At 38.7% G+C, this 72,089-nt stretch overlaps 1 protein-coding gene across 2 annotated transcripts; it reads left to right on the top strand.

Annotated features, from left to right (window-relative positions):
- Positions 1 to 12,581: 12,581 nt before the first annotated feature.
- odad2 (outer dynein arm docking complex subunit 2) lies at positions 12,582 to 71,421 on the top strand. Of its 2 annotated transcripts, none has more exons than XM_082151727.1 (20): positions 12,582 to 12,793; positions 12,986 to 13,215; positions 13,450 to 13,607; positions 16,516 to 16,645; positions 17,075 to 17,181; positions 19,546 to 19,685; positions 20,843 to 20,959; positions 30,217 to 30,437; positions 31,391 to 31,531; positions 32,867 to 33,008; positions 42,757 to 42,903; positions 44,954 to 45,163; positions 46,025 to 46,258; positions 49,034 to 49,144; positions 49,320 to 49,474; positions 55,561 to 55,803; positions 58,627 to 58,741; positions 61,894 to 62,082; positions 62,287 to 62,508; positions 70,902 to 71,421. In XM_082151727.1, the coding sequence occupies exons 2-20, from the start codon at positions 12,998 to 13,000 to the stop codon at positions 71,013 to 71,015; spliced, it is 3,114 nt and encodes a 1,037-aa protein (XP_082007853.1). In that variant the 5' UTR covers positions 12,582 to 12,793; positions 12,986 to 12,997; the 3' UTR covers positions 71,016 to 71,421. The 2 variants fall into 2 exon arrangements, with proteins under 2 accessions (XP_082007853.1, XP_082007852.1); XM_082151726.1 differs by having other exon boundaries at positions 12,583 to 12,793; positions 12,981 to 13,215.
- Positions 71,422 to 72,089: the final 668 nt, after the last annotated feature.

Raw genomic sequence — 72,089 nt, 5'->3', positions numbered from 1 at the left:
AGAAAAATATTCTAAGAGTTTTGGGGTACTAGAGTTTTTACCAAAATAAGTTTAATCTTGAGCAAGGACACAAATACAGACTTACCTTTTGAAGCCAGTGATATCTAGTGTAAAATCCCATTAGTTAACATTTAGTTATATTACATTAATTAACAGTAACAATGAGCAATACATTTGTTACAAAATTAATTAATCTACATTATCAAAAATACAACTGCTAGTTCTCATTAGATAATATTAATATTAAAAGATAGAACATTTGGTTTTAATAATGTATCAGTAAATGTTGAAATTAAAATGAACAAAGATATATAAATACTTTAGAAGTTTTTTTTATTGTTAGTTCGCAATGTTAATTAAATCTTATTGTAAAGATTTACCATATGACCTTATGACCTTTTGCTATTTCAGACAGGATTATAATTGAAATTATTAATTTCATATATATATATATATATGAAATTATTGAAATTCTAATTTATTTTTCAGATTTGTTCTGGCATTGTCTGTGAACACACACTCGAATGGATACTGGTTGGAGATCTTGATTCAGTGTCCCATTTCTGGAGTCTGACCAAAAGGAGGAAAAGAACTGTTGAACCCCAGAGACATGCCCTTTACGCCAACTCTCCAAATTTTGCACGCTTGCCACACTCAGCTTCTACCTGACGTCTACAGACGCCTGAGGTACGGAAAAGAGGTGCGGACCGAGCGCAAAGAGCTTTGTCTTTGATCAGGCATCTGCTGTTAGCGGGCATGGCAGTGCTTGTGATCTGAGGAAACATCAGCGCTGTCTTGTGTGTCTTTAAGTGCTTTTCCATGGTGCCATAGTAGGATATCACAGAGTTTTTCTGTTTTTTCTCCATGTCATGGGTTCCTCATTCCTTCCAGGTCTCATTCTCTGTTTACCTCTCTATCTTTCCCCCACTAAATTACAAGTGTTGGGCCTATTAGAACCTAAACTCTTAACCAATGACCGTGTTACACAAACAGCCCGACACCACAACGCACACATGCACGCCACCCACCACATGGTAGAGAGAACCTAGTGGCACATCTGTGTGCGTTCATCGAGACAGGAGGGCAGGGGAGAAAGGGAGAGACAGAACCGGAGAGCCTGTGATGTTTGCCCGCAGAGTTTATAAAACAGAAGTCAAGCTGTATTAAAACACCCAGCACATTACTGCCACAGACTGTGCCAAACCCTGACAGCCTCCCCAGACCGCACTTTCAAAATAATAATTACACTGCGAGAGAGAGGAAAGAACATTAGGATCTGCGCTTCGGCTCAAACATGCCTTTGAAATCGTAGAAGCACCAGTTATCAGCAGGAGAAGGGAGGTGTGGGTGTACAACCGGATGCTGGGGAGCCGTCTTTGGTTAGAGAGCGGGGAAACCGAGGCATATGTAGTGTGGATTAAGACCAATGGTTTGGGGGGATGGGCAGGTCTAGAAGTCAGAAGAAAGAAAATAGTGAGCAGGGCCAATAAACAGTCAGAGAGAGATTACCAAGATCGTTCACTTAAAATGAGTTAGATGCACTGCAAAAAAACAATGTTGTAGAAACCATTTTTACTCGGAAATTGCTAGTAAATTTCTCAAACAAATATTGAGCAGGTCCAATAAACAGCCAGAGAGAGATTAGCGAGATCATTCACTTGAAAGCAGTTAGATACGCTGCAAAAAACAATCAAACAATTACAATGAAATGGAAAGTAACACATTGAATTAAACGTGAAGTTTTGGAGCTGAAAAAATTAAATAGTATTTTCTTGTAAAACATACTTTGAAAAGTATGTCTTGGCTAGAGTATTTTTAATATGCGCTACATCATTGAAACTCTTCTATTTAAGTCTTTGTTGACACATGTGGCAAATATTTCATTTTTGATGTTATCAAGTGCTTGCTTTTCCGTGCAAAGTGGCGTCAGTGGAATCAAAATGTTCATTCTTCCCAAATGGATGTAGATATTCAATTTTATGATGATTTCATTTTCTCAAGGACATGATTTGAGGTTGCTTGATCAGCTTATTCCATCTGTAAAGTTCTGGCAAAGTTATCGTTGATTTAGTCTTGATGAATTGGGGTTTTGTGGAACGACGATGAAAAACCTTAAACAAACAAACAATGCCCAAAAAACCTTCTCCAATTTGTACCACTGCCACAAAGAACCATTATTCGTTTTACCATAAATTCATATATTCATAAATCTCCTTTTAACGTCTATATTTGAAAGTCAGGCTCCTGCTCCAAAGAAAGCACAGGCAAACAGCGGCTTGACATACGCACACATCACATGAAAGCCACAATTGTAGGTTTAGAAGCAGGCCAGGCCTGAGCACTGATATTCATTGTTACAGAGAAAACATTTTGTCGTATCTGATGTTATTTTCTCAGCAGAGAGAGAGAGTTTAGTGCAAAAATAATTGACTTTATTGCCTTCATTTTATAGTGTGGCTCCTTTATGAACACCCTGTGCGGTGATTTGTAATGTATTTACCTTTCGCCGTGCCCTGTGGCTGGGCTTGGGATCTCAAGTTTGTGTTTGTTGCATATACTGTAGACATGAAAGTTATGACTGTTATTTTAGAGCGAGAAAAACTTCAGAAAGATGAGGAACAGGTCTATAGAAGAAGAAAAAAACAAATGTAAATATTTTTTGTATTATTAATACATTTTTTTTCATCATCTCAACTTTATTCACACACGTTAACCCTACTATTGACTAATAGGGTCATTTTTTTTAACATGTTTCCAGGAAATATGAAGACCATAGATTTCACATTTTTGTTATCAGAAACAGATTTTTTTTACAAGAATTTCAGCTCTCAGCCTCCCTGGGAAAGTCTATGCCAGGGTACTGGAGAGGAGAATACGGCCGATAGTAGAACCTCGGATTCAGGAGGAACAGTGCGGTTTTCGTCCAGGCCGTGGAACACTGGACCAGCTCTATACCCTCTACAGGGTGCTGGTGGGTTCATGGGAGTTTGCCCAACCAATCCACATGTGCTTTGTGGATTTGGAAAAGGCATTCAACTGTGTCCCTCGTGGCGGCCTGTGGAGGGTGCTCCGGGAGTATGGGGTCCGGGGTCCTTTGCTAAGGGCTGTCCGGTCCCTGTACGACCGAAGCAGGAGCTTGGTTTGCATTGCCGGCAGTAAGTCAGACTTCTTCCCGGTGCATGTTGGATTCTGGCAGGGCTGCCCTTTGTCGCCGGTTCTGTTCATAATTTTTATGGACAGAATTTCTAGGCACAGCCAGAGGCCGGAGGGTGTCAGGTTTGGGGACAACACGATTTCGTCTCTGCTCTTTGCAGATGATGTTGTCGTGTTGGCCCCTTCAGACCAGGAACTTCAGCATGCACTGGGACGGTTTGCAGCCGAGTGTGAAGCGGCTGGGATGAGAATCAGCACCTCCAAATCCGAAGCCATGGTCCTCAGTCGGAAAAAGGTGGCTTGCCTACTTCAGGTTGGTGGAGAGTTCCTGCCTCAAGTGGAGGAGTTTAAGTATCTTGGGGTTTTGTTCATGAGTTGAGGGAAGGATGGAACGGGAGATTGACAGACGGATCGGTGCAGCTTCTGCAGTAATGCGGTCGATGTACCGGTCTGTCGTGGTGAAGAATCTCGATTTACCGGTCAATCTACGTTCCTACTCTCACCTATGGTCATGAGCTTTGGGTCATGACCGAAAGGACAAGATCCTGGATACAGGCGGCCGAAATGAGCTTTCTCCGCAGGGTGGCTGGGCGATCCCTTAGAGATAGGGCGAGGAGCTCGGTCACTCGGGAGGAGCTCAGAGTAGAGCCGCTGCTCCTCCACATCGAGAGGGGTGCAGCTGAGGTGGCTTGGGCATCTGTTCCGGATGCCTCCTGGACGCCTTCCCGGGAAGGTGTTCCGGGCGCGTCCCACTGGGAGGAGACCCCGGGGAAGACCTAGGACACGCTGGAGAGACTATGTCTCCCGGCTGGCCTGGGAACGCCTCGATGTCCCCCCGAAAGAGCTGGAGGAAGTGTCTAGGGAGAGGGAAGTCTGGGCATCTCTGCTTAGACTGCTGCCCCCGCGACCCCGCCCCGGATAAGCGGAAGAAGATGAGATGGTATGGTATTGCTGTTTTATTTCAATTTAGATTCTATTTTGTGAATTTTAGAATTTAAAAATTAGTCTGGATTACAGTGGGCCAATCACAATTGAGATTTATCTTTTCGAAATACTAAATGTTATATGACATATAATATAATTTATATATTTTGTACTTTTAATTACACATTTTTTTTTATAAAAAGGGGGGGGGGGGGGAACAGAAAAGAAAAATATATATTTAATGTGGGTTAGATTTGTTTGTTTCTTGACAATATCTGTTAGTTTTTCCAAGAATGTTAAAGAAAAATAAAAGTGTATATAAGGAAACTTTACTGCTATCCTATAAAAAGTAAGAATAAAATAAGAGCAGGTGCCGAGTTTACTTGAATGAAAAATTAAACAGACTGTTTCATATAGTGCAGGTCAGTGAATCTTTCCATTCCCGCCAACTGCTGTTTAACAACCTGTTATTGCAATATGAATTTCTGTCATAAATCAAAAATCCAGTCTCCTTAAACCATCCTAGCTGCTTTGACAGTCCTGGAGCTTACTCGTGCTAAACTAAGAAAAGGTGAGCGCACGGCAGCCGTGAATCCCATCACACAACGCTTCATAAACATACTGATGCACCAAGGTCTTTCTCTGTCTGCTGCTGAAAATTAAGTAATGTTGATTTTGGCACCCAACTCCCTCTGTGTGTCTGCCTGTCTGGCCTATCAAACCATTGTAAAAGGGTTTAAGCATTTTTGCTTTGGCTTACACACGCACACGCATTAACACACACTTGTAAACTTGTACAGCGGCCTGTGCAAACACCCTATAAAACGGGCTATTATTCATAATAATCAAATAACGGTAGCCATTATATTTGAGTCTGGGATGGGATGTAGCTGATTTGCTTAATGCAAAGGATTGTCCAATTTGAGACAACGTGGAGTCCGTCATCTGAAAACGTGTGCTGTAAAATTTTCTCATAAAAGGAGTTATGACAGGTCATCAACTTTCTTGTTCATTGCAAGTCAGTCTCACAATCTTACAGCTTTATTCCCCGTAATCGTTGCTCTAAGATCTGCTCACAAGAACAAGCTCACAGCTGGGAAGTAGCATGATGGGCCTTTCTCATTCCCTCTTCCCATATTAGTCTATCTCACTCTACTCCTGCTGAATTTCCTTTTTACGAGTATATGACAGATTTTGCAGGTGTTCATTACCGTGACCAAAGTCACCCATGTTCCAGTCAGGCTGCTTGTGGAGTTTAACGGAGTTGTTGAACTGTACTTAACTGTGCTGAACTGTTGTTGACTTCCATCCCTGTGCACAGTAATGGGAGCTGAAGGTCTAGGTGTGATACTTCGCTGCAGAAATTCAGATTTATTTTGAGTATAAATCAGCAGGGCACTGTCGCAGACATGTAAATAATATTGTATGTCATTTGACACGATTTGTGAATTCAGATGATGCATTCTCTGGTCCAAAATCTTCTTTTTTTACATAGGGACCCTTATTTTTAAAGTCACCATGAAATCAAAATTGATGATTCTTGTTTTTGTATGAAATATTTCAGTATTTATATATAAGGCGAGACAACCTGTCACTCACATGAGATCACAGCATTAACAAACCACAACAATCCAATGATCCAACCAATTCTTAATGGACAAAATCAAGTCCTGCCCTACATTTTGTCTTGCCCTACATTTAACTCAGCAAACTTCCTTAAGCACCTAAATCCCCACTTCGTCAAGTGGATGAGGGAAGTTTATTTGGACAGACCCTCAAACCCCTGATTTTGTCTACTCGTATGTACACTTCAGGCAGATCCATATACCACAGTACAATTGTGACGTCACAAATGCAGGCTCCATAACAGATTCTAAGTGATCAAGGGCTTAGAGCGTTCTATTTAAACCTACTGCAAAGCTTCCGCTAGAAGTAGTAATGAAAAACAAGTTTACATTACATGTCCCTAACATTAGACATGTTTGCTAGTAAGGTAAAACGTTATAATGAACATTATAATGAGCCCGCTATTAGGGCTACGAAAATTAACCATGCTTTTACTACAAATAAAACCAAAAAAACCTGGTTATTGTTGCTTAATCATGGTGACCACAAATGAGCCATAGTATTTATAGTAAAACTTTAGTTATACAAATGGTAGGCTAATCAATCCACCCAAAAAGTGGTCTTACTACACTTTTACTAGGTTATGATAAAACCATGGTTTTATTGTGGACTCTAGCTATCTCTTTTCCTTTTTGCTTTTGTTTGTTTTTACAACTGGTGAAGTTTGCTGTTTTGGTCCATATAGTCAATTTGTCACTCATTATAACTTAAACCTTCTCGCTACTCCAACACTATACAAGTGCCACCTTTCACAGATTTGACATGACACGCACAGGCAATTGATATCGCTAGTTACGTATGTAACTGTGGTTCTGTGAATTCCAGATGACCGCCAGAAGCAGTGCAATGCACTATAGTGGATAATCGCTGCGCCAGCTAGATAGATCGAGAAGAATATAACAACAAAGTCACATCATGATGTAGATGAGATGCGAGGATATAAACCACAGCAACTGGGTGCCCAGCCTCAGAATGCTTTCTCACGCATTTTGTGTGACAACGGACTCTGGCGGTCATCCGGAATTCACAGAACCACAGTTACATATGTAACTACCATTCTGTTTCATTCCTACTGACTGCCAGAGGCAGTGCAAAGCACACTAGTGGATGATGCATATCAACAAAGTCATGAGGAATGCCACCCACCTGCAAACATCAAGGTTGCTCTAGAAGGACTGCAGAGCTCACATCATGGGAAGCAGCCACGTTAACCTTGTAGAACCGCACAAAGGTACTTGGAGAAGTCGCTTCGCAGACATCCGCCAAGGAAACTCCCCGTAAAGCGGCCCAAGACGAAGACACGGCCCTAGTGGAGCGACAAGTAACACCCACTGGTAAGGGTTGATGAGATTTATTATACGCCAACTTTATCGCCTCAACAATCCAATGTGATAGTCTCTGTTTGGACAAAGGTTCACCTTTGCGTACCTCACCATAACAGACAAATAACTGATCCGTCTGCCTGAAAGAAGCGGTAGACTTAACATTGCACTTTCCTCTGGTAACCAGCGTGTAAACATTTCACTCATGACAAGGCATGAAGTTCACCAACACGTTTAGTGGAAGCAATGGCCAACAAAAAATACACTCAAGGACAACCACTTAATATCCGCAACAGCCAACGGCTCAAATGTTGGTGTACAAAGGGACTCTAGAACAAACAGTAAGTCCCACACAGGAAAAGGAGTAGAATGAACTGGCTTTAAACACCTCACTCCCTTCAGAAAACTACAAACAAGGTTATGAGACCCCAGGGAAGCACCAGCAACCGGGTTGTGATAAGCAGATATGGCAGCAACAAACTTTTAAAGTGGAGGCCACCCTGTTGTCATCAAATACATGCTGCAAGAAACTCAATACTGTCTGCACAGTACATGAAAGATGTACTTTCATTAAATGAAAGACCGTCGACATGTTGTCGGACCAGACAAGCACGACGACCCATCAGATTTGGTAAGAAGTGTTGTAGAGCCAAGTACACTGCCTTCAATTCTAGGATGTTGATATGTTCTAAGGCCTCCCTGGGTAACCAGTGACAACCAATCCCCTCTGGTTCCACGTTGAAGGAAATAGGTCGTGATCACTTCCCGACAGGAGGACAACACCCCTAGTGGCACCCCGGCTCGAAATGTTACCCTTTCCCAGGTTTTCACGGACACAGGTAGGCGAAACGACAATCATGCAATGATGATGTCTCTGTGAATCTAGCCCTAAGCTGTTCCTCCACCTCTGAAGAGGCCTGAGGTGAACAAGCCCAAGGGGATCACGGATGTGGCGGTAGCGGCTAACATCCCCATTAGTTGCAGAAGGACATCATTTTGTAGAAGGAAGTTTTGTCCCCTGACCGAAACGAGTCAGTAACAGACAAATATTGTCTGTCCGCACGTGAGACAATGTGGCAGACATTGTAATTGAATTGAGTGTTATTCCTATGAAGGTTATGGTCTCTTCTGTGGCCAGTTGACTCTTTGTGTCGTTCACAGTAAGGCCCAACCTCTGGATATGCTCCAGCACAATCTTGGTGTTGTGTAACGCATGTTGTCTTGTTGGGGCACAAAGCAGCCAATCGTCTAAGTAGGGCAGAATCCTCATGCTCTTAGACCAAAGAGGACTAGTGCTTTGCACTGCCTCTGGTGGTCAGTAGGAATGAAATAGAAGTGTGCAATTTCCTGCAAAATCGGTCCCAACTGCTCTAAAATATATAAATAATTATTATAGGGTTATCTAAAAGTGTTCCTGGTTAAAGACGCAGTTTGGATGTTTATTTTGCATTCATTAATGGAAAAAAAAGGTACAAATTGTAGCTTCAATTTAAGGTCTGCAGCTTTAAGTATTTTCGGGTCGTTCACACAACGCATGAGGAAGCATATAGCTGAAAATAACTTATTGAGAGGCGTTTTTAAAAGTGAAATGTCAAGTTTTAACTTAACATACTGATTTAAAAAAAACTACGCTCATACATGAGATATGCTTAAAACCTACGGTGCAACGGCCAAAGACCTCTGTCTAGGGCATTTACATACAAAAACGGTTAAAAAACAGCATAAAAAGTGTTCTGTTTGAACTGGCCCCAACTCCAGTTGGTCGGTGCCCTTAATCGCCCCACAAATTGTGTGTATTCCTGCCCGAGCCTGATTTCCCCTCGTTAATGGACTGTTTTGAGAGTGGAGAGTGAGCTGTGGACGGATGCAATCACAGCCTCCGTGCTTGAAGACAGAGCCGCTCCTCGTAAATCTTCTGCAGTGAGTTCCCGCTTCAGCTCAATCAGCATCACTGCTGGACCGCTCCAGACGACGCCTTTGTTTATTATGCTGAGATTGAGTCAAAGCCAGAGAGAGTTGGAGGAGCTGACAGGTGCTTCTGACCACAGACTGTGTGTGTTTATGTTTAAAGGAAGCCCTGGTGCACCAGCTCGTTGTGTTTAGCCTCATTAACGAACAGCAATTAGTAAGAGCTAATGAGAGTATGCAGTGGATTACAAGTTAAGAGCCTCTTTTTTCCTGTTCTTTCCTTTCTATGTCTGTCTTTCTCTCATTCTTTCATTCTCTCTAGTCATTCTATATGAAACCTTTAATTCCTTCTCTATTCTCTTTTTTCTGCTTTCCGATCACTTTTTTCTTTTGCTACTTGGCTATCTGATTGTAGGACATGTGTTTTCAAACTATTTATGCAAAATATGAGTTAAGAATCTTTTTTCCCCACTACGTTTAATGCTATAGATGTGTAAACTTGCAATGAATTAAATAAAAATTTATAATTATATACTAAAAAGTTCAGTTTACTGTTTTGTTGTCAGCATAATAAAATAATGATAAGGTATAGAATGGTCAGGTTAACTTTCTGTAAATTTCTGTACAAACAGAGATGAATTTCAAACTCTTTTTTGTTGTTGTTGTTGTTGCAGGTAGTCCAATGCTTTTAAAGTAATTTTATGTTTATTTTATATAAAGTTTATTTGTTTCTATAAGTTTATTAAAATTAGAAAGTGTATCTAAAATTTAAAATTAGAATAAATTTAGATTCATTTGACATTATTTACTGGTTTTTTATTATTATTTTTTTATGTACAATAAAACTAAAAGCTGAATATTTTTGTGGTGTATCATTCATCAGTGTTTGTTTTTCAACTCCAACGTTCCAATAATTCCTGCCCACTAAAAGCTGTACGGATAAATTTGCTTACCCCACAAATAGGCCTATCTATGTAAACGATTTAGAAAAAGTTCCATCAATTCACACTTTATATCATCACTATGATATGTAGTGTCATATCACCCAGCCCTAACATGCAGAAATGCTTTAAACACATTTGACAAGCTAGTTGATAAAAATCAACAACCGGTCAAGACTGATTGGCTAACACTATTTTCCCACTTGTCTGTGCTCTTTTATTCTTTCATGTTAACTGAGGTGAATAATGCACTATTTTAACTTTAATCAACAAGTAGAATTTATCATTACATTCTCACCTTATTCCAAAAAAAATCGCTGATCCAATGCTGAGCTAGTGAATGTCTGAACTAGTTGATGCACAAAATCAATACCCTGATAAAGAGGTTGACTGGCAAAAAGTATTTTATGTATTTTGTAAATACAAAAATACTCATCTTAAATGTATTTAAATACAAATTACATTTCATTTTTTCCAAAGGGTTTAAAATACAAAATAGTATTTTATATTTCAAATACATATTTTAAATACATGTATCTGAAATACTGCCCATCCCTGTACAAAGCATAACAAAAAATTAAGCACGATAAGTTTAATTATATTAACTTTATTTTATTTATTTTTAAGGTCTTTTAAAGGTAGGGAAGGTAATTTCAGAGCAGCTAGCAATAGCAAGCTAGCTTTGAAAGCAAGAGATCCCACTGCTCTCCAAAGCCACGCCTTCTTCAACACAGCCAGAGCGAAGTCTGCAAAGTGTCATTAAATTGCTGAAAGATGGCATTAAATTGCCTCATGTCTCAAAGTACATTTAACATTACAATAATAATGAACATAAACAACTTACATAGCTCTAGTTGTACCACCTGACTGCTGCAGATTCATTTGGGCATTGGTAGTGTTGAAAAGTCCGAGGTTGAGGACGTGAACAGCTCCGGGTAGAACGTCATGGGTTGCCATCTTGAAATTATGGTTATGACATGGCGTGAACACAGCATAAGTTGTTTTGGTTCAGGAGGAACTGTAAAAGCAGGCTGGTGTTTCTTTACGACGCCCAATGACTATGTGTCTACAACTCTGCATAGTCTCATGAAACGAACTGATGACATGTGATGTCTATTCAAGCAAGGTGCGCGAAGGTATGCTATTTTTGGTCCTGAGACTTCCATTGAGACTTCCACAGTACTTCCACTATATATATATATATATATATATATAATGTATATTGTAGATGTATATATAATACTGTATTTAGACCACTTCTATTATTGATTGCTATCAGAATGTGGAGAGTTTCAACCAGTATATAAAAAAAAAAATTGTAATTGCCTACCCTACCTTTAAATTTTCTGTGGACACTCTAGCACCCCTTGCAGCCCCCAGGGGCTCCATAGATCCCGGTTTGAAAACTCCTGTGCTATACCAAGGCCATCATCTTGAATCCATTTACAATTTATCATTGAATGATTGCAGACATGAGAATGAAGGATAGAAAAACTCTAACGATGGAGAGGGTCTGTTTTTTATTGCCCACAGTCTCGGTGTTACCTCTTATATGGGCTCCCCACTTTAGTCTGTTGGATTTCCAAGAAGTGGCTGTGCCAGACAAAATGTCACACATTAAGATTGACGACACTGATTTGCACCCATTTATTCAACCAAGGATGAAAGACTGGGCTTTTGAAAATACATGTAGAATAAAAGCATGTCTGGACTGTAGGTATAAATCAAAATGTTGACACACACACACACACATACTGCTAAGTGAGCATTTGCATTTCTTTTCTGCTTCTGTTCATCATCGTTATGGTCTCATGGCTGTAAACGTCTGTTGCAAAAAGGATCAAGAACAGATATTTTTCCAGATTTAAAATCAAAAGCTTATGCTTATTTCCTACACACAAAGAAAATATACAATAGTAGTACTGTAATTAAACCCATTCAGTGATGTTTACTAGTGATGTGTGTGGAAGCTCTGCAATACCTGTACACTGGACAGACATGATTATATTAATAAAAAGGTCTCTGCTCCTGCAATTCACTTTTTGTGAGTTGTGGAAGTCTTGTGGAAATGCTTGTAAATTTCCATGTAATTTTAAATGCCTGGGGGAAATTCTTAGTAATGATCTCTTGATCTGCAGCAAGAAGTAAAATCATTAATTCAGTAATAGAGTAAAATCTAAAGAGCACTATTTAAGCGAAAATGCATGGAAATTTCTGTAATGTTAATCTCGAGGTCATCGGTGTGGTTTGGCAATGACAGAGAGAGGCTAATACACCTGGCACTAGTCCTTCCATCTGCATGATCTGAAAAGAGGGAGCTCCTGTTCGGTTTTGGTTCACTTGAAAGCTTATGAGTGAGACCTATCAGTTAAACCCAGCGTGAATAATGTTGAGCTGAATTCACTTATTTTGAGAGGCTGTGCAGGCAGGATCAGTTGGGAAATTAAGTATTTTCTGTGGCCCAAATGCCTGTGTGTAATTTTCTGCCAAACCATACAGCACAGCACGGAAGTTTATAAAGAGCCTCTCAAAAGTGTGGTTCTGTGGGCACGCAACCCCAGAGAGAAAACAAACAGTTGACATAATGCGAAAGCCTTTAATTCGGTCAGGTAGGTTCGTTTTGGACCTCACTTTTGTTTGCATAACAAAGACCGCTTAATGTAATGTTGATCATTCATACCAATACAGTGTTTCCTGTACACGCATAGACAAAGAAAAAGCTAACCTTTTTTGACCCTCTCCGCTCTACGTTGTTCGACTGTTTATTAACAACCGGAGCCAGCCCAGCGCGTAGTTCGTTTCTATGGTTACTCAGTAACTGAAAGCAGCGCCGACCAGCCACAAAGTTAGCAAGATAGATAACATTTGTAGAGGAGAACAGTTATACAAACTTGAGCAGACTTGTTTAGTTACGTTTTGGTGAGTAATAAACCGTCTTATATATTGAATCCCTTTCAAGAGGGTCAGAAATAGTTTAGTCTTTAACGTTAAATAATCCGTTTGATGTTTGGAACGCCGCATATCAGTCCTCGCGCTTTAATGCACGCATTGAAATCGCTTTAACCCTCTCGTATTAATACTGTTTACTGTTTTGCTTTAATGTTAGGCTAGCCAGTGTCCGTCATGGGGGTGGCACTCTCTAGGGCAATTCAATGGAGCTCTGAGGCGGATAAACTAGAGAATAGCCCTTTGAATAATGACATTCTGACTGAAATCCTGCTCTTCACGGAGGAGATCGGCGACAAACACCCACACGAGGCCAGGCTGACATTCAGCGAGCCTTTACAATGGAAAACAACTCTAGAAGCGTCTGATTTCATGTCAGATTTATATGACATCAGGTAATACCAACAGACGGAGATGATAAGAGACGTGCAATTGATTTAGCATAACATTCCCTTTAAAGATATCAGAATGATCAGACCTAATTTAATTTTCTTGTCTAGATGACTGTAAAACCTCATTTGGTTCATAGTAGGTTTTCAGATAAATTCATATGCTGAATCAATGCAGAGCTGCTTAAAGTCAGGTGAATGCTTAAAACACCTGTGACACCATTTCCCCCCCTTTTTTAGTGGAGAATCAGCTTTGTCCCAGGAATGTGATGATAAAGGACGTCCCCTTCTGCATCTGAGTCCACCTGACATCACAGTGCACTCATTTTACCACCTGTCTAACCTTCTGCTTCTAAACAAAGATAAAAAGATGAAGGAGGTCCAGACCTGTTTGGAGGGTGAGCTGCATGGAGAACATGCAATTACTTTAAGCACAAATTTTCCTTGAAATGCTGTATTCTGTTATTTTCAATATCTTCCGGTATCACATTTGAAGTCTTAATCATTCCAGTCACAGTGCCTATATTAAGGCACTAAACCGTTTTATATCTTTAAACCTGAAAATATAGTTATTTTTTCTTCTTGAAACCTAAAATGAGTAAAGGCCCATTCACACCTAGGACGATAACGATAAAGATAACGTTCTCAATATTAAAGAATAGCAGAGTTCACACCACAGCTATATGATAGGCACATAGAAACAATATCGTTGGAATCTCTTTCAGAATGAGTTTATCCAGCTGATAAAAGATCAAAAACATTGACAGCCAATCAGAATCTATCCTGCTGTAATGAGTTCCAGCATTTAAAGAGGCAGACAAGTACATGCTTAGGATAAACAGAGCGATATCGTCCGCTGGTGTTGATGCTAATATGGTTATCTTTATGGTTATCGTTCTTGGTGTGTATGGAAGGCATTTTCTGCCAAATTAAAAAAAAAAAATTAAATGATTAAAATTAAAATTAAAACCAGATTAACGATTTCATTACAGAAAACAGTACGCAAAATATGTGACAAAATTGAGAATGAAATTAAATGATTTCATTTTCACAGCATTATCCCTGTCAAATTGAAAAATAAAATGCAATTGGTGATTTCACATTTCATTTTCACTACAGTCTCGAGGCAAGACTGCCAATATTAAAATGAAAAGCCAAACGTGAAAAAGAAACTACAAATACAGTTTTTACAATGCTCTTTAGTAACGCTCACGCAATAATAGTGACACAATTCAAATATTAATTCATTATGGTTGTAAATGCTGCTTGATAATGGTTTTTTGTTTATGCTTTTTTTCTTTGTCTTAATATTAAGATAAAGCATTATTTTAATTTAGTATTTTTTTATTTTTTATTTTTTTTTATTTAAAACGTTATGTTTGATTTATCTTGTTCGATTGTGAATTGGTTTGGGTAGTTACTGGGGGTAGGTCTTGATAAGCCTAGGGCTTCTACCTATCCCTTTTCGAACAGGTTGATTATTAAGCTAAAAAAAAAAAATAAAAATTTTTTTTTATTTATTTGTATGGATATTTCATACGCATTGCTGTCTTGTTTAATTTTATTATTATTTTATTAATTGTTCGAAATAAAGATTTCATTCATTCATTCAAATACAAATGTAAATTTTCGTTTTCATTTTAATTCCTCTTTTATTTTACAATTTTCATTTTCAAGGACAACCTGCATGCAAATTCTATGTTAATGAGTGGGTGTGGCTTATTCTAGTAACGGCGCTGAGACACGCCTTCTGTAAAGCGAAGTCGTCGACGTCCCGTGTCTCTGCCCATAAGTCACGGCTGAAGGGCGTTGTTAGGCACGACGCGAATATGAAACATTGGCCGAGGTCCTCGGTTAAAGCTAGCGGGTATTAATGTCTGGCTATAATTGTTGTAGAAATTGTGTTACTAAGACTTCTGTACACCCAAATAGTTGAATTTCCAAAACAGCCTAATACATGAATGAACCTCATCGTCGATTATGGTCTAGTCTGAGTCTAACATCATAACTAACATCAGGCTGGTTGTTTCCATGTTCTAATGCAGCGGCAGCTTCCCGCAAAAGCTCACTAACAGATTTCGCCATATCTCGTCTCGATTACAATATAATCACATTTAAATAATTTCGTTTCACACATTCAAATCATGCACACGGGACGTCGACGACTTCGCTTTACAGAAGGCGTGTCTCTAGCGCCGTTACTAGAATAAGCCACACCCACTCATTAACATAGAATTTGCATGCAGGTTGTCTTTGAAAATGAAAACGAAAATGAAAACTGTGAAATAAAAGAGGAATTAAAATGAAAACGAAAATTTACATTTGTATTTGAATTGTGTCACTATTATTGCGTGAGCGTTACTAAAGAGCATTGTAAAAACTGTATTTGTAGTTTCTTTTTCACGTTAGGCTTTTCATTTTAATATTGGCAGTCTTGCCTCGAGACTGTAGTGAAATGTGAAATCACCAATTGCATTTTATTTTTCAATTTGACAGGGTCAGGGATAATGCTGTGAAAATGAAATCATTTAATTTCATTCTTAATTTTGTCACATTTTTTGCATACAGTTTTCTGTAATGAAATCGTTAATCTGGTTTTAATTTTAATTTTAATCATTTAATTTATTTATTTAAATTTGGCAGAAAATGCCTTCCATAGGTGTGAACGCGCCTTAAGAACTATTTAAGATGCTGCACTATTTCTAGGTCTCCAATCAAATCATGTGAACTCCTTTTTACAGTCAGTCAGATGTTCTTCCATAAATGCACAAGATGTTCTGATAGTTCTCAGATCATGCTGGATAATGAGATGATCAGGTTTTACTCAAACTTCTGGAGTTTGTGCAGCTCAAGTGCTACTGTCACTACAGCAAGAAGAGGAATACAAATACTGAATCTGGAAATCTGAAATTAATGTTATTTTTTCAATTCAGTTTTAAATTGACTTTTTTTTATGTTGATAATATAATTTGTAATAAAAAAATCTGTATTAATTATAGGCTATAATATGTATATATGTATGAAATGGCAACATTTTCATTAGTGGTCTCAGTCTTTTGGACCACACCGTTCTTTTAGAGCAAATTTTCCATATGAAGATTAGTTTCAGACATGCTTTCTGCAGCCTTTGGCTATCATTTAAAGGTGCGTTTGGTACGTTTTTGGTAACGTTAAGCGGATTCTTATTTATCTTTTTTATAAATTTGCAATGAAACATAGGGCTGATGAAAAAAAAAAAAACATAGAATAGTGAAAGTGTTTTTGTATGATGAGCAGTTGTGAATAAGGTGTGTTTATGGCCAACAGCTAACAGGGAGCCAGTGAAGAAGATCTTTGGGCCCACATCTCCTACAATACAGGAAGACAAACTATTTAATATCCTGCATCAGCTGGACGAGAAGCTGCTAAGCATTGCTGTCAGACCGATCATGATCATGTATGCATATACTATATACTGCCTTTAATTAAAGCAATCAGCTGTTCTGCTTGTCTTTATTAACTGTATATACTGTATTATACATAGCCTATATATTATACTGTATATAATTATTATTTTATATATATACATGCATACACACACACACACACACACACACACACACACACACACACACACATATATATATACACACACACACACACACACACACACACACACACACACACACACACACACACACACACACACACACACACACACACACACACACACACACACACACACACACACACACACACACACACACACACACACACAGTACTTGCATTTATAGCTACATTACAGTGCATGCATTTATAGCTATATTACTGTTACTAGTTAATGAGCTGTATTTTTGTTGTGTGTTGTGTGTGTGTTTTTGCCCAGAGAGGGCAGGCTAAGCCCAGCAGCTGTTAATACAGAGGTAGATCTGTTGAAGAGATTCTGTGGAACAGGAGAAAACCGGGCGCTGAAGTCTGTGCGCTACACATCAGGTTTGCATTATCCTCACTCTTCCCCCTCTCCATCTCTTCTGCTCACTTTATCTCGTTCTGTCACTCACTCACTTCCACACTTATTTTCACCCTCAATCTGATTAATCTTCTGAGTCGAACTGAGTCGATGTTTGGAGCGAGTGATTGTAGTTTTCCGGTGTAACTGAGAGTGTCTGTGTGCGATTTTTGTCTTCTTTTTTTATATTGTTCAATTGGACTGAAGTTGTACAGTAATTTAGATTTTGAGGAAAATGGAAACAATTTCTTGACTGTCAGGCATGGCAACAAATGTTGACTGACGCCTCTGCACTGAAAAAAGTACATTTCTTACTAAGTATTTTTGTCATGTTTTCCAGTACACATATCTCTTGTAATTTGAGAAGTTAAATGACAAAATTGTTTTCTGAAAATTGAGTGACACCGTGTTTACACCAGACGCGAGCAGCGTAACGTGACATATGCAAATAGAACCTATTATAATCAGTGATGCTGTCTACACTGGATGCAGCATGGTGCGACGTTCTACTTCTGATGTACTTCACATCAGATCACATAAATGTACTTCTAACACGAAGAACAATTGAATGTTCAAGCCTCAAACTGTTGCAACAACTTTCATGTCCGATGTAGACACGGTCTACATCAACTTTTATGCTTAAAACAACAACAAAATATTCCAATGGGGTAAGAAAAATCAACTTGTTTTCCTTTTGAATTATAGTCATTTTCATTTTTTTTTTACCCCATTAGAAGATCATTAAAAAAAAAATAATCAGAAAACAACTCTTCTTCATAATTAAAGACACACTGAACCAGTATTGCTTTTCTATTTCATTAGTTCAAAATCAGTAAGATTGTTTTGTTTGCGGCAATTACAGATTACATTAGACAGACCTACTCTAACAAAAATGAGATGAACGTCACTAATGTGGCTGTTACTGATGATGTGCAGAGCTGCGACAGAAAGAGTGGTGCTGAGTTAAATGTGGCCACTGAACCATCACAGATTCCACAGGCCAACAAGAAATTGAATCAAGAGAGGTCGGTGTCAGATAACTCAAAAGATGGATCTGTAGAGACAACTGAGGTGAAAGCCGGCCCCAAAGATAATGCTCATAGTTCCACTTTGAGTTGAACCTTGTGCAGGTGCGTGGGGCCCACTTCCCTGCTGATGCAAAACAAACAGTCTGCCATAAATTAAATCCAACTCATATTAGAGTTCAGCGAACAGTGCTTCTCAAGGCTGTAGAGGATTCAGGTAATGATAATGACAATGATAATACATTGATATATTTTCTTGAAAGTACCAGACTCTATAAGCCTAAAGTTGCTGTCACATTAGCAAAATTTTGTGGCCAAAAAAAAGGTCCATTGTCAACAGTGTAGCAGTGGAGCTCTGTCAATTTCTAACCAAACAGCTTTCTATTGGTAAATGCAGTGAATTTGCATGACCAAATAGAACCCAATGGGAAATGTGTGGGGAATATTCCGCCCTAATGCGGAATTCCCAATTGTGTTGATTCCTATATTGAAATGACGGGATTTGACCGAACAACTACATTAATTGAACAACAGTAAATGTGACCGCACCTTAAGATTGAATCTTCCCTGGGAAGTTTCACTTCAAGAAACTAAGTAAATTTAGCAGTTCTGATCATGTCAGTCAGTGCTTATTACCTTATGATTAACTCAAAAAGTAAAAAAGGAAACAAAAATCTGTCTCTATTCCTCACACTCCACAGTATTTAAGCCACCACCATTTGTGGCAATGCTGGATATCCTTTAAATATAACATGTCTGTATTCAAATCTCCACAACATGGAAACCATTACATATGTCAGATTTCAGTTTACAAAGAGATTCATCAATTCTTCCTCTTTCCCTGAGGAGAACAGGCAGATTTGCTGTGCTATAACAATCAACTGTTTTTGGAAAAAGGATTGTGGCCTGCAAATTTTGAGTGATGGATGTGGCTTCTTTTGAAAAATGTGTCCCCGTATGCCGAGTAAAATTGGAAGCTTATTTGCAAATAAAGGAGGGAGGGGGGGGCCATGAGGATGCGCAGGGCGGTTTGGAGCATGTGGAGTACCGGCAGGGGTGTTTGGCGAGGGTAATTTATCTTGGGGTTATGCCTGCAGCAGCTCAGTCCTGAAGAACAATCAGTCATCTTCACTGGCTGGGCTACAGGGAACGAGTGTCCATCTGCCCCTGTGGGAGCCTTCACTGTATGTACTTTCCAAAACTGAAGTTTTATTGCAAACTTTTGCTGTTGAGAGGTGACAACAGTGCATTAATTCAACATTTGACACATTATACATATAACAAAATATACAAATCTCTAAAGCATAAATCCTGCCTCCTCAGATTACGTGTTCTCCAATGGTTGTCGCTCTCCTCCCTGGAGGCAGATGGATGGAGAGATTTGCTCCCTCATAATTGAGACCTGTGAGACAGAGCCCACGCTGTTCATCACTTGCAATACTAGCGGAGTTTTCCTCGATGAGGTGAGAAAACTGTCAAGAAAGTAATAACAGTCATTTGGTGCGTCAGTTTTGGATTGCTCTGGGAACACAATTCTCTTGTATGTCAAAGCAAAACACAATTCTGCTACATCATCGGTGTCAAAAATGATGAAATTCAGCTACATAACCTATCATCTCCCTTTAGTAATCAGATTCAGAAATGTGGACATTCCCTCAGTTGATTATATATTGTATTTTTATCAAGAAATCAAGTTCTTGATAAAAATCAAGTGATCGAGTTTGATCATCTTAATAGGGCATATCCCAACAAGCCTGACCTGAGCACGAAGCAGATGGAAATTAATGCATCTCATCAGAATGCTGAGTGATGCAATATGAGTTTTATGAATCTGAAACGTGTCAAGCTGTCAAGGGAGCCAATTTTGGTAGACAATTTGAACATACACAATGTGCTCTTAATGTGTTTGAAAGGTATGGTATACAGACACTTTTCCAAAACATGAGGTAAGCGAAACTGAAAAGTTAAGACATGACAGATATGTGATTCTGTTCCAGATCTGCTTCTCTAGCTGTGTTCAGTGCTTTAAAGCCGCCTCACAGAACTAAATATGTGTGCAATTAATCAAAAGCAACATTTTACACATCATAATATTTTTCATTCTGATTCAGAGCACCACTTAATTAAGTACATCTGTCTATTTTTATCTTTGTGTTTCTTTCTTAAATCTAATTTCTTTCCCTCCTCCACCTCTCTCTCTCTCTAAATGTCTATTATTTTTAGACTCTCTTGTCCTCATCTGTGTTCTGTTCAATGCTTTCTGACACTCACCTGTTCATTGTACATTTGAGGTCAGGTTGAATTTACTGCAAATGACAGTAAAGTTAATTGTATAGATTAGACATTTAATCAGAACAATTCACCTCTAAATCTCAGCGATAAAGAGCTCAAAGTATAGTTATGTCTGTGCATGTGTGTGAAGCTGATGGTCTTTGTGTGTGGGTTGGGCGTTTATTGTGATGAACCTTTTCTCTTGCTCTTTCAATTGTCTTTGTCAAATATGACTCTATGTTTGAGATATGTATTGTAACCCAACGTACATCTCAGCCATAAAAACTAATACGCCACTGGGAATGTCGTTAATCTCTGTTTACACTTGCATTATGATTTGGTTTTCCAGGAAATCAATGGAGAAGGTGGTGAAAACTCCTATAGGAGAAAAACTGAAGCCTACAAAGACCTTGTCACACTGTTGAAAAACATGTCTCCCCATTTTGCTAAGGCTTCTGATGAAAAGGTATTGCTTAACACCACATGAATACAAGAGTTTCATCTCTTTGAACATACGAGTTGTGTCTTATTTCCTCAATTGTTGGTTTAAAACCAATGATTGCCATTGTTGGGTTTCTATGATCGTTTTTAGTTATTCTCTTCCACTGCACTTGGCCTTAAAAAACTCCAGATGGCGATTTATGAACACGTGACAGTAGTTTCATTATAGTGTCTGCTCCATACCACTGGGCTTTAGATATACTAGCCATGCTCTGGGCTATCCAAACATGTGAATTACAGTTAAGCTCACAACTTTGGCATTAACACAACTGTGGCATACTTATATAATCCATCCCCTGATGTTAAAAAATACATTATTGCTTATTAAGAGGTTCGACCTGTGGCATTATAGGCGACACAGGAGGTTGCCTTGGGCGCAAAATAACAGGGGGCTATTATAGTAAATTGCAGTTCATATGAAAGATTGCAATAATGTTTTGGGGGGTTTGGACAGTTTTCTGGGGGGCACTATAAAATCTCACCTAGGGCACTAACAGAGCCTGGGCTGGCCCTGCTTATTAATTCCGATTCTCAGATGGTAGATGGGTTTCTGTATCTACCTAAAAGCACTTGAACTGGTGATACGTTTTGTGAGTATTGAATAAGCTTGGACCTCAGTGGTGGTGGTCTGGAGAGCCTGAGTGTTCAGGCATCAGAAACGGATGATATCATCATGTGAGGATGCTATATACGTGCAGCCATCAGAGCCAAAGATGTCACCAAAAGAAGTCGTCTGCTATTAGTGAAATTGATAGGATGTTATTGACAGTACATTGCCCCTATAGCAGTCATTAGAATGTTATGTTGATAAATTGGCCCTCCTTATATGATTTAGATGGGTGCAAGCTAAGATGGGAAGTGCACCAATAGCGTTGTTTTGATTTTGTTATTGTCAAAGTACTCTACCGTTGAAATATTTGGGGTTAGAAAGAAATGCGTTATAATGAAGACATTCATAATTTTACAAAATAGGCTATTTCTAATTCAAATAAATGCTATTCTTTTGAACTTTCTATTAATAAAAATATATCAATGTTTCCACAAAAATATTAACAGCACAACTGTTTTCAATGTTGATTATAATAATGTTTCAATACTCACAAAACGTATATCACCAGTTCAAGTGCTTTTAGGTAGATACAGAAACCCATCTACCATCTGAGATGCGGAATTAATAAGCAGGGCCAGCCCAGGCTCTGTTAGTGCCCTAGGTGAGATTTTAAAGCGCCCCTCAGAAAACTGACCAAACCCCCCTCCCCCCAAAACATTATTGCAATCTTTCATATGAACTGCAATTTACTATAATAGCCCCGTCATTTTACGCCGAAGGCAACCTCCTGCGTCTCCTATAATGCCTCAGGTCGAACCTCTTAAGCAGCAATAATGTCTTATTGTTACCACATTATAAGAAACATCTATGTTTGAGCTGATATCCACGAACACAGTATTTCATAGTAAACACCGGTCTATATATTCTTATATTCATCATGTTAGTGTAAATAAACTCTCATACTAGCCTACTTTTATATCATGCTATGTTTTATATTAAAGCGCATACAAACATTCTCTTGTCATACATGTATATTTATTTAGCATTTAAAGGTTGCCTACCTATAGCTCATATTTGAACATGTTTCCGTCGATTTCATACATTTTAGTCTAGCAACAGTTCAACTACAATGTGAAGTTTATGCAACAATAACACTCTAATATAATTCAGAATAGGCTACATTTCTTACCTTCAAATCTTTCTTATCTTTAAATCGCGTTCTTCTTCTGAGGTAAATCCAATGTAAGCTCACAGCGTGTCTTCCAAATGTGAGGAAAAGCCGAGGAATGATGAGGTTTGATTCTTTGTTTAGAGGTAATGAGGGCGTTTACAGGTTCGCGTTCCTTCACGTGGACGATTTGCATCTGAATCTCTTTTGCGCGTGTGGGTGTGGTCACATTAGAGCAAATGAGCTCTCGCTTGAGAAACTGGACATCTTGTTGGTTTCATACAAATTACTTAAACAGAGAACATTTGTTTTCGTTTTTGAATTCGATAATTTAAAAGTACACACTTAAATGTTTATAAAGATATATTGCTCATAAATGTGTGCCAAGTATTCGCTGAGTTTTGTTTCAGTTTATAGACGTGCTCAAGAAAATAAAGTTCGCGGAGACGGAGAGTCAGAAATCACACCCTGTTTGTTTTCTTTATTTTACAAAAGCACAATGTTTTGTTTTGATTGTAAGTGGACACAGTAATTTAAGTCTATTGTGCTACTATGTGAAGAAAATCCAGCAAAACGCACCGGTGCGTTTGTCGACCCCATAACTGTACGTTCACACCGCCGCCGACTTGAGCTGCAAAGAAGCTCTGGCCGCCCTGTCAAGGACGCTTGTCAAAAAGGACGGGGAAGCTTGTTGACGCTTTGGCTGCTCTGAAGTCTGTGTCACACCATGAAATGACAGCATTTTTATAACCGATTTGGTCGGGAAAAAATAATAATTGGCTATTATTATTATCATTAATAGTGAGTGCGCGCGCGCGGCCGGGGCTCTCTCTCTCTCTCTGCTCGTTCTTATATATGCCCTGTCAAGCGCGCCCTGTTAAACTGACAGGACTTAAAAACACATGCAAATGATAAACTTTCACACTATGGTTAAACTGTGCAATTGATCCGATAATGATAAGAAACCCAGCAACGGCGATTATCAACTTCTCCTCCATTTTCTCGGAACTAATGTTTTGGTAGGAACCAGAGCCCGTCTACGGAGAGCCTTGGCACTTCCTATGAGCCCCATTGTATCGATCTTGGTTGCAGTTCCATTAGAGTTCCACTGGAGGTGATCGCGGGCGAGTGCAGACTGAATGGGAGTCTATGGGGCTAGACGGCTAAATTTGTCTCTTTCACCCGATTGCCGTTGAGAAATCTCAGATTTTATTGTAGGTTTTGCAAGTTCAACATGGGTTATAGGTCGAAAATTGAATGAACGAGTACTTATGTCCTTTCGATTTCTTACAGGTTGAGTTGTTGTTGCCCATAACACGCTAGCATTCTGCTAATGAACGCTGATTGGTCAGTGGAGGACTGATTACGACCAGAGATACCGCTTGATGGCATCGTGGCATCCGAAGCGGGACCAGAAACAAACAAAACAAAAACTCTTCTAGCACGTGTATTTACCTGTGTCAGCTGTGTTGCCGATGCCTCGAGAGAAAAGAAAGTGCCGAGCGTGAAAGCACCAAAGCGACTGAAGGATTGCCGTCAAGCAGTATCTCTGGTCGTACGATGTGTATGACGTCATTGACATTTTAAAATACTTTTTAAAGCAAATAAGTGACTCTAAAAAATCTAACACCCAGCAATGTGTAATTTCTTTGCATCTCCTTTCGAATACAACATTCAAATTACTAGACAAAAAATTATATCCTGAGAAAAGTGGATTTTGATGGTTTAGCGTCATAGACCTCCATTCATTCTGCACTCGTCTGCGAGCGCCCCCGCATGGACAGAGACATGTTACTGCAGCCAGTCCAGAAACCGGAAGTAACCAGAGAGTGCCAATTCTCTTCCTATTAGACATTCTCTGGTAGGAACGAAAGTTTACATCGTATGTTTCTCCGGAATCAGCCAGCGCGAAGGACGTCTATATTCTGATTGGTTTCTGGCGTTTTGCCGCTGCTTGCCGCTGAACCGCGTCATAGCTCATTACCATAAAGTTGAGCTACTTTCAACTTTCTGATTGACGCTCAAAACGCTCAAAACGCCCAAAACGCGACGCCGATGGATTTGACGCTCCTTGCAGCTGAGAGAAGCCAGCTTCCATTGAAAATGAATGACTTCCGGTAACTTTGGAAGCTCAAGTCGGCGGCGGTGTGAACGTACAGTAAGGGTTAAGCCCCAGATTAGCATATTTAAAATGATTTCTTAGGGATCATGTGACCCTGAAGACTGCAGTGAAAATTCACCTTTGCCATCTCAGGTCTACATTACATTTTCAAATATATTAATAATATTTCACAGTATTACCGTTTTTATTGTATTTTTGTTCAAATAAATGCAGCATTGGTGAGCACAAAGGCCTGTATTGTTCACACCAAGGACGATAACGGCACAGAGAAACAATATTGTTTGGAATCTCTTTCAGAAATTTTTTTTTACAGCTGATGAACGATGAAAACATTGACAGTCAATCAGAATCCATCCTGCTTTAAAGAGCTTGAGCATTTAAAACAACAGACAACAAAACTGCGACGTGTGCTTAGAATAGAATGACATTATGCATTGGTGTGGACACTTATGTAGTTATCATACTTATCTTTATAGTTATCGTTCTTGATAAGAATGGGCCTTAAGAGATTCTTTTGAAAAACTTTTGTGTCCACTTTTGAACATCAGTGTACATTTAGATAATCGCATATATTAATTTAAGACAAACTGTCTAAGCCGTAGAAGTGTGCAATGCTCCGACACATGCATGGAGCACTAGACTATTGTGTTCCGTTATCTCCTCTCTTATTGATTGTTGTTTCTCCAGCATTTGCTAATAAAGGCATGAATGTAAAATAATAATAATAATTTATCACGTGATTTTCTTTCAAAAGAAGGGGAAAAAAGAACACACATTAACCATGTAGATTACCCATTTAGTTATTCATTTTAAATTCCAAATATTTGCTAAACAGACTTAGGGGAAGAAGCCAATACTAAACATAGACACAAAAACAGCACAGCTGTCCTTCAACTGGCAGCAGTGTGTTTCTGCTCGCTCCTCAGCCTAAGATTAATCACAGCTGAGAAGAAGAGAGCAAAGGGAAAGAGGGGACAAGCTAATGTCTATACTTCTCTCAGTGCGTAAAGTGTCTGCTTGTCACAATAACCAAGAGAGAGACAGATTAAGAGACTGAGTGAGAGAGAGAGAGAGAGAGGGAGTTCTTTCCTCTGTCATTGTGCTATTTTTCACATCACCACAGTGTGAAAGAATGTGAGAACAGGCCAGTTAGTCAGACCTCTCTGAATAAAGTAAAAGATAAATTAACAAATTGGGTTTCCGATAATGGCCTCAAGATGTGGTAAAAAGTGTTTATTGTTTGAGAAATGATATCCTATTTCTCATCAGTGACACAGTGTATTTGTTGGAAAAATGTTTTGTTCTACAGCACCAAATATTTAGACCTTTCTACATGAGATTTTAAAGACAAGAATTATATCAAAATTAATTTTTAAATATACAACATCTTTAAGAAGTTACCATTTTCCTTTCCTTTTTTTGTGTGTGCAATTTTTGGCTGGCTCAATATTGTCCAGATTTGTCTTCAGCTTCATCAGTAGCAGAGCACAGTAAATGCCTTTTTTGTTGATGCAGACAAAAGGTTTCCTCCAACTTGTACTTTTCTTTTCTTAAAACAAAATCTTCAGATCCACGCTAATGTTTTATGCCGACCGTTGGCGGTTTTATAACCAACATAATTCTGTCCTTGAGCAATATAAACGGAAACTCCATCATCGAGACAGATTTCTCTTTATGTCCGTTGCTAAATGATGGTGATGTTATCTCTCGCCGATATAGTTTGCAGATGGAAAATGAAGGCAGACAGAGAGATTACTGCTGTACCATATAGTAATGGTTATTGTCTAGTGCTACTCTGCCGGTGTAAAAACCTCTGTCTGGTGTTCCCGTCAGTAACATTGAGGACAGAAAGTATAAAATGTTCCTTTCATCTATTTATTGTGCATTCAGAGCCAGTTTTCAGACACAAAATAAGCCTGCTGCAGACTTTTAACTTTACTCTCAGCAGAGATGTCCAAGTTAAACTCTTCATCTACCTCATTTGAAGAACAGTTCCCATGAGTCTGTGCTCAGTAGCTCTGCTCACCTTCCATAACTCTCGCCTCTGATAAATGTTCGGTCTAAGTGTGCTATCATTCTAAAGCTCTAAAAAAAAACTGGATGAGCTGAAGTAGAGCTATATGCTGTACTTGTTTATTTGACACAATGTCATTTACACATGTCCCTGGATCAACATCCTTTGTAGGTCCTAGAACAACATCCATATCGACCAATCAAAGCCCATAACACTCTAAAAGCATAAGGCAGTGATTGATTAATGGGAATGTTGTTTCAGGAACAACAAAGGATGTTGATACGGGAACACGTCCTACTTGTGTAAATCACGTTAGTCTGTTTATTTGGTACATTATAGCGATGGTCATAATTGATATTGCTGAAAAGCGTAAGAATATTGTTGCCAAAATTTTTTGGGGATAATACCATTCTTATCACAGGAAATGCCACTTCAAATTTAAGACCTCATTGAAAGTGCCTACTGTTAACCTACTGAACAGATGTTGCACTTCTGGTGTGATTTTTCTACAATGATTTTTCCTGGCCATGTTGCCTTTGGCTTGTTCAGTGGGGGTATTAAGGCACTATTTTCTGCAAAGCTGCTTTGAAACAATATGTATTACTGAAGAAAAGGAATGAGGTGGATATTCTCAGTGCGGTTTTAGTGTTTGGTTTTTGAACAAGGCTGGATATGTGCTAGCAGGTTGAGTTCGATTATTGGTGGCAGTGAGGAGAAAGACTTTATTATTCTTTGAAGCGATGATGCCAGGCAGGCGGTTCAGCGTGCAAGCGTTTGTGTGTAAAAATGCCCACCAGACTTTCATGTTTTATTATGCAAGCAGGCGGGAGCTCAACCATGAGCGCTAGCAGCTGATGGGTGATGGACAGAGGCCGTAAAGAGAGGGCCATAAAAGTAGTCTGCTTAGACACAAATCAAACCCCTCTTTGTTCTCCATATTTTACATTGGTTCCTTGTTTTCTAGATTTCATCAGTTTGCTTTTCTCTGTCTGTCTAACCATTTCTTTCTCATGTCTTCCAAACACATTTCTACAAGGCTACATGTGAGAGTTCTCCTTTTACTCAATACTCTCATCACCTTCTACAAATAGACATTTATCCACCTGAAACGAACCCGTTACGTTAGGGTGCATGTTGATTTGAGAGCAGATTATAATTTTAGCTGTACTATGGGACTCTTGTAGCATGAAAAGTTCAGTAGAGAATAGGCTCTGGATTGCGGCCTGAGTTTTCTGTAATAAGTCTCAGACACGCTCTGGTCCTTCAGCCATCAGTCAACCACCGGACCGTGATTATTCAGCCCAGAAATCCTCAGCACACACCAGCTCTTAGCCAAATCCAACAGGCCTAATCTCCTAACATATCAGCTGCATGAGGAACCGATGCATTTTCATACAGTACTTTAATTAGATCAGACACTTTTAATCAAACATGCACACTCACAGCCAGGGCTGAGCAGAAGGTGATGCTCATAAGGGAAAAGATATTGTACTCTGCTGCTTTGTCAGACTGGGATAGCAAGACTGTCACTCTGTTCCAAAACCTAGTAAGCTAGTGATAGTAAGGAATACGGATATAAATACACTGTCTGTCGATTCAGTACGTTTTTTATATATATATATAATTGTATTCAGCACGGATGGATTAAATTGATCAAATGTTTCTTGAGCACCAAATCAGCATATTTGAATGATTTCTGAAGGACCATGGGACACAGAAGGCTGCTGAAAATTCAGCTTTGAATCACAGGAATAAATTATATAAAAATCTACTGTTTTTACTGCATTTTTGATCGAATGAATGCAGCCTTGGTCTGATAAGAGAGTTCTTTCAAACACATTTAAAATCCTACCTTCTGAATGGTAGTGAAATATTATTATATTAAAATAGTATACATTTATATATTATATTATGTAAAGCATAATCATTTGTGTATATGAAGAGTTCAGATGCAAAAGCCTCTAAGTGCCATCTGAAATTTTCTTCTAGAATGATCATTTTTATCAAGCTCGTATATTTAAATTCAGTAATTTCACTTAAATGACAATTAATAGGTAATTTTCATTGGCATTTAAGTGAAATTACTGAACTTAAATATACAAGCTTGATACAAATGATCATTCTAGAAGAAAATTTCAGATGGCACTTAGAGGCTTTTGCATCTGAACTCTTCATATGTGCTTTTTAGAGTATTGCACCATTCCTCTCATGTTGCCTGTATTGAAATCAATTGTGAGTCTCATTAATAGTAGTCAGCACAATATGTTTTGGAATAGACCTCTTTTGTCTTGCAAATTTCTTTCCTTGTCATCTTCATATTTGGATGTTGCAGTAGTTTGAGGTTTTCTATTACTTGGTATTCAGGCTTCTGTTTGGGGTGCCATACTGGAGAGTTAACTCTCCCTACTTGTTCTTGGACTGGGTTTATTACTTCAATTATAAAATTAAAGGTGGGTGGAGTGGTGTGAGGAAATGGATATAACTTTGGCTGTTCTTAACTTTGGCCTTCTTTCGACCAAACAAGCTCATGAAAGGCACAAAGTGTGCTTAGCCCAGCTGGATCCACAGCAAGTCCCTTGTGCCATATTAAAAGCTTTTTCCCTTGTGTACTCTTTCTGAACTCTTCCTCGCTCATACTCTTCTCTTTTCCTCTCACCATTTCTGTTTCTCACTCCTGCTCTGTACATCTCTCTAAAAGATGGAACCAATGAAGGGCTGATGGTGGGGCATAGCAGGTGCCTGTGGATTTTTCCTGCCTCTTAACCATTCATATGTCTCCTGTTGAGCTTCTCACAGAAGAAATAAAGAAGTGGGAGAGAGAGAAAGATAGAGTCCTTCACAGTTTCAGAAAATCATTGTTGCGTTACTTTGCCACAAAGACTTACTTAATGTGTGCCAAACTGCCAGCCTGCAGTTCAAGAATGTACAGAAACAATAAACTTCTCATATTGTATAGGCAATTAACATAAGAAACTTTGGAAATGTGTTTCTATTTTGTCATTATTCTCATAACTCAAAGGCAGGATTGTTTTTCTGGCAGTGGACTGTGGAGAAAGGCTGTATTATATAAATGTTCAGGGATACAAATTCATAAGTGGGATTTAGTTTTTATACGTCTCTTTCTTAGAATAAGAAGGCTGCGCTAGCTCAGAGATGACTGTGTGATGTGCCTCCCCAATAAAGAGACAATGTGTCAAAATGTAGAATGGAAAATATGTTTTGCTAAGTTAAGAGTGCTTTCATGAAGAACTTTGTTGAACAAAAAATGCTTAAGAAAAATAACTATTTTAAGTCCCAAGTCTCTACATTTGGTGCAGAGTTTCTTTTCCTTTCTATCTTGTTTCATTTTTATTCATTGTCTTCTACAGGACTTTGCCATTCAAGATGTGCCATCCACTAAAAAGATTCTACATGTGGAAATGGTTGATGCAGAGGAAACAGGCCAAACCCTGAAGTCTTACGACCATGAGGAAAAGAATGTGCTTGAGAAGGCGAGACATCAGCTTGTGCGGAACAAGCCGGGCGGTAGGAAGAAGAAATTAGAACCATCTTTGAAATGGAAGAACCTTGGCCTGGCGTCCCCATTTGAGTAAGTGATAATTCCAAACACCAATGGATGTCTTTTGAAGAGACACAAAAAAGCCATCACAGCATGAACATCAGAGGTCACTGACTCTGGGCTAGCTGATGTTTGCTGGAGTGCATGTGGCTTGTCTATGTACTGTACAGATGCAAAGTTCAGTAGTCATTCAGACTTCAAGAGATGGTTAAATGTCATTTGTGGCTCTATTGATATTGATTAAGTATTTTAAATGTTAAAATAGGGGTCCCTTGGAAAAAAAGGTTGGGAACTACTGATCTAGCAAACAAATCAGCCTCTTCGGCTGTTTCAACACTTGTTACTGGTAAACCTCCTCTGAATCTAAGATTTCCAAAACAATAATCTTTTGTTTTGGAGAAATAAGAATTTCCCAGATGTGAAAATGTACTTCAGTGTTCTGCCTTTTGCAGCAAAAGAACCAAATTTGCATTCAGATGATCTAATGTTTCTCTGTAAGCTGCCACAATACTTGAAACCCACTGGAGAGCTACAGAAGACTGAAATAGACAATATTACATGATGGGAGAGAAAACATATAGAAAAATAATTAAGGTTCAGGGAAAAGCAACAAAGATGCCAGCTAATCCTCTTTTTAAAAACATTGTATCTGAAACATCCACATAGTCCTATTGTAATACTTGTGTGGCATACAAAGCATAAAATACATTATGTAACCTCATAATGTGAATTTAAAATTAAGTTTTTTGGACTTCGTGCCTCAAAAACAAAGTCGACATGATTATGTTTTTTTCCCCCGAATGTCACGTATATCAACTTCTCAAATGAGAAAAGAATGAAGACTTGATTTTGGCCATCTAGAATTGATTGGATAATTAATAATAAACACTGCAATATTCTATAGAAATAAAATAATTTTAATTTCATGGCTTTAAAGTATATAAACGTGTTAATAAGTGTCTGATTGTTGTCGTTTTTTCCAGTGAGGCAGAGGAGAAGGCCAGAAAGAACAGAGAGAGCAAGAGGATCCTGGAATACGGCACAAAGTCACCCGCATCAGAGAACAAAAAAAAAGCAAATTTTTCTGGATCGTCTCTGCCAGGCTGCCAGTCTTCTCAAAAAATGTATGCCACAATCTCAGTCCACAGAAATAGCTTTTTCATTGTACATGTGGTATTTCCTCTGAGGTAAAAACCTAACCATTGCAATGGGATCTGAAAAAACCCTCTCCCGAGAACACGCATAATTGAATTACTCTTTATTCTCCTGGCCAAACATAAAAAAAAACTTATCCAATCACTGAATTGGAAATAAAGGCTCACTTTCAGGGCAAATTATTTCAGCTGTGGATAAGTATTCATTTTATAGCCTTTAATAAGGCATGGATGAAGCAGCCGTTCAGGTTGGTGTGCACACGGAACGGTCCTCTGGTGCTACTGGGAGTAGCGGTCTGTAATAACCGCTTGTGCCTGAGCCACTGATAACCCTGTTCCTTCTTCTGACTCCTCTCTGTCTGTTTGGCGATGGTGAGCGAAAACTCCAGCTGTCCCCATAACATCCACTGCCAGAGTACACAGTCCTGCCTGTAAGGAGCTCCGGGTGTAGCCGCAGCTTCTCTTTTTCCTGCCGTTTTAAATCAGTGATGCACACAAAAAACAGTGTAGCGTTCTGAAGAACATTTGGATGTGTTCATGGTACACAAACACAAAATGAATGTAATGTATATCATATAAGCCAGCAAACTTACAATCGTTCGCATTGCAAAACACATTCCACACTTCAAGTAAGTGACTAGCACCGAAAGAGACGAGTACGCTGCTGTCCGACAATACAGTTATCCCCTGGAAAACATATCTGAGTCCCTCTGGCCTCTTCTCCTTGTGTACCGAGTTTCATGACTCGTTTCACGATACATTCATTTCAGTAGCCTGATCCGCTTTAACGGCCATCTGCGTTTGTGCGTGCGTGTATGAGTTTGCGATGAAAGAGTTCAGAAATGCACTGATGACCACTCCAGTCTTCCTCTCTCTCTGTTGCTCTGTCTCTGTTCTCTCCATCCCCTGCCGTTTAATTTGATGCCATGGCTTAAGATGACACTTCAAATACACCCCTGAGTTTGATGGCCGTTTTGTCCAAGGGTTTGAGCATGAGGCCTTTCAGAGAGCAATAATTCATTCCACATTGGATTCAGAGAGATTTTACCAGAGCTTTGAGAGATTGGGCTGTGTGGTTTGGCTTGCACCTGCTCCGACTCTCCTCCGATTTGATGTATTAAGCTCTATTTATTAGAGAAAGCACTTTTTCTATAATGTCCTGTTATGTATGGATAATTCTCGTTTCTATCCTGAGAAAATTCTGTGGGAGAGTACTTCTCACAGTGTGTGTCTGAGAGACATAAAATTGTTGGCCAGCTTGAATATTAATACGTCTAATAGGTGCGTGTGTGTGTGTGTGCATAGTAAAACCCCAGGAGCTGATGACTTCAGCGAGAGTTCATCAGAGGATGAGGAAGATGAGGAACAGCCCGAAAGACGTGCCGAGAACGCCACCGACCTGCCCTCGGAATACTGGCAGATCCAGAAACTAGTCAAATACTTAAAGGTAATAAAACACATTTTCTTGTATAAATGCACACACCAACATGCATCAATACCAGGGCTGTCATGATCTCAGATTTTCACTTCACGATTATCATGGGCAAAATAATTCACTATAAAAATACTATTGTGATATCTATGGAAATTTTAATTTACAAAAAATTATGCTATCAGTCACATTCATCTTTAACTTTTAATTTGTTTTTTCACAAAAAAAGGAATCACACTAAAAATATGTGTGTAGGGAGACCAAGAAAGAGTTTGTAACCATAACTGTACAAATACCTAGTAAAAGAACTGACTGCTGACTGGGGTGTCCAACACCCCTAATCTGTCCAAAATCGCATACTGTCTAGTAGGCACATTTGGTTGGAGATTTACTTATGTGACCATTACAAAAGTATGTTCTATATAGCATGAATAATGGGTAGTATGAATTAAATTCAGACATTTTATATCCGCCATGTTGTCACGGTCACATGACCTACCAGCATCAGTTGCATTGCTTCACTGCCGTTCACAATCCCATGGCTTCATGGGATAGTAAATTGTCGATCAAATGTGCACTTCAGAATCTTGGCAGAAGTAGTAGGTCAGCCAACAGTAACATTTCGCTTACTGTTTTTCGTATACTATGAATTTGGACATACTACTCTTTTGCTGTACTATTTTTGCATACTATATAGTATGGAAGTAGGCATATTTGGACAAAGTGAGTAGAGTGTCTTGCTATCATCTCCTCCGACAAGATTTGGTACTGTAGTAGTAGCTAAACACTGGCTGTGTCTGATATCGCCCCTATACCCTTAAATAAGGCACTAATTGAGGAAACAACAACTTGTAGTCATCTCCAAAATTATAGTGGACTTATTCAACCCCACAATACACCACAGTAATGAGTGTACAACCGATGTACGCTCAATGGCTAGAGAATACCCATAATGCACTGAGATTCGCACGCCAAATGAATTCCCACGTCTCGCCAGAAGATGTCACACGCAGCTGTACCCTCCATCCATCCATTTTCCTAACCGCTGGTCCAATGTGGGTACAGCGTAATTTCATACAGGTATAAATTCCTTTTTTATTATCAAATTGTATAATTAATGTTTATACAGTTTCCATGACAGAGTGCTCTTACTACTGGAGCTGCTAGTTTTGCAACGTTTAAAAAAATTTGCAAGGACAAACTATGCAAAAGCGGTAGCCCTTTCGTCACACTCAGTATTTCTCGTTTTCATTTACTCCTTCAAGTGAACTATATTTGTGGACTTATGTGGGGAATAGTGAATGAAGGGTATAGGGGTGATTGTGGACACAGCAACTGTGATTTAAATAATCTTCTTTTTCCTTTTTATGACAGTTGGCTACCAGCGTTTAGGTGCAATACTGCCACCTACTGTGTTGGAGTGTCAATCGGTTACTGATGCTGGATTATTTACAATATTATCATATGTGTAGTATGAACATGATTTCAATATTTCATTTTTTAAAACATCACTGTTATAGTCAATACATATAGTATATTGCGACACCCCTAGTCAATACATTAAAAAGTGGTTTACAAAGAACTATATTTGCTAAATTGATCTCACATTAACATGAGAATAAAATTCAAAGTAATTCAAGTAAAATATCTCCTTTTACAATAGCCTGTAGTAAATAATGTATAGAAGGCATAGGCCTACTGTAGATTAAAAGGGCACTGATGTTAAACACCAGAGGACACAGCATGTACAGATTTTTAAAAAGATGATCTTAAGTGTAGTGAGCAATAAATCATTTAAAGAAAAACATCCAAGTAAAGTTCAGCCGTAGGTAGATATTTTTAGCCCAGTAAAACACAGGATAATGAATGTGATTTTCCCTATGGGAGGTGCTCATCCTCTACCAAACGTCAGGAAAAAAAGCATTTGATAACAAAATCCTGTTTGATTTTGGAAAGCGTTTGGAAAGTAGATTTGTAAAGTTCGTTTTTTTTTTTTTTTTTTTTTGATTTGTGTGAGGTGTTTGGGGATGCGTTTGTTACAGTGCTGTTTTCAACTATAGACAGGATGTGTTTGTAACGTGCCCTTCCTAGCATTCTATCTGTCTGGAAACCACAGTTCTTATTTATGAGGGTTTGTCCAGTAGCGCTCTTATAATGTCATTACCATCAGAAGCCGAAACACAGTCCGTGCCAAACTAAATATCTGTTTTATTTTTGGAGTGAAGGTTCAGTTTTTCTCCTCCCCTCTGTCTTTTCTTCTGCTCTTTTCCAGGGTATAGACATGCGTTTGTATTTCTGGGAGATTACGCTTCTATAAGGTGATGCATGAATGATCGGACTTGTGTTTAATGGCTGTTTATCTAGGGATATTTTTGCAGTCTACATTACCTGAACTGTACATTTACATGTCTTCATGTTTGCCTTTCTGTACACATGTACGGAGGGCAGTTTGCACCAGTGACTACATCCTTTCATGATGTGTTAGTGCTATATTAATAAATCGTGCATGTCTTTAGACCGCAAAACATATTACACACACCAAACTCCATTCAGTTATTGCCTGGATGGGTCAAAGAACGAGCGCTGAGTATAACTGCACGTTCACACATTCACAGACGCACTTTGTAACTGCGTCAGTGTGTAGAGGAGGTGGCCACAGGCTGTTTGTCTCACCAGATTCGGCCCAACTGCCTCATTAGCTTGAATTAGAGAAACATGGCAGCCAAACAAAGTTGCATAGAAACATTTTCTCACCCTCTCCCTTCTTCCAATTACCCCATTCTGCTCCTTGTTAATCGCTTGCAAGTAAGTGAAATACTAGTGCTCTTATACATTGAAAAAGTGTGTGCAATTTTTGCCAATGTAATTAACTCAACTTTTTTTTATTGAGTCATTTTAACTTAAAGGTTGGAGTGTCTGTGTCTGCTCAGGAAATAAAGCCTAAATCTGGATCTCTCTCACTGCAGCGGCTTATGCCTCACTTACAGAGTTTCTCACAGAATAGAAGACTGAGAAATAATCTTTCAGAATAATAATGTGCACAAATAAAAGGCTTTAGATGTTTTAAAATGATCCTCTGCATGGATTACATTTACAGCTACAGTTTTGTTTGCATAGTGGCAGAAGTTGAAATTCCAGTCAGAATAGAACAGTTGTTTTTTGTAACCAGAGTAATGTCCACATCTTATGTCACATGGCCATTATGAGGTCTTGCTCCATCTACTGGACAAAGTGAGTACAAAATTGAATGTGTGTCAGGCCAAGCTGCTGGTATACCTCATCTCAGTCCTGTATGATGCAGTGAGCAAACAGATTTTTTTTCTGAATTTTCTGACTTTCTTTAGCCTTACAGAAATGAATAAAAATTATTATAAATGTTTGTTTTTTTAAAGGTGCACACTCAAATGTGATGGCCGATAGTATTATCACTATTATCTCTTTACCTCTATTACGGCCAATGTAACATTCACTACCGTTCAAAAGCTTAGAAAAACAAGTAAGGATGTTTTTGAAAGAAGTTTCTTATGCTTACCTAGGATGCATTATTTGATCAAAAACTGTAATATTGTGAAATATTATTACAATTTAAAATAACGGTTTTCAATTTTAATATATTTTAAAATGAAATTTATCCATGTGATAGTAAAGCTGAATTTTCAGCAGTCATTACTCTAGTCTTCAGTGTCACATGATCCTTCAGAAATCCTTCTGATATGCTGATTTGGGGCTCAAGAAACATTTATTATTATTATCAATGCTAAAAACAGTTGTGCTGCTTAATATTTTCTTTAAGCTGTATATTTTCTTTACATTTCTTTTCAGGATTCTTTGATGAATTGAATTTTGGTGAAAATTCTTAAATGTCTTTACTGTCACTTTTGTTCAAAGCAATGCATCCAATGCATTTAAAGTCATATTAAAATATTGATTATATTAATATTAAAAGTATTATTTTCTTTCAAAAATCTTATTGACCCAAGACTTTGAAACAGTTGTGTGATGAGTGTGATGATCAGTTTGTCAATAAAGTGGTATCATTAACCATAAGAGTCTTTACATAAAGAATGGCATAACATTATCTACAGCAGACACCCATCTGTCTGCTTTCACACAAATGGTTTGAGTGTGTGTGTGTGTGTGTGTATATATGCATGCAAGTAAAGGTGCTCGTAAAATACGCGGTGGATATGCTGTTTTGCATCAAGTTAATACTGTCCATTAAATCTGATATCTCTTTGCTCTTAAATCTAGACGAGGCGGCTCTGCTCTGTGGCTCTATGGCTCTCTTTGTGTAAATCATTTATACAGCTGTCTTTATCTAGCTCTGGAGAGCTGGCTGCTTAATTGAGGATAAATGATAATGATCAGACCTCAGTCAGCTTCTCTATAAATTAACTATAATGTGTATATCATACACAACACTCGTGCCAGAATGAACATTCACATTCTCTTTTCCTAATACCTCTTTGTTCTCGTTGACTCTGATACTTTCTTTCCTTTTTCTTTCTGCCCTCTCAATTTTCTCCCGAGCATCAGTACAGCTTTGTTTTATTCTTAAGTTTTATTTATATATCCATCCTCTCTGTTTGTCTTTTCCTCCTTTTTCCTTTCTGCTTTCATTCTCTGTCTCTGTGCTTCTGTGTTTTGCTCTTCAGGAGAATTTGTTAATTTTCTGAGCTCCATCTGCAATGGGCAGGATTTATGAATGCTGGCTCATTCTGCACAGTTTTGTGCTGAATGTTTTAAGTATTCTTTCCTCAGGATAGGTTTTTATGGTGACACGCAGCTTGTGCTGTCATTGTGACCTGCTTTCCTGCTCTGAAACAGAACTACAATCTATCTGCTCTTTCTGTATTTTTGTGACACCTAAATTATTTCAAATGCCACTAGACGTGGCTATTAATTGAAGGCAAATGATTTCAACAAGTGGAAAGCAATGCAAGAAGCTTTTTAGCCTTGATCACAGATGAATGTAAAGCTTTCTCGCCAACATTTGTCTGAAGACCTTTTGAGGTCTGAGGTGTTTTCTGGGCCTTGGAGATGTTTTGACATGTCCTGACATTTGAGCTTATTTCAGTTACTTAAAATATTTCCATGGCTAAAGGCTGATTACACTGTATTCAGCACAAACTACAATCATTTGTGAGTATCATGTATGTAAACGTTTGTATTTTTGAGAGAACATTTGTCTGCTTTGTGAAAATATTTGTAACCACTGAAATACATTTACATTTAACCATTTAGGAGACGCTTTTATCCAAAGCGACTTACAAATGAGGAGAATAATAGAATCAATCAAACAAACAATAGGGCAACAATATGCAAGTGCTGTGACTAGTCCCAGTTAGTCTAGCACAGTACACGTATATAATAATTTATATATAATAGTAAGTGTTAGTATTAGCCGTTTCTTGAAAATGGCTAAAGACTTCTCAGCTCGGGTTGAGTTAGGCATGTCATTCCACCAGCACTGAACAGTCAAGGTAACGGTCCATGAAAGATTTTGTGCCTCTTTGGGATGGCACCACAAGGCGCAGTTCATTTGCAGAATGCAAGCTTATGGAGGGAACATAGGTCTGAAGTAGTGAGTTGTGAGTAGGGGTGCTGAGCCAGTGGTTGATCTGCAACAAGGCTATAAAACACACACTGAACATTCACAAGACTTTTGAGAACTGGATCTTGTAGCCTAGTTTTTTTCACTACACAATGATATGAAATCATCCTGCCCACTTATTCACATAAAACAAGACCCTCCCCTAATGGGCCTATCAAGGTGGATGTGGCCGTGACCAAAATAAAGAATGCGAGGAGATTAAAATAATGTTTTTTTAAATTTTTTTTATTGTTTGTATTTTATTTACAAAAGAAAATAATCAAAATATACATAATGAAGGTCAAATGCACAAAGGCACAGCTTTTTTAAAGACAAGTATTCTCTGAGTTTCGGTTCATTTTTGTGACAGAGACAACAGAAAGTGCACCCTGTTTGTTTTCTTTATTTTACAATACTTTATTTTTGAATATTACGACTTTTGGACATACTACTCTTTTGCTGTACTGTTTTTTACATAATATTAGTTGTTTTAATGCTTTTGCAAAAGTCAGTGCACTATTTCATGCTTTTCTTCAGAAAGATCTTTTTTCTTTCCCATATTGCAGAACTGTGACTTTAAATCGACTTTAAACAGCCAGTACTCCAGTTTTCAGTGTCACATGATCCTTCTGAATCATTCTAATGTTTCAAAAACATAAAAAAAACCTTTGACTGATAGTGAATCAGTATATCACTTTATATATAGAGCTGTGCGATAATATAGTTTACATCTTGTGATGATACAAGCAGAGATCTCCGAGCAGAGATTTGCTATAGTAAAGTATAGAAACACGTAGGTATAGTGATATCAAATGATAAACCTGTCAGTCATCCATGTTCACAGCTTTTATCTGTGTGTGCATCTGTCCTGAACATCTCTCTTCACAGCACAGACTGAGAGAGGGCCCGTTAGAATCGAGACATAATAAAATACCTTCAGATGTTTTCTGATTTGTAAAGAATGTCTACTGCGTGTTGAGACCAAAGCTGCTAGAAAATGAAAGCATATGAACATTGGATTTGTTTTTCCCTGGTATCAGTACTAAATATAGCTTTGTGTTTTTACAAGATTCAGTGCTAACCCATCGAATGCTTTGAAGACGAAGTGAGTGGCAACTTGCAAGACAGAGAGTGCAGTGAAGTCACTGCTAGTTTTGGTTCACATTTAGTCCAGCCACTTAATATGGACAACACATGTGCCTCTTCCTCTCACTCTCACTTCTTTCTTCTTCTTACTTTCTGTCTCTGGCTCTCTATGACCATTTTTCTCACTTCTTATCACTCTCTCTCTGTCATCCCCTTCATCGCTCTCATTAGTTTCTCCATATCTGCCCACCCCTTAATTTCAAGTCTACATTAATTTCTCATAATTAGTCCTACTATATGTGCTTCCTCTCTTTCATCTGATGTTCTCCTCGTCTCACATCTATGTTCCTTGTTAAGTCTTTTTCCAGAACATATTCAACCAAGTTCTACTTACAATACATCGGCACCATATCTGTTATCATGGGCTCTCTATTTGGGAGACGCAAGGGAAAAGGTATTTTTGTACCTGCATCAGCAAATTTTTTGCTGAAATTTTAGGCAAACAAGTTTAAATCTACTTGTTACTGTACTTGTTTATTTACCTACTTGTTTTTTTTTATAATTTATTTACTAATTTACTTAATTTTATTATGACTGTCAATGATGCTCTGGAAATGTGACTCATTGTCTATCATTTTGCGAGCAACTGTTGATATAGAAAAATGCCACATCGTAATATTGAAAATATTTCCATTTTAAACCATGAAGGCTAGCCAGTGGATATCACACAAGTTATCAAGATATCAAGTTTATCTTTAAATGCACTAATAATTTAATAACACTGGTAAATAAAAATATATTTAAATGCATAACAAGTTTCAATATAATGAAATTATATAAAAGTATATTTTTGCTTACCAAAAATTCTTGTCAGGACATTCAGCAGTACATTTGAACCAAATTGTAAAGACACTAGAAGTAATTATGCATATAAATTGCATATAAAGAAGTCCTACTTAAATGGGTAAAAAAAAGCACTTTAAAGGCTGGGTAGGTGATACAGAATTTTTTTTGTCATGTTGATTGAAAGTCTCTTCACATCCTGATAGCAATCTTTAAGTGAAGTGAATGTATTTATATGTATATGTATCGTCTGTGTAAGAAGTAGGATCATAAAATGTTCGTCCAATCATTGATTTCGGTTCAAATGCGAAATGAATCGGCAACAGTCAGGTGGTACAGGTCAGTGCTCTTTAAGTTGTTTTTTGTTCATTATTATTGTAATGTTATGTGCTTTGAAACATGAGGAAGTTTAACAGCGTCTCTTGTGGCACTTTTGTTTGCTTCCTGCTGTACGCATTCATGTGTTTTGAAGGAGGTGTGGCTTTAGAGATGCTCTGAAGGGAGGGTGGGATCTTATGCTTTCAAAGCTAGCTCGCTATTGCTAGCCTTTCTGAAATTGCCTACCCTACCTTTAAAGTTCAACTTATTGCATTTAACATAAATTTAAATATATTTTAAACTATAACACATTTTCAGTTAATCATTAATAGCAGGCAGTTAACATGCTGAAAACATTGCTTTCAGTTTGAACTTAAGTACTGTATATTCTTGTAAAGTATATTAAATTCGTTATAAGTACCTTTGTTTTTTTTTGTTTTTTTATGCTTAAGTGAATTTTTTCACAAGGGACTACTCGGACTACTTTATACTACAAAACGGCATAGAATAGATTTGTGAATTGGGACACACTTTGTGTCAAGTAAACGAAGGGTGCTAGGCAGGCCTAATCATTGCATCTTATCTTTTGCTCATTTTATGAAAAAGAAACAGAAGTGTTTGTTCAATTTCCAGGAGATTGGACTTGAGTGTCACATTTCAAAGGTCTGTTGCACGAGCTGCATTACAGCAGCTTACATGCCACTTTGGGACCTACTGCATTGAGCACACGGCCAGCCTTGGAAAGAAAAGCTTCTCTTTGTTTGAATTCATAAGAGCTGCTCCATAAAAAAGGAGGAGAAAAACGAGGCATGTGTTTCTGGTGTTTTCTCTTGGGGAAAGCTGATCTTAGATCTGTGGTTTTGACCTAAACAAACAGCAATCTCCAAAGAATCCATAATTTGTTGATTAAAGATGATTAATAGTGTAGTATTTTTGCTGGATCTCCTGCTTTATTTATCTGTCACTCACCCTTCTGTTATTTCATTCCAGCCGATAAAGGACATGCCGTGAATGATATCAAAACCACAGTTGTCTCCGAAAGATGTATCTGTTAAGGAGTCTGGCACAACAAATGCCACATGTTTAGTTTGTTGTACTCACTACGTAGGCAACCTCTTGAGGAACGACGACGAGCCTAAAACACTGTGTGTGTGTGTATATAGCAACTGTCAAAACAGAGCTTTTTTTTTTTTTTTAAGGCCAATCCGTTATCATCTCCAACATTTCAGAGCTTGTTTTCTTTTAATTGCTAACTTAGGTCATTGTCTATGGTTTCAGGCAGCAGCACAGCAGTAGTCTGTATCAAAGGATCTCTCCCCACCCCTGTTTATAGTCACAATACCAGACACTTATACACAACATGTGCTCAACAAAATAAGACTTGAAGGGATGATGTGTGGGTGAAATGGGTCGAAAAAAGGGGTTCATGGAGAAATGAAGCTATTGATGCAAAAAAATATACTAGAATTAAGGTCCTTGCACACTGAGTACGAAATGTTCGTATGCGTTTTTTTGTATTCGTGATTCGGTGGCTCTGAATTGTCAAAACACCATTAAAAATGCTTGCTACGGATGCAAAAAACGAAAATCGAACCCGATCCAAATTTATTTATGATGGACGAAAGTTTCAGAGGCAGTGTGTAAGCGTGATTGACAAAACATGAGGTCGTATTTATTTTTTTAACGTGCGAAAATTTAGGACGTGTGCAAGGACCTTTACTATATGTGATGCAAAGGTAGGCGTGCACAACAGCCTTCATACAGATACAGATACATATACAGACAAAAACACGGGCATCTTCTGTCTAATGTCTGAGAGTTATACATGTTTTAGATTGTTGTTCAACTGTTTCTGATCGTCTGTCTGCGGGTTTGATTGAGCACCTTAATGTAATTGCTGCACATGTGTTTGTGTGTGAACAGGGGGCTAATCAGACTACCACATTGATTGTTTTGTGCTCTTTGAGAGACTTCAACCTGGTCCAGGAGATGTGTCAGCTGGCTATCAGAGATGTGGGGGGGCTGGAGGTTCTCATCAACCTGCTTGACACAGATGAGACCAGATGTAAAGTAAGTGCATCCAGACTCTGTTAATTAGGTCAGAAGTCACCATTTGACTCTGAGAAATGTTTATTTTTTTATCATTTATTTCATTTATTTTCAATATACACTACTGTTCAAAAGTGCGGGGATGGTACGATTTGTTTTCAAAAATTGTATTAAAAATATAGTAAAAACAGTAATATTGTGAAATATGATTATGATTTCACTTTTCTAACTTTAGTTAGTGTGTAATGTTGCTGTTTGAGCATAAACAACATCTGCAAAGTTACAATGTTCAAAGCAAAGGGAGATATTTGCTTTTAAAGAAACCGTTTTTTAAGGACTACAACAAACGGCTGGTAGGGACTACACGACATTCCTCCTGGATTAGTGACATCACAAACTCTAGAATTTACATAAACCCCGCCAAAAATCATGACAGAATATGCTAATCAATGACTAGAAGATAACTACACATAAGCTACATAAATTCATCAACTAACCATTCAGAAACGTCCTGTTGATTCTACATGTCACTTCTTCTCGAGTCTCTCCATCATTGTCCAGTTTGAACAAAAAGGGCTACAAGTTTTTGAAATTTTCAGTGCATGTCTGTGTGAGTGCAAGCTGTTGAAGCTCCGCCCCCTGTTCCGGGAGCAGCAGCTCTTTTGCATTTAAAGGAACAGACACAAAACGGTGCGTTTTTGCTCAACCTCAAAAAATGACAATTTTAACATGCTATATAAAAATATCTGTGGGGTATTTTGAGCTAAAACTTCACATACACACTCTGGGGTCATCAAAGACTTATTTTACATCTCGTGAAAAGGGCATTATACCCCCCTTTAAAATAAATGTACTGTCCTGAATAAGACATTTTACATAAAAGATGTTTACATATAGTTCACTAGACAAAATAAAAGTTGGATTTATAATTATCGTTACCGGGATGATCCATGGCTGATTTTCTTTTTTTTTCTGATGGTTGTTCACGAGTCCCTTGTTTGTCCTGAGCAGTTAAACTGCCCAATGTTCTTCAAAAAAATCCTCCAGGTCCTGCAAATTCTTTGGTTTTCCAGCATATTTTGCATATTTGAACCCTTTCTAGCAGTGACAGTATGATTTTGAGAACAATCTTTTCACGCTGAGGACAACTGAGGGACTCATATGACAACTATTACAAAAGGTGAAAACATTCACTGATGCTTCAGAAGGAAACAAAATGCATGAAAACTGTTGAACAGGATGAAGATGAGTAAATTTTTCTGATTTTGTTTAAAGATCATATTGTTTTCATTTAGTACTGCCCTTCAGAAGTTACAGAAGATACTTACATGTTTCCCAAATGACAAAATAAGTACAATTCAAAAAGTATACACCCCCTGGTTGTAAATGCATCGTGTTACATTCTGGAGCATCACAGAATGTAATTTATTCCTGTGATGGCAAAGCTGAATTTTCCCTTCTTCAGTGTCTAATGATTCTTTAGAAATCATACTAATATGCTGATCCAATTGATTTGTTGATCCTGTAACATTTCTTAGTTGTTCTGCCTAATATTTTTGTGGAAATATTCGCTGATGAATAGAAAGTTCAAAAGAAAATAATTTATTTGAAATATAAATCTTTTGTAATGTTATTACTGTCTTTACTGTCACTTATATTCTGTTTATGTATCCTTGCTGAATAGAAGTATACTTTCTTTTTTTAAAGTTCTAACCCCAACGTTTTGAACGATGGTGTATTTACATATTATTTTTCTTTTACTTTTTATACTTTAATATGCACACATGATAATACAATATACTGAGACACTGTGAGTGATTCCAACATTTATATATTGTCAAAATGACCATAATTACAAAATGATAACTATTTTAACAAAGTATTTAATTGTTAAATGTAACATGCATCAGGGTAACACTTAATATTATTTTTTAAAAAGCATATCAAACAGAAATGTGTTGAGGCCACTGGCATTTTTGTTCTCTTGAGTGTATCATTTCTACATGACGCAGCATTAGGTATATGAAGCAGTTATTCTTATAATGGATACTTTACTCTCCTTTGCGGTTAGATTGGTTCTCTGAAGATCTTGAAGGAGATCAGTTGTAACTCCCAGATTCGGCGAACCATCGCTGATTTGGGCGGTTTGCAGACCATGGTGTCTATCCTGGACTCCCCTGACAAAGAGCTGAAGAGCCTTGCTGCAGAGACCATCGCCAACGTCGCCAAGTTCAGACGGGCCCGCAGGACAGTCCGACAGCATGGTGGCATCAAGAAACTGGTGAGAAACATGAAGTCTGTGCTTATGCGTTTGTCAAAACAGGTTCCCCTTGATTAAGAACTCGCACAAGGAAAAGAGACAAAAGGTAGGATAATGTTGAGGGACAAGCAATAGAACGTGTATACCAGCCTCTATTTCTCCACTCACTCTTTCTTTCAGTCTGTTTCTCCCAATCATTTTCAATGCCAGCATCAAAGGGAGCACATTGCAGGTCAAAACAGATTGAATGTCGTTCTCCCCCTCATCCTGGCATGTGTGTTTATTGACAGAGTGACGCTCGGTATGATTAGGGCTCACGTGTTACTCTGCTCTGTATATTTACTCGGGGCCAGACTCGGACGTTCTCTATGTAGCTATCATAGATTAGTTACATTTAAAGTCCCAGACCACCTCTGAACAGCACGCGCGTGTAATGCTGTGTTAAAGTGGCCTTTCTGACTTGACAGCAGGGAAACATGAAATTTACTCTTTGAAGGATGTGGTCATTTGTAGATTTTGGTGTGACATAGTCTGAATTTTCAAGCCCTCTTAAGTAACAGCCAATCTTTGGCTGATGATGAATGTTTAGATGAATGTTGGCAGCTTCAGGGCAGGATATTGTATTCCACATCCTGCACTGAAGATGTCATAAAATACACCATGACCCCACTAATAACACATTCCTACTCGTTTTCACATGCCACGACTCTTCTACCTTAACGGGAGTGAAATGAAAACAATATAAAGCATCATAAGGAATAGAAATGTAATGTTAGCATGAAATCATGTGAGGCAGAGTGACAAATCTATTGCATTGTTTCAAAGTTCAAGCCCGGGAAAGTGCTTTAAAATGAGGCAATAAACTGAAGTTGTTTCTTGCAGGTGGAGTTGTTGGATTGCGTGCCTGATGGTGTTTCTCTGAGTAAGGAGCAGGAGAGAGATGTGGAGGTGGCGCGCTGTGGGGCTCTGGCTCTCTGGAGCTGCAGCAAGAGCACCTGGAACAAGGAAGCCATCCGCCAGGCCGGGGGTATCCCTCTGCTCGCTCGGCTGCTCAAATCACCGCAGAAGAACGTGCTCATCCCTGTGGTGGGAACATTGCAGGAGTGTGCTTCTGAGGTTTGCTCAAACTGTTCAAATCAGTTTTAGAATATGAGTTTAGCTATGTTTTGAATGCCCTATTGGTATTACAAAAAAAAAAACAGTACTAGTTTGTGTGCTGCACCAAAAACAGGGGCCGGATTCATGAAAATCTTCTCAAGATAAACGTTAAGAAGTTTGTTCGAATGTTCCTAAAAGTAATTCTTGAAAAATTCTTAAGTTGTTCTCAGATATTTTCTTAAGAACATCTAAAAAAAAATTCTTAAGAAGAAAATGAAAGTGCTTTGGTGTTTTGTGATCGAAAGGCGGGTATTGCTGAAGACTCGCTGAATGAAAAACACCTCTAAGCCTGTCTTTTTGCGCTGTCTGCAGATTACCATAGATATCACAATAAGCATGCAAACTATTTTTGTACAACTGCCTTGACGGGAGTTAATCACTCAGCGTCATGTTTTTAATGCACTGTGCCAAGTTAAAATAGTTATTTTAATAGGGCCTGTCTCAAGATGCAGTGGTCTTTCCCATTCATTTGCCGTCACCATTTCCACAAAAATATTAAGCGTTAACTTATATTAATATTAACTGTTTTTAACACTGGTAATAAGAAATTAATAATATTAAAAATGTATAATAAGAAATAAGCACAAAATCAGAATATTAGATTATTTCTGAAGGCTCATGTGACACTGAAGACTGAAAATTCAGCTTTGCCATCACAGGAATAAATTACATTTTAAAATATTAAATTACAAAACAGTAATTTTAATTGTTATAATATTTCACAATATTACTGTTTATGCTTGTAGCTATCAAATAAATGCAGCCTTGGTGTGGTAAAAAAAGACCTTTCAATGGTAGTCTAATTTTGAATTTCAAATGTATTATTTATATGCCATGGCACTGTAAATACCACTAAATACAATAAAGTATATTTACATTTACAAAAGTATTATGAAACATAATGCAAGCTACAACTGCTACATACACTCACCGAAAGGATTATTAGGAACACCATACTAATACTGTGTTTGACCCCCTTTCGCCTTCAGAACTGCCTTAATTCTACGTGGCATTGATTCAACAAGGTGCTGAAAGCATTCTTTAGAAATGTTGGCCCATATTGATAGGATAGCATCTTACAGTTGATGGAGATTTGTGGGATGCACATCCAGGGCACGAAGCTCCCGTTCCACCACATCCCAAAGATGCTCTCTTGGGTTGAGATCTGGTGACTGTGGGGGCCATTTTAGTACAGTGAACTCATTGTCATGTTCAAGAAACCAATTTGAAATGATTCGAGCTTTGTGACATGGTGCATTATCCTGCTGGAAGTAGCCATCAGAGGATGGGTACATGGTGGTCATAAAGGGATGGACATGGTCAGAAACAATGCTCAGGTAGGCCGTGGCATTTAAACGATGCCCAATTGGCACTAAGGGGCCTAAAGTGTGCCAAGAAAACATCCCCCACACCATTACACCACCACCACCAGCCTGCACAGTGGTAACAAGGCATGATGGATCCATGTTCTCATTCTGTTTACGCCAAATTCTGACTCTACCATCTGAATGTCTCAACAGAAATCGAGACTCATCAGACCAGGCAACATTTTTCCAGTCTTCAACTGTCCAATTTTGGTGAGCTCGTGCAAATTGTAGCCTCTTTTTCCTATTTGTAGTGGAGATGAGTGGTACCCGGTGGGGTCTTCTGCTATTGTAGCCCATCCGCCTCAAGGTTGTGCGTGTTGTGGCTTCACAAATGCTTTGCTGCATACCTCGGTTGTAACGAGTGGTTATTTCAGTCAAAGTTGCTCTTCTATCAGCTTGAATCAGTCGGCCCATTCTCCTCTGACCTCTAGCATCAACAAGGCATCTTCGCCCACAGGACTGCCGCATACTGGATGTTTTTCCCTTTTCACACCATTCTTTGTAAACCCTAGAAATGGTTGTGCGTGAAAATCCCAGTAACTGAGCAGATTGTGAAATACTCAGACCGGCCCGTCTGGCACCAACAACCATGCCACGCTCAAAATTTCCACGCTCACCTATCTTTCCCATTCTGACATTCAGTTTGGAGTTCAGGAGATTGTCTTGACCAGGACCACACCCCTAAATGAATTGAAGCAACTGCCATGTGATTGGTTGATTAGATAATTGCATTAATGAGAAATTGAACAGGTGTTCCTAATAATCCTTTAGGTGAGTGTATAAAGCCACTATATAGACCTTATGTAGCCACGCCCCTTTTCAGCGCTGTGCTCGTTGTCTTTTGACTTCCGGTCTGTATTTTCACAGCGATTTTGCGTGTTTATTAATGAACGGCTCGTTTTAAAATCTTCCCGGTCGACTGACATTCAAGTCATCTGCTTTAAACATTACAGTCCTCATGATAACTTTCGTTAACTTTACATTAAGTAAATCCACTTGAAAAGCTAATTACTCCTGGACAGCAATGCCATAGAAATATACAGAGCGACCGCAAAACGGAAGTTAAAAGACAATATTCTAAAGATGGCGGCGCCCTCGTTTCTCTGGCACATAAGGTCTATAAGGACACTCTGTGCAAAGTATGGCTGAAAATAACATACTGTTCATGAAACTTTAATTTTTACTGGAAGATTGTTTTCTATTAAAGGACCAGCTTGAAGATGTGAATGACTGTGATGCCAGAAGCAAGAAACCTTAGGATGAAATAAGCGCTATGTCGCTGCACGCAGTGTTGTTTGGCAAGGCAGAGTGGTTTTTACAGTAGGTGTTCAGCGTAGAAAGACATTCTGCATATTTGTATTGGCAGAAGAGCTACAGAATTGCTATACAGACTGAGGGCATGATTGAGGATCTGGTGAAGAACCTCAGCTGTGACAACCAGGAGCTCCAAATGCACTGTGCCAGCGCTATCTTTAAGGTACGGCCCTACACACTCAACTACACTTTTCTTTGGCAATGGATAAAAGGGGTGAGGTTGAGGTAAAAATGAAATGGCGTACTAATTTAGTCCTGGCTTTGACTGTCACAATACAGTGCACATCTCGATACTACTTAAAGCTTTTTATGAGTGTGTGGCTTCATTCCTGTTTTAGTGTGCAGAAGATAAACATACCCGTGATCTGGTGCGGCAGTACGGTGGACTGAAGCCACTGGTCATGTTGCTCAACCAAGCTGCAAACAAGCAGTTACTAGCCGCCACAACTGGAGCCATCTGGAAATGTTCCATCAGCATGGAAAATGTAGCTAAGTATGTGCATGTAACTACAGATCCTTTGCAAAAAGATTTATTTAATTTTTCAAAGAAATTATGACGGGTATGAACAACCATCCTCTCAGAACAACCACAATTACGCATTATGAGTGGAAGAAATATTTTAAGCAGTATATTAATTAATTTAAAGGGGGCATAACACACACAGTTTCTGCCAATCTCATGTTAATCTTAAGTACCTATAGAGTAGTATTGCATCCTTCATTTCTCAGAAGAGTCTTTGGTTTTATCAGATTTATAAAAGACAGATACGCTGTACCGTTTTTTTCCGAAAACAGGCGATCTCCTGGAGGCGTGCCGTGAGCGGAGCTAAGAGTCATGCACAATAAATCATCGCATTATCCCTGGAAAACTTTTAAATCACTATACATTCGTCTTGTTTATTATATGCACTTACGCACAGATTGCCAACAAAATAGACATTTGATGTTACATACCGCCTGCAATTCCGACTCATGACCGGGATCTTTTATACCTGGGACTGCTCCATCTTTCAGTTTCAAACGATCTGCAAATCCATCGTCAAACTTGTCCTTGTTTATAAAACTTTTTTTGTCACAGAAATGCCGGGGAACAAACACACTTGCACAACTCTGTTGCAAAAACACACGTCTTTGGTGACATTGTTGATTTTGTGGCCTAAAAACAAAATGACAGCGCTGCCGACGGCGTCCGTAACCCAAACGAACCACGTTGATGGGCGCGCTCTTGCAGGAGAAGTTCCCGTTCAAGGAATTCCACCCTTTATGACGTCATACAGGGCCATACTCGAAAAAACTTCCGAAACTTATACGAATCCTGAAGGAGTGTATTTGACACAGAATATTAAATTAAATATTAAATATTATTAAAAGATTGTGCTCATTTTTAAATAATATTCCATTCCTAAAAATCTACATTTCTCATTGCTCGGTCAGCTAGACTTCCTGATCTTTAAGTGGCATATGAATCTTTAGACTAGGAGGTGTCAAGTCAATGTGAGATGCGTAATTGGCTCCAGATTTGGTCAAATCGTGTACCACAAAGGGGTCTGGTTGGGAGAAGGACAGAGGATGTGCAATCAAAGCCTTCATTTTTATGAGATGTCTCATTTGTTCACTTCTAACACTCAGATTTTCCATGGCTCAGAGCTGTCACCATTGTGCATCCGAGTCTGCTCTGAATGTGGCTACAGAAGTGATTATTTGAAGAGAGAGCAAAAGTTTTTATAAACTCTGTCAATGAGCTCTGATCTTTTATGATGACTTTATGCTGAAGGAATGCAAATTGTTCTTTCACCCATACCGCTAACAAAAGATGAAGTAAAGTGTTGATTTTATAGACGCCCGTGATGTGTTAGTCGAGGCCGTTGCTCCATTAGTGCGGCTAGTGGGATCTGGAAGATGTGGAATGCTTCTCTGAAACAGTCGTGCTGTAATAATCAGGAGTGTAAGCTGAAAGACTCTTAAATCGTTTGTCATGTAAAGCACGCTGGCCTTTATTCCAACGTCACTTAGCTCAGCGAAGATGATGACCGTCCTGGAGGCTTTCCTGGTGTAATTTTTCTGGCGGCTGATGTCTTTTAAGCCAGTCAGTTTCCCCCATAAATACGAAAAACCTTGGAATCTTCATCTGGCTTGCCCGTTCTGTCACACAAGCACTCTCATATAAAAGTGATTTACACATTTACTTTGCTTTGCAGTATGCGTTTGGGGACTCAAAAATGCATTATTTAATTCCACCATTACCTGTCTATAAATTATCAGGTGTTATTTTCACAAGTTTGAGGCCAAGGAGCTGATAAATTTACATTTTTAGTTTATGATAAGAGTTTTTTTTATGGGATTGTTATAGACTAGGATCTGTAGAAGGATCTACTGTCTGGCTCCACACCAGTCGCAATAGAATAGTATTGAAAGAGGAATTCAGAGGGAGGCTTGCGTCTGAAAGGGCCCAGTAGCAGAAAGGCCACTCTCTCTCCACCTCATAAGTCAAAACTGACAAAAGCTCATCCTACGTTTACATCAGGCTTAGTTTGCTGAAACTAGAGGCAGGTGCCCCATGCCACATTCAATTCGCTTAATGCCCCATTAGCAAAATAAGTGTCCTCTAAGAAAAGTAATGCTCTGTAAAAACATTTAGTTGTCAAGATTGGGGCCGCAGTAATACCGCTGAAGAAGTCTCACTGAAACTTATGCTTAAAAGAGATTAAACAAGCAAGTAAACAAAGTTAGTGAACACTACTGATGTATAAAGGCCCGTTCACACACCAAAAACGATGTTTTTTGAATGTTTTTCCCACAAAACAAAATGTTTCCACTTTTATTTTTTCTTACTCTTTATATAGTTATTTACATAGCATTAGCATTATTTGGTCTTAAAAATTCCGATATGTGTGTCTGTATATCAGGTCTGTCTGGTCGGTGCAAATATATGTGTTTTATGTTTGAATTCGGTTATGAAGAATAATTAGATTAGAGGTGCTTTTTCTTTGCCTTGCTGAGGTGAGGTCAAAACCAACTCTGGTGAAAAGTGGTGGGGACATGTCCCACCAGCAAATTACGCCTATGTATTATAGTCTGTATTGTGCTGTGTTCACTTGCACAGGTGGCTGGTTGAAAGTTTTAGATGCCAGCTGTATAGAAAATCACTGTGTTTCTGGCAGAATATTTAATGCATACTTGGACATGAAGAAAGAACTGGTTTTATTACAATGTTTTTTTTTTTGTACAATATATAAAGCATCAAGGTCAAACGCAGCATTTGGAATAAAACAACCAACCATTTATGAAAATGAAATCTGTCGAAGTAGGGGAGCGCTAGGTCATTGAGCACTTACCAGGGAATGTTTTCTCGATCCATCTGGTCTTGGTGTGCCATTTCAGAAACAATCCCAGCCTGGCGTTTTAAGGCAAAAATCATTTTAGAATGTATTTTACAGTGGTAATAATTTTGAGGTGCTTTTCCTCCATATTTTTCTCCACTGAAAGCACACAAGCTGAGAGTCCTGGTGTTGCCAGCAGCAGACAGCATGTCTTTGTGTGGCTGATGAGAGGGCTGGCCGTGCGAGTCCAGCAGAGAGAGGGGTTCAGGGCTGGGTTGAAGGGGCTTTTAGAAGGTGGCCGTGCCTGAACAGAATGTGAGACCTCCACAAATATGCTGGGAAAGGCATATGTTAACCATTTAGCTGATTAATGATGCATAAAATTAAAATGGTTATACTATAACAAGAAAAATATTAGAATGATTATAATCATAACCTTAATATAATTATACACAAAGGGGATTCACTGGAATTTTTACTCATATAGAGCTTTAAATGCAAGATCACTGTAATCTATTATCTTTCAGGTAAGAATGCACTAAAGACTTAATTATGCAGTAATTTCTAGTGATAAATATTAATCTGAAATGGCACAAAAAAAAAAAGAGGGTCGAAATCATTGACCGGAACTGTGATGTTTAATTAATGCTATCCCATGGTGTGCTTTGACCATGTCAGAATCTATTTCGTGCACACTACATAGATAAACTACGACAGGTAAACTGTAACTAAAAATGATGCTAGAGTAGCAATGAATAAAACAATTTCGGCTAAAATATCGAGAGGCAGCTCATTGCTGAATAACTTAACTACAATAATTTATCACCTGAGGACACAACACCCTGACAGCACACCAAGTTCAAATACCCAAATTTAATTAACAAAGCTTTATTTTTCGACCAAATGAACACTTTTGGTTTCAATGTTTCATTAAAATTTTTATTTTGGTGCATCACTACTTATTTCCCATATCTTCCCACTTTGCTAGTGCCATCAAGGTGTTCTTCAGTAGCTTCATTTTGAAATGATTGACCCTTTGCATAGCTCTATCCCCCTTGATTGCTGATGTTAACTCAGAGAAGCTTTACTGAACATCTCATAGGCATGAACTGGAGATTTTAATGAACTGTGCAATTTTATGTAAAAATGTAAATGTCCTCATAATGTGGTTGAAATGGTTTGGTAAAATTAGTTATACAAGGGCTGGAATAAAGTGACATTGCAAAACTTTTTTATCTGACTTTTTTTCTTTAAAAAAAAATCTTAAATCTTGCAGTAATGTGGTTAAAAACTGTAGACACTAAAAAACCTATAAAATCAAAAGAGAAAAGCCTCATTTGAAATGGATTAGAACTGATAACAACAACAAATTTCAAAATAAATAAATAAAATGTTATATGATATATATATATATATATATATATATATAAAACACGTTTTACTCTAAAACTGCAAGAAAATCAAAGCCATAAACCTAAACAATTTGTGTTCCAAATTTGAGCTTGATATCTCGAAAAATGAGCTTTCAGTAAGATTTTGTTTGGCTGCAGTACCAAAAGTTTTCATTAATTTCCAATGAGGTCATTTTTGACCGTGAGGAGCACAAGTGTGACTCTTTTTTTCAGGACCATTTAACCTTTTCGAATAATGTCTATGAATTTTTTTGTGTGTGTGTTCACATAGCAAGTGCCAAAACCTTTACCAAGTTTCGTACCATTCCGATGAAGTAAAACATTCTACAAAAACAAAATGTAAATTTTTTTCCTACCGAAGAGCACCCGAGGGTTAAGGTGGGGCTTATAGCAAAGGGTCAGTTGTTTTGGGTTTTACTGTTCACTTACAGATCTAAAAATTCTTCTGTCCAGTCTTTCCTCAGCCTCCCGCATTAAATATCCTCTGTCTGTGATTTATTATATTTTTTTTCTTCTTCTTACAACTATAACAATGTGCTTTGCAAAGATAGTTCTGTACTATTAATCAAAGAGTCGATGGGAGCATTTAGGATGCTGTTAGGAGCTCTAAAACAGTGCATGCTCACTCTTTAACCTTTGTTTTGTGGTAGCGACTGACCGGTGCTGTTTTATGTTGTTTCTCTTGGCACGGTTATTTGGCAGGTTGGTGTTGGCTTTACAAAAATAGACAACAACCACAGTCCATTTATCAGAGGTAACATGTAATTACTCCACAACTTTAATGTAGCATACTGATAACATTTCTCTGATGGCATCTCTGTTTTACATGCTATGTTTGAGCATAGGCCTGGCCTTATTTCTGACTTCTTTTTTTCTTTTCTTTTTTTAAAGCTGAGCTAATTTTGCCAGTTATTCTTTAAATTTACTCGCGAGAAAATGTTGGTTGACTTTGACCTGAGCCAAATGACCTTGAACACTCTTTCCAATGGCCATCAGGACTGCTTAACCAGAAACCGTAACTGTGAATAAAAACAGCCGTATAGCTTAACCGTACATCAGAGATTAGTTGAGGCTCCCTGTGACCACATTATATGCCTTTTAAATGTTTACTGTAGTTTACCACTACTTTGCAAACAAGGCCAGAATCGCACCAAAAGCTCTTGTTTTCTTGCTCCAAACCAGAAAATGTGGTCATCGAGCATAAATGCATATTGCGAGCAGCGTGGGAAATGTTGAGGCAATATAACATTACAGGATTTATTCTCCTCCCTGATATCCACAACCCTTACAAATACTTCCTGTTGCTATTTATGGTTTTGAGTCTTCATGTTTTTACAATCCATTACATGATGGAAAAAAATGCTTCATCTAATAACAAACAACCCATTTCATGTTTTTGTGTCAAATTAAGAAAGGTCCTTGCGAGCAATGTTGACACAACTTGGGTTTTTTTTCTTGGATTTACCATTATCCTGTTATCAGATACCACATTTTAAACAACAATTTAAGCACACAGGGGTAAGCTCACTATTCATTACAAAACGTAATTCAAAAGCTGCAATTTTATGGTTTAGAGATTACAGGCAAGTGTGCTCACACAAGAAATGTGCTAAAAAAAAAATATTTCAAAAAAAGAGTGCACCAGAAATGCTCATTTTGTGGAAGCAACAGGAAATACTATTTTTCTTGCAGATAACCAATTGATGCCTTTGTATAGTGAGTCCTTGTATTTGTTTTTGATTGGAAGCACTCCGATCATTATATTAATTATATAATGGAAATTATATATGCACCATTTTCTTGGGCTTGCATACGAGTAATAATTTCTTGCTCACTCTCTCTCCCAGATTTCAGGAGTATAAGGCACTGGAGATTCTGGTACTTCTGCTCAAAGACCAACCAGAAGAGGTACTCGTTAATGTAGTGGGGGCTCTGGGAGAATGTGCCCAAATATCGGAGAATCTTGCCACCATCCGCAAGTGCAGTGGTATCAAGCCTTTGGTCAACCTACTCACTGGTACTAACCAGGCCCTACTAGTCAACGTCACAAGGGCCGTGGGAGCCTGTGCCACTGACCCTGAGAACATGACGTAAGTCTTACCTTAAATTGATTGATTGTATCTTTACAACACTCTTAAATATGTCCTTTGCAAGTCAAATAATAACGCTCTGTACAGTATAACTATAACAGATTTTCCCTGTGTCCATATCAGACTGTTTTCACTTATTGTGTGTTACCTAATTAACCTGGATCCAAAACAGTTGTCCTGAAGCAATCCAACAGCTGACAATATTCGATGTCCAACCTTGGCCCTGTAATCCCTTTCACTGTTGCCATTGGCTTGGTTTAGGATGACAAGGCATTGTTCTTGTTCTCTGTAAAAGATTCCATGTTCACCGCTTCTGCAGCGGATCCAACAGGCCCAGGGTTGTGCAGTTTGACCAGGCTCCATGCTCCACACATGCAGGGCGAGAGCCCTTAGCCCTGGTGCTGTAATTACAGGGCCTGAAGATCTGTGTTTACTCTACCTGCTGTGAGACTCATAGCTGTGGCTGGGGTGGAGGCCTTTTATTGTCTCAGTGCGGTCAGTTTGTGTAAGCTGAAAAGCACTTCTGACAACGGCCATTTGGACTTGCTAAACAGAAACAGGCAGGAGAGCATAAGCACAGATGAATATACAGAATGTCTTTTTCAACTTTTCACTCTGTGCACTTGACTGTACTGTATTGAGTGTCATGCAATAAAAATACTGTGTACTGTGAAATAATAGCAAGAAACATATTTCTATTGAGTTTCTCTCTCAGGCTGCATCCAACAAAAACAAACATACAATGTAGTCCAATTGGCTAACAAATGAGTGTTATGAACCAGCTCTTTTTTTGTGAATCAAAAAACATAGTGTATGTATAGTAAAGTATGTATAGTCTCTCTAGAGAGAGAATTTCTTTCATATATAAGCAAAATGGACATTATAAATTAAATGCACCCAAAGGAATCTTAATTTAATGAAATCTGAATTGAATCAAATCAGGAATCATATAGAGGTGGCATATGGTTAACAAACAGAAAAACAAGTATCATTGACTTAAACATATACAAAGCACAAAACTGCCATGTAATTCACACATTCACAGAGATTTGAGTATTGGCCTTTTTGTATATTTAGCACATCTGACTTTCATTGCTTTTACAAGACTGTTATAGACTGCAGTCCCCTTCTTAATTAAGGCTGGACACAAATGAAGAGCGTTTTGTTCCCCTTCTCTTCAGCACCCAAGCTCACACAGCCTTTGTCTGAAAGATTAATACGTTTATGGAAGTGAGCAAGCACAGTGGTGTAGTAAAAGTCCACAAAGCTTGGTTTTGAAGAAATAAGTCCATTCCATTTCATTTCATTTCATTTCAATATTTGAGTGACCAAGAACTTAAGTGCTGAAGATCTATGTAACAGCTCTCAAAGAACATATTTTCTCATGGAATCTATATTTAGGATTCATCTTTTTGTTCCCTTTTCCTTGTAGTTGTAAACAAAGTCTTTTTTTAATGTGCTTTAATTCCTTTGTGTTCCATGTTGATGGTTATTATTAGAATGAAGCAGAGTAGTCTGCAAAGCAATTAGCATAGCTCATATTTGATAATTGTTTTCTTTAGTAGAACAGCATATTTAGGCCTGTTTCTGAAATCAAGACCAGAACAAAGAATACATGATGGTCTGCCCTTTACATGGTATATAATTATCTGGAAATCTCAAAATCATTGGTGGGAAAACAAACATTACCTTTTCAAAATGATTTATTGAAATATTTGATCTTTATTAATCTATTAATTCCAACTGAATTTTCCATTGTTGTCAGAAACATGAATTTGGTGCACATATCCCAAACTATGAACGTCCACTGCTTCACCAGCCTTGGAACTGATTTCTAAGTACATCCTACTGCTGTAGTGTTGAGTGCGTCTTACCTGTCCAAGTGCAGGATTATGTCCTGTTCCTGAAGGATTTAGTGGCCTCTCAGGATAGCGTGGGCTCTCCCTGTTATCATGCCTCTCAAACTGATTTATTATGAGGATGGGGTTGGGGGTTACGCTTGGTGTTGAGATGGCTCTGACCAGTGCTTGGCCCAACCTCCGTTCACTGGCGCCTCCCTTTGCGGCGTGGTTTAGCAATTATGACAGCATTGAATGTCGGCCTTGTCGCTGGATGCACACATGGGAAACAGGTTACATGTTATTTATACCTGACAAACGGACCGCACTGAAGAGTCATTTTCCCGTGCTTCCCAGAGCCTGACTGCATCCTTTAGTAGAATCATATCCGGAGCATGAAATACAGCCTGTTCTTAAGTAAACCTCACTCAGAAGCAGTGAAATATAGAAAGACTTGTCTCTGAGAATGTTTGACTTGGAAAAAATACTTTTTTTTTCTGGTTTTTTTCCTCTGAGTCACCGACAGGAACAGAGTTAAAACGTCACGCTCTATACGAGTGTGTGTGTGTGTTTGTCCAAGGTTGGCTATAAATATCCGCACGGACCTCCTAAAACCATTGTACGGGTCAGCTTTCGGCCAGGCTGATGTGAACATGTTTGAATGGAGTTGTTGGAAGGTGAGCAGGGGGTACCAGCGTAAGGAACTGAGCAGGTAGGATGTGATGGGAAAGCCATGCTGAGCAGCTTTCTGATCTGCTACTGGAATGTTTTCATCATCACACCAGGAGGGATAGTCCACTGCAAGAGCCAAACTGAACCCTGGGAAAACAGACATATAAACATGTTGGAGAATAAATGCATGAGCTTACACTGTACACTGCGTTGTAGACTATGTAATTGGGGGTGATAAATCAGTTTGTTGTATGCTTGGTGTGACGTCTCTCGCAGTATCCAGAAGTGACAAGTTGTTATTCTTCTCTCTTAGGATCATCGATCGTCTTGATGGCGTACGACTTCTTTGGTCTTTGCTGAAGAACCCCAATCCAGAAGTTCAGGCCAGTGCTGCCTGGGCCATCTGCCCCTGCATTGAAAATGCAAAGGTACATTTATTTATGTCCATTATCAACACAGGTTAATGTTCCCCCATTCATCTCCACCCGCAGTGTTTCACTAAACATACTGTAGGAGAGAAACCTCATGTTATAGGCTGCTGCTGTTGGTGATAGTAGCGTAGTGTTGTTTGGTGAGGCCAAGTGTGTATCGTGCTTTACCAGCGGAGGCAATGGGAGAATCGGTACTTGTATGGACGAAAAAGCAGAAAAGGTCAGAAACAGAAGACAGAAACGCTGATAATGACAAAAACAATTCTACAAGGTGGAAAGAATTGAAGATGCAGAAAATCCTGTGTAGCGATGCCCAAGTTGCTTCGTGCTACATTTTTGTCCATTGTTGGACATTTAAGGGAATTCATTAGTGTGTAGAGTAGACCACTCTTTAAAACTCACTAGAAGCATTGTAATTTAGATAAAACTTAGACAACATTGATAGAAGGCAGTGCAAAATGTAATGCCATTGTGGTATCGATACTTAAAGAACACGAAGAACAAGAGATGCTAACAAAGCAGCCGGTCCCTATATATAGATTAAATCTCATAGCTGGCACAGAGCAAGTCTGCTTTTCTGAGCCTCTTATGTAACGCATTAACACAAATGCGTCATTGTTCTTGTAGATTATCCGCACAGTTACAAATAAAAGAACATTGTTTGTATAATGTATGTTTATTTTTTGTCTAAACAAACAGTTTTCTGCTTCTGAATTTTGTATTTTTTCTTTCTCCTTGCTGTGATGTGTGGCTAAAAACAATGCATGTTCACTTCATGTATTGCAATGGTTCAGAGGAGAGTTAGGGTTGGTGGCAGGACTATGTTAAATGATGTACCCATCCACGCTGGGAACCTGATCAGCCACACAGCAGCAGTTATTTAGATAAAGCCCCATGTGGATTGAGTTAGCAGCTGCAGGGCCAGATTTATGAAAATCATGCTTGAAGAACCACATCTGGGGGCTTCAAAATCCCTACCAGCACTCACAGCTGGTACTTACTATGAATCCTCTAGTGATTATGTGCTACTGTATGATTGTGCTTTGTTCCTTTACTGGCAGATGATGTTCGGCATGTAGCATGTAAGGCTGTCTGCTTTAATGAGGACTGTGCTTAATTACCCCAAAGAATCAAAGTGTGGCCACATTAGCTATTTTGGCAAAAAATTTCTGGCAAAAAAAGTGATTTGTTTATTGTCAATAGTGTAGTGGTGTATAAAGCACAGCTCACAAAGAAATCAAAATTTTTGTTGGTTAACATGGCAAATCGATGTGACTAACTTGATCCCATTGCGAAATCTGTGTGGAAAAACTTTTCACTCTTCTACAAAATTCCAGATCCTGTGGATTCCTATTGATATGACTGTCAAATTTGACAAATGCTACTATGTTTGCCATTTGCATTTCTGCAGTCTTCGCTCTTCCTTGTACACCCAATACAGACTACTGCCATCTGCTGGTATGGAGAGTTATTTTTCCATATTCTCCACCAAGCAGGTACAAAACGTTTGTGAGAATTGGTATACGTTGGAACATAGTATTTACAGTATGTTCAGGCACAACAAGACAGGTGATGTGAGGTGACGACACAATCGGCTTTCTGTGACACTAGTTCTTTTATGTTGCTTTGGATCTGCCTAATGCATACATTTTAAAATGTTATGCCTGTCTCACTTCCCTTAATGCTATAATGTCTTTTGAGTGCAGTTCCTTCAATTTTATCTCTCATTTTCACACTCTTTTCCTCTCCCTCTTTCAGCTTGGCTTACATTGGTTTTTGTACTCTGTTTGTGTTTCATCCGTTCTCTCTCTTTCTCCCTCGCTCTTCCTCTCTCTCTCTGCATGTCTTACTTCGTGCTGTGTTTGCTGATGTGGAACTTAGTTGGGGATGTTTTTGTGGGCCCTGGGTTGAAAGGGTTCCTCAGTGACCCTCCGCAGCTGGTGGCTCTGCCATACTTCCTCTTCTGCTCCCGCTTCTCTCTCTTTCTCTCTCTCTCTCTATTTCCCAGTGTTCATCAGTATTCCTATACTGCCATTTCCTGTGAGACACGCTGCAGATTCTCCCTCTCCTCCTGATCTTTGCCCAGACACACTAAACACAGAGCTCATCCTTTGGCATGACTTTAGAGGCTCCTCTCTGATGCTGCGGTCTTCACTGCACTCTGCACGCTTGACCTGCGCTGGGTCTCAGCTTCTCTTTCTGGGTGTGCAGGGTGGAAGGCTGCTTTTTACTGTGCTGTGTGCAAGGGTTTATTAGGGTTAAGCTGTGTTGTGAAATACAGGGTTATAGAGGGGCAGATTTATTTTTCTCAGGAGAACCCCTGAGGACTGCACTTTAGACTTTGTTCTACAGGTTAGAAGGATCTGATTCACACTGAGGTGAACTCAGACATGGTTGTGTCTTGTTGTACATGACCAGAACAGAAGCAGCAACCTGTGGTACTCCATAATAATTCCACAATACAAGAAAGGCTTGCTTACTGAAGTGAATGTTTGGCTTCATCTGATTCCAAAACCACAATGATGTGCTTCTGTACCATCAATAAAGATATCACTGTACTATTTTATAATCGTTCTAAACAGCCTGGTGCCATGCTGGCATGCTTCATACCCTCTGGCACCACTGAATTGACTAGACTGGAACTAAAGTTGCCATTTCTGTGTGATATGTGTATGTATGGTATGTGTATTTTTAATGCCCACTATTCTACTGTGGTTGGCCCTCTGCTGCCTGTCATGACTTTGGCATGAGCCTCCATGTGACCCAAGGAGAAAACGTGCCCTCTATCATGGTACCATCAAGCCTAAAACCAGCTCTACTTTACTCACATGGGAAATGTATTCTGCATATGTATATGTATATGTACACATATTTCCTTTCTGAAGTGAGTATATACTCTAGGTACTGTGGACTGATTGAGTTTGACATGTACAGGTTTCCTGTGTGACAGAATGAGTACAGACTTGCTGAATTTCGCAGCCTGTGTCACACCCCAAAGCGTGCTTGAGTGTCTCCAAGAGAAATTGAGCTATTCTCAATAGTTCAGTGAATGATTTCACATGATAAAGCATACAATAGCCTTCTGAATCAACCATGTTTTGGTGTACAATCACAATTCATGACAATTTCTTGTTTTCTCTGTGTTTCAGGATGCTGGGGAAATGGTGCGTTCCTTTGTGGGTGGTTTGGAGCTCATTGTTAACTTGCTAAAATCACAGAATAAAGATGTGCTGGCCAGTGTGTGCGCAGCCATTGCCAAAATTGCCAAAGATGTGGAGAACCTGGCAGTTATTACAGACCATGGTGTGGTTCCCATGTTGGCCAATCTCACCAACACTGTGAGTGCTGCTCCAGCCATGTTTCGCATTGACAAATTCACTTCTCTTGAATTTTTCTATAAAACCCTTATGAAGTTCATCCATAGTCTTTTCACAATAGGTGTAATATACTTTTTCTGTTACTGAAAATAAAACTATTTTGAAAATAAGTAACTTTCACTTTATTTAATTAGTTTCTCTCTCTCTCTTTGTGTGGATGTACAGGGGGACGATAAGTTACGGCGGTACCTAGCAGAAGCTATCGCCTGCTGCTGTACATGGGGAAGTAATTGTGTGTCGTTTGGGGAGGCTGGAGCTGTAGCTCCACTGGTACGCTACCTCCGCTCAAATGACCCTTCGGTGCACCAAGCGACAGCCCTGGCTCTGTTTGAGCTGTCTAAAGACCCTAACAACTGCATCACCATGCACGAAAATGGAGTGGTCAAGGTACTGATCATACTTGATGTTTGTTTTATATGTTTGCATACTGACCTGCTTGTACGTCTCCTTTTATGCATTACTAGCCGCTAAAACCTCAGCTTGCATAGTGCAAGCAGAGTTGGCTCTCTGCAGCGTGTGACGTGAAAGCATCACTATTAAGCTTTGAAAGGATGTATTTGGACTATTTTCAAGCAACGAGGACTGGAGAACAAGGCATGTTTTCTTATTTTTCAAAGTGAGGTGGGGGTGAAGGGTTGTGGGGGTAGGGTTGATGGGTTGTAGGGGGGATGGCTGGCGGAAATAAGAGTGTTTTCTAACCGTCATGGGAATTCAGTAGAGCAAACAGCAGTGTGTATTCTGAGCTTCACTCCGCCACCCCCCAGTTATCCCCTGTGCCCTAGCATGCCAGGGCTGCTGAGCATTGAAAGGCTGTTGCGCGGGGAACGGTTGCTCAGCAAGCTGCTGGGAAGAAGGAGCAGAATGTGACTGTGGCATGACTTTGGCCTGGGCAGACTGGTCTGGAGTGACAGAACACTGCTGGGATACTTTCTGAGTGGCAGTTTCTGGAATCCACTCAATATGGCACTCAAATCAAAAGATACACACTATGTTAGACAACAATGCCTTACATGGTCTTTAAAACTTTTTGTAATAATTGCTCAATTTACAAGTAACTAAAAAGATTTATGTGTTAGGTGTGATGTAGGTTTTATTGTAGTGCTTACAGGGTTATTTAGGGAAAAATGCTCTCCACTAATGCCAAAAAATCAAGCATTTCAAGATGTGGCTGTTAGAATGACACTTCTAGACTGCAGCTGCTAAACCTAATGCATCAGTAACACTTTACGATTAATGCATTAACTAACATTAACTAACAATGAGCAATACATGTTTTACAGTATTTATATTTGTTATCATTAGTTAAAGTGCTCCATTATGCTTTTTCCGTTCATAGTCTTTTACAAAAACGTGATTTTTCTCCGCTCAAAATGTTGAATTTTTTATGAAACTTGCTCTCGTGTTGATAGCAGAGGCTCTGTTGTTTCTTTTGATATATTGCATGTTTAGATATTCATACAACAAAATAATCTGGGGGCCATGAAAATTCTATGCAAATGATCAAAAATGCTGGTGCTGACTGGCAACTTTTTTTTGTTAAAACACTGGCGGGGAAAGAGTCCCTGGTAGTATTGAAATTGTACACTTACAAATATACTTCTTGTAGATTGATAAAGTATACTTAAAAATATACTTGAAGCCTTACTTGTTTTTTTACTTTAATAAATGAACTTGAAGTACAGTATATACTTACGTTTTGCTATGGATGATATAACTCTATAATGTAACCTACCTAGTGATTAGCACAACCCCTAAACATGCTATTCCACACTCAGAAAAATTTTACCTTTAAAATGTTGCCACTGATGCAGTAGCCTTAACGGGACATCTTTTATATTATTTTCCCTGAAAGATGTATAGTAGTACCTTAGTACATATTACAATGTACAACTGTGCATATCTTTTAGGTGTAGATAAGTAAGTTGTCCCTTTAAGGGTACTGCCCCAGTGACAAGCTGATGTACCTCTCTAGTCTAGAGATACTATTTTTGCACTTTTTTTTCTGACAGTGCAAATCTAGGATGTCTTTTATAGCCTAAACCAACAACCTTCATTTACTCAGACTGGGCTAAACCTAGACCCCAAATACTTTCTATCTGACGAATGTGCTTGCAGTTAACACTAGTGAACTACGTATTCTTCAATAAAAGATGTATGACATTTTATTTTTGCCATGTACACTGCAATTCAGTTTGGGTGAAAAAAAAACATGTTTTGCAAATATTCAAATTTAACCACATTTTGCTTTCCCAATGAGATTTTCACATGAGAAAACTCTTTGAGTGCTCGTACATACAGTTAAAAGCCTCCCCCACACCCCCAATAACAACTGGATATAAATTATGAGAGTGGTTGTCGTGTTGCAGCCAAATATTTTTTCCCATGTTCCTTTAATGGTGTGCTGTAGTCTGATGTGCTGGTGCCGTGAATGTGGTTCAGTTCAGCCCATAATTGGAGGCTGGACTGAACTTTGGGTGTTCCAAAAGAGTAATGTCCAATTTGCAAAAGTCGTTAAGGCGAATGTTTTTTTGCCCGGTTCAAGCAATGACAAAAACTGGACAGCACATGTGTTGCACCAACCAGCCTTCAGTTGTGCCCTCACTTGTTCTGATTGACACATTTTCTGCTTCAACCTGAGCACAACCGTGCATTTAAAATATGATATATAGGCTAATGTGACAGAAGACGTGTTAAAACAATATTTCCTACCATTGTAAATGGGTTTCGAGAGAGAGAGTTTATCGGGGAACGATGTCTGCACTGCAGTCTAATTTATGAAGGGGTGTAAAACTCAAGACTGCCTCTTGCTATTATTGCAATCGTATTTCAGAGTCAGAAGCTCTTGTACACCCAACAGCTTAGAGCTGTAATGATTTCCTTCACTCTCTCTCCCTTTCTCACTTTGCATGCTGTGCCCTCTCAGACTTATGTTCTGTCTGTAACTTTGCTGCTTGATGTTCTTAATGGTGTAGAACTCAGTCCCCTAAGCTTTAGCAGAGGAAATTAAGCATTGAGAAGAAAATATTTCACACTGGAAAATACATTAGAGATGGTCTCAGCACCCTCCAGCCTCTCCAATTTCTGCCTTTACACTTTTTACACAAATTATTTAAACTCAAAAAAACAACTTTTAATATTCCATTTGAATATTTCATAAAATATGAAAGAACATTTTAAATTGGTTCTGAAACAAAAGCCTTTTTGTGATTTTACAAGTGTGTTACACCTCAAAAAACAGACGTATGAAAGTTCAGCCCACTTGGGAACTAATGTGGCTAGGGTTGCTGATCTCTGAAAGACTCATACACACTTTGAACACTGTTCAACATGTTGTGTGTATGAGCGTCCTGTAGCATGTGTCAATTAAACACGTTCCGTTTGATTTGACATATACGCTCAGTATCTCACAGCTTTCATTCTGATGCTCAGAAAACTCTTTTCATCCGTTCTCCCTTTCCCTCCAGCACACCGCCACAGCTTTACAGATTGTTTGTTGAAACCATAAATCCTCGCAGACAGCTTTAGCTAGATTTTTCTATTAAAGAACCCCTTTCATAGGCAAAAATACCTTTGCGAGACAAATTACAAAATACGAACGGTAATTATCTGCCATTTTCATCAGAGAGGATTCCAAATGGTGAGAGTTGCCAGATCCTGGTAATTTTTTGTGGACTGCGAACCTACGCTTGCCATGTGTGAAAGTCCTCTGATGTTTCTACTGTCCTGAGCCTGTGTGTTTTCCCTCTTGTCCTGTTGATGTGTTTACATTGCATGCAAATGAGCATAAATGTGCAAAATATGAAGGAGAGATATAAAAAGAGCATGATTCAGCCTCGACCTGTAGAAATATTCTATGCGTTTCCTTTTAGTCATGGTCTGTGTGTAGCAGGTTAAAGCTGTTGTGGATATGGCAAGCAGATGACGTCCTAATACACACTCAGGCTATACAGTCTCCCTTCACTCTCTCTTTCTCTCTCACTCTCTCGCTGAGCGCTCTGATCTGGCTACTGTAGCATGTGTCTGAAGTTTGCAGTGTTTTATGTCTTGAAACAGCATGACTCGACCCTCTGTTTCGTCTGAGGTGAGGAATGCAGGGTACCTCAGGTGTGAGAGTAGAAAAAGATTTAAGAGATGCGTTTAGATGACATGAACAGCCTTAAGACTTCAGGGCTTTTCACACTTGGGTTATTCTAAACCCTGGGTTTTTATAAGCTACCGTTTCAGACTTACATTCCCAAACCCTGGGGTTAATGTTCTTACAGTATTTGCATATTTGTCTATTTACATATAAATAAGCACATCAGTAAATTTCCTCTTATATAAAGGAGGGCTGTTTGTAATTTCTTGTTTCATTTCAATTCCAATTTGGATTCATTTTGATTAGATTTCAATTCATTTCACTATATTTCAGTAGTAATGTAAATTTTGCTTAGAAGAAACTATATCTCTTATGTGTAAATACAGTTTACTGAACCTGAAATAAATCTGTTGTATGTTTATTTTGTGTGCAGATCACAAGAACAATTTCACAGGTCATTTAGGACACAAGCCGTTTAAAACTGGGTTCTATAGTCCAGCAATGTTGTGAATGGAGAAGGAAAGTAAATAGGTAGTAAAGAGTGAAAGAGGACGAGAACAAGGAGAGGCGGGTGAACGGGGGGCTTTTCTCCTCAGGAAACGGCAGCTTACCGCTGCTGCACTTAACACCGCAACACCTACATGCGTGACATAGCATGTGTGTGCAAGCATGCGTACATGTGTGAGAACTTATGTACATGTGCTTGTACTGAAAGAGAAGCCTGGGAAAACATGTTTTCGCTCTACCTTCCTGGAGGTCAGGATCCTCCCACTCTTGCGGCGTATAAGACAGAAGAAAGTCTTAGAGGCTCTCATTCATTTTTCAAACATGAGGCAAGTTATCATGTTACTGAGGTTTGGGAGTTTTTAACAAGTGGGCTATTATAGTCTGTTGAGAAACCAGCTGGGAGAGCAGAGAGGGGCAGGGGTAGACAGAGAGCAGTGCTTATCTGAGGCTCCGCTCCAGGCCCTAGGAGCCCCTGTCTGGCCACGGCTGAATAACACTCTATGAGTTCTGGCAAACGGTGGCTAACCCTGTCGCGGGCATCCTCTGACTGCTCACAAAAGCAGCTTGTCTGAACATGCTGGCATGTTGCTGCGGCCTCGTGCTTGCATCCGTTCGCCTCTTCGAGGTGTTTTGGGATCTATTTTAAAATGGCAAATCCAGCTGAACATGATAACTGATACATTCAGCCTGAAATTATGTAAAGAACTTGGAAGCAGTTTTAACAAATAAAGACTCTACAGGAGGAGAGACGGTATCAAAGCTGTCGTTTTCCCAGTTTGTTGTGCATGTCAGTTCAGTTGAGGAATCTGGTGGAGCTCACAGATAGAACATTAGTCTTTCCATCTGTTTATTCTTCACTATTGAACTTTTAGCAGGGAATTCTGGAAATGTCTTGCTTGTCTCTGTTGGCTCAGTGTTGTCTATATAAACTTGCTGTGTGTGTGTATAACATGAAAAGAGATCAAACTTTGCTCTAACACACTTTACACTTTATACTGACAGCCAAATCCACAAGCTCTAATACTGCTTTTAGACAGAATTTTAGGGATGTACTGTACTTTATATTGGTGTCATGTTGGTTATCGGTTTTTAGTTTCAGTTTATTTCACAGTACATGCTCATACGTTACAGTGTACTTACCAAAAGTACTGGGTAATATAAGGTAAGTTAATATAAGATAATTAGGGGTGTAACGATACACCAATGCCACGGTTCGGTTCATATCACGGTTTTGGAGCCACGGTTCGGTTCTGTTTGCTGTGGGGGCAGGGTTCATGGCAGGGCACCAGCAATAATAACGCTAGATTAACTTTTAACTTAATAAAAACAACAACAACAATAATTTAACTTATTAACTTTAACTTTATTAACTTAACTTTATACAGTGGCTTCACGTTTTCTTTAGAGCACTTAGCACACCTGAGTTAACTAAAATGAAATAAATGCCTCCACTGACTAGTCAGAAATAAACTGCACACCTGAGTAGGGTTGCCAACTTCAGAAAAGTAAAATGCGGGACAATCGTGGTTCTTTATAGGAAAACAGGGGACACTCAAAATATTTGTACTGTATCGCACATATGTACATCATTTCATTGTCTGCAGACAGTTAAGTATATGTTTAAAAGGTTATCAGACAAACACATTTGTATTGCTTAACCTATTTATGTACAATTTAATTCTAAAAATAATTGTAATGTCATACAAACAAAATGTCACATTACAAACAAACCACCATTCAAAATAACAACATTTATCTGAAATAGAAAGCTTTTTTAACATTATACATAGGCCTACAGTTCAAAAGTTTGAGGTTTTTGTAAGATTATTTTTTGGGGGAAAGAAATTAAAGAAAGTAATTGCCTACTTTTATTCAGCAAGGATGCATTACGTTAATCAAAAGTGACAGTACATTTATAGTGTTACACAAGCTTTCTATTTCAAATAAATCTCTTATGATCTTTACATTCTTCATAGAATCCTGGGGGGGGAAAACAAAACCGTTTTAAACATTAATAATAATCAGAAATGTTTTGTGGGCATATTATTCCCTCAGGTAGATTACATGTTTTCTTGCGTGGCTGGATGTTGGACTCATGAACAATAATCACGTTGTTTGCATTCGCTAAAATTGATTTGCCGAAATCAAAACGTGGACAGTGAAAAGGAATTACCGTTAGCGCGAGACGAGTCCGGCTTGAAGCGGAAGCGACCAGACGGCAGAGGATTATGTTCGCAAAACAAACAATGATTTGTCTCAAAACGATGATTAAAAAATGCTGTGATATGTCATCATATTGGATGATGACAGGTGTCGGTGATCATTCTCAAGTGTCGTGATCAGCACTGCTGCTGTTGCTGCTGTATGAGTCAGTGGTTGTGACCGGAGGGTCTTCAATCTCAATATGCCTTACATCCTGAAGTGCGTATGTAAACTCTCGAGCGTGATCGATCACCCAAATCACGTGACATGCACTTTATTTAGTAAATAATATTATAATAATATTTAGTAAAACTACAGCTCTTATTAGTTGTTAAAAGTGTACTCATTAATAACTATTTAATCAAATGTCAAGGAAGAAAAAAATAGTTTTGTGACAAAGTGATGTGAGAGTTGGGGCGCAGCAGCAGGGGGCGAGGCGCGTTCGGTTCGACATGAGAGTATCGCGGTTCGAACCGTGGCTGTTGTATCGCAGTTTTACGGTTCGGTTTGAATATCGTTACACCCCTAAAGATAATATTTAGTAAATGGAATGAACATGCAAAACAGGTATGTAAAATAAAGTGCTACAGAGTTGTTTTTGTTATTGTTGTTTTTTGTTTTACACTTTTACACTGCTCTCATTAAATGCTAACTTAAGTTAAAACTAATAATTAAAAAACATTGTTAAATGTAATTTTTAGCAAATCTCAAATTGAATATCCATTTTTATACTGTACATTATAACTTAAAATGCATTTAAAATTGACTGCTTTATGATTTTTGTTTTATATTTCAGTATTGTATCAAATTTTAATATTGGCCATTTATTGGTTATCGGCCATAACATGAAAATAATCATTGACTCACAGTATTGCTATCAGCCAGAATTTTGAAATTCGGAAATGCTGAATAAATGAACAGATAATTATTTATTTATTTATTCACAATATATTTTTATCAAATCAAAAAGACCTGGGAATCTGATTTGACCAAGGCCTGCTTGGTAAAGTAAAATGTCTGTCCTAAATGTGCTGGGAGTCTGGGACGTACTGGATGAAGCTCAATGAATTGACCTCCTATTGGTACTGGATTGAAGGACACACATATACCAAACAGATTTTTAATACTTGTGCCAGTGTCTTTGCCCACAGTTTGTGTTTATTTAGATTTATGAACACAACTCACCACTAGTCTTTCTGTCTGTCTGTCTGTCTGTCTCTCTCTCCTCCGACAACTGCATTATACCATGTTGTATAACTTGACCACAGTGTGGCATTGGCACAAACTCTACCCTTTAGGTTCACTTAGTGTGACAGTATAATAAGTAACTCTCATTGTACAATAGAAGGAAACATTTTAATATATAGCCAGAATGTTCTGGAAAGTGGTATTTTTTAGAGTCAGGAAACCCGTTTTTGAGAACAAGGATCAAAAGAGGCTAAACAAGAACAAGGCTAAAGTGGAGGGATCTGATATGACCTTTGATCTGAGGGAGAGTTCGGCCAGACTGTGTGGTTTAGTACATGGCCAAATGTTCAGAGGAGAGTTTATAAACAACTACTAAACCTATTCATTACTGTAACAAACACAATTCTGCTAATATACTCCACTCACACAAAGGTTCTGTGCCATATGCTCACTTTCTACCTCTTGCCTCGCTCTCTCAACATAACTAAAAACACTGATATGTGAGTTAATGAGCCGGCACAGTACTCTGCCATCCAGTAGGCAGCGAGCCTTGGCAGCTGCAGGAGCTGTAAACTCCTCTGGCAAAAGTCTGCAGTGTGCAAACAGTTGCATTTATAGCTTAATAACAGATTAGATGTCTCCTTAAAGCCCCAGGAAAGAACTGCTTGTAAGAAGCCTTCGTGAATGACTGTTATTGTAGCTATGCGGTTTTCGTTCTGTCTAATGAAAGGAGAATGTTGGCCAGCGTTTTCATTATTGGATGGTTATGATGGCTGTTTCTGACATGTTCCTCTCTCCGTCACAGCTCCTGCTCGTCATGATCGGATCCACGGACGAGATCCTACAGGAGGCGGCAGCCAGCTGTGTGGCCAACATTCGACGCCTGGCACTGGCCAATGAGAAGGCTAAATATGAGTAAAAGGTGACCGCAAGCAACACAGATATAATCTTCCTCCCAATCTCAACCGAGGAGGGGAACAAATTTGTTTTTACCCCCCACTCAATGAGTATAAATGGATCAGCTGTGATGACCAATGTGTGTTTATTTATGTTACTTCAGCTCTGTAATAATAGGAAGCATTTAGCCAAAGCTAAAAATGACATTAATTAATTATTTGGAGTCCACATAAACCTGGATCACCCTTGTCTTAGCCTTTTCCCTCTATATAAATGCTTTCTTCTATGTGTGTACACACCAAATGTTCCACAGTTTGCATTCTCTGAAATGGTTTAGAGCATGAATACAACACATTCACAAATGCAGCAGGTTCTGATGTCCACATGTCTGAATAAAAGGCACATCTGGTGATGTGAAGTTCATGCAACCCTGTAATTGAAGACTGCTTACTGATTGAAGTAGAAACACTCACCATATTTTCTTCCTCTCTCTCTCTTTCTTCTCTCTCTCTCTCTCTGATGGCCTCACAAGCTCTTCACAATTGTTATGAAGACAGCATACATAACATTTAGAGAAAATAAAACCAAAAGAACATTTGCACACGTGATTTGGTGATAGTTTCAAGCAGACAAAGACAGTCCCATTAATATGAATGAAATGCTCATAAATTCAATCAGCGGTGACGTGAATGGGCTCAATGCTTGGAGAACTTGGAACAGTGCAGTAGCAGGTCCCTTCTGAGTAAATATGATTTTGTGCATAATTGACGTGCAACAGTTCCCTGATGAGATGGAGTATTTTGCGTTATTATTTGTTATTGAAAAAATATGGTGATGGCTCCTCTCAATGTCCTCATTAATTTTGCCTGTTAAAAGTAGGAGCGTGTATGAGGAAAATGAGACCACCTCAACAGTACAGCAGCAGCATGCCTTTTGCTCAGACAGACCCATAAAATGTAATCCTTAAAAAATAATCATGTTTTATATTATCGGCATCAATCCAATGTCCAGTACTTTCTCTACCAGATATAATGAATGCAAAACAACAAAACAAGCAAATATACAATTACGCAAACTAGTGGAACAAGCAGTGGAA

The sequence above is a fragment of the Leuciscus leuciscus genome, assembly GCF_965113295.1.
Source record: "Leuciscus leuciscus genome assembly, chromosome: 21".
In the NCBI taxonomy this organism is placed as follows: Eukaryota; Metazoa; Chordata; class Actinopteri; order Cypriniformes; family Leuciscidae; genus Leuciscus; species Leuciscus leuciscus.
Note: the sequence above shows the minus strand (reverse complement) of the source record. Positions and strands in the feature narration are given on the sequence as shown.

Bases quoted from the DNA above. Each gene is read 5' to 3' on its own strand.
- odad2 (XM_082151727.1), top strand. From the start codon at position 12,998: ATGGGGGTGGCACTCTCTAGGGCAATTCAATGGAGCTCTGAGGCGGAT. The intron at 16,646-17,074 runs GTATGCATATAC...GTTTTTGCCCAG, and splicing joins GTCAGACCGATCATGATCAT to AGAGGGCAGGCTAAGCCCAG. The intron at 31,532-32,866 runs GTATGCCACAAT...GTGTGTGCATAG, and splicing joins TGCCAGTCTTCTCAAAAAAT to TAAAACCCCAGGAGCTGATG.